This window comes from Miscanthus floridulus, chromosome 5 (genome assembly GCF_019320115.1).
Source record: "Miscanthus floridulus cultivar M001 chromosome 5, ASM1932011v1, whole genome shotgun sequence".
In the NCBI taxonomy this organism is placed as follows: domain Eukaryota; kingdom Viridiplantae; phylum Streptophyta; class Magnoliopsida; order Poales; family Poaceae; genus Miscanthus; species Miscanthus floridulus.
Window position 1 is genome coordinate 72,347,349 of NC_089584.1, and position 72,089 is coordinate 72,419,437.

The window sequence follows — 72,089 nt, forward strand, 5'->3', positions numbered from 1 at the left end:
ACTCTCCTTAGGCCCTCTCTTCTGGGTGTGTGATTTGTGAGAATCAAAGTGGGGTTGAGAGATTGAGATGTTGTGAGCACGAAAGAGCAATCCAAACCCAGAGCACTTGTGGATTTCATCAATCGTTCATGCATCATTTGTTACTCTTGAAGGTGAAGCATCCTACACAGTTTGGGCGTCGCCTGACGAACTCCCGTTCTTGTGGTGAGCCACAGAAAGTTTGTGAAGGCCTCGATCTTGCCTCCTCAAGGGAAAGATCAACCTAGTGGATCGAGAAAAGTGGTTGAAAGATACCCGGATAGAGCTTAACCGTGGGTGGTCGCTTATGACTTCCTCAATAGAGACGTATCGGGTTCAAGTGGGAACCTAAACTTTGGTGAGAACAAATCTTGTCTCCTTTGTGCTTTACTTCGTATATTGGTGTTTCTATCTCGATCTACTTGGTTGTGTGTTTGTGAGTGGAGGTGTTTTGTCAACTTGCTAGTGGACATCTCTAAACTTATATCTTCAAGTTTGGTTTGAGCTAGAACTCTTTAAGCTTAGTTTTATCTCAACTTTTTTCTGTACAAACTTCCGAACCAAATTTCTGAACATTCAAAAGTTCTAAGGATTCCTTCGGAACTTCCGAAGGTTAACTAGTTTGCTACATTTTGAGTTGTAAAATTTGTAGAAATTGCTTATTCAGCCCCTCTAGGTGATATCTCAGTCCTTTCAGAGTTGTATTACTGACCCAAACTCTTAATAAGACCTCTCACTAATGTTTAATACTCTCTCCGTCCCAAAAAGAATGCAGTCTCGTTTTTCGAGTAGTTAGATGATTTGAACTTTGACCAAAGTTTTTAAAAAAACACTAACATTTATAATAAAAGATAAGTACAATTAGATTAATTATGGAATATATTTTCATAATTAATTTATGAACAAATATAAATGTTAATACTATCCACTATAAATTTGATTAAACTTGAGCTCGTTTGATTGGCACGAATCTCATAATTGCATTCTTTGGGACTGAGGGAGTAACAATATATGAAAGGCATAACTATGTGTCTTGACAAAAATCTATATCTACGTCTGTATCTATATCTATATTATTATAATATTAAAAAGAGAAAAATTCTCTCCTCCAATTTATCATTCGTTAGCCCATCCATTGACTTTCTCACGTCTGCATCTCTTGTTGTCCACACGTTTTCAATCCAATTCCAACACAAGACCATGCTTCAAATAACGCATGTCCAACTATGGTTCATAATCCAATTTCAAGATGACATGGTCGTTATATGCATAATAAATCCCTATGCCACAAGTTATTCATGTGATCGTGTAAAAAAATTACAATTTATATCTAAATAAATCAATTTTTAAAGTTGTCTTAAGTCAAACTTTTTCATATTTGATTGATCAAATTTATAAAAGCACTAAGATTTATTATGACGCCATATTAATATTATTAGATACATCGTAAACTATATTTTTATAATATACTTATTTATGTTAAATATTTATAATCTTATCTATAAATAAAAATGGTTAAATATAAAAATGATTTAATTTAAAAAAATTATTTATTTAAGGACGGAGAGAGTAATAATTTTCTTCTAGTAATAGTTAATTATTAAAGGGTAAAAGAGTAAGGTGAACCGTCATTGCTTCTGGAGGCAGTGACACAGTTGCCTTGCCCCACGAATTTTTTATTTTTTAGCCATTTTTTTGAAAAAAATTCACAAATATGCCCCTAGAGGTAAGATTTTAAAATATGGACCATTAGCTCGGCGCCATCGTTGCTAACGCCGAGCTTATACGTCCGAGCTTTTGGGCTCGAAGTAGACGTGGAGGGTTACTAGTGCCGAGCCTGTCTTATGTATGGGACCCAATCCTTTCTATCTTCCTCTCCCTCTCTCTCTCGCACCTCCCTCGCCCGAGCAGCGCATAGCCGCCGCCGCCCACGCCCTCTCCTAGCCCTAGTCGTCCACACCCGTGAGCCCTCGCCCTTGCCCGCGCCGCGCCCCGCGCCCCCGCTGGACCACCGTGCCCCACGCCCGCGCCGGTCCCCGCGCCCGTCCGCACCCTCGCCTCGCCCGACATGCCACCCACGCCCGTCGAGCCAGCCTTGCCGCACGGAGCGCCGGGCATCCCGCGCCCGCCACCGCCATCCTCGGCCATACCCCTCCGGCCTCGGCACCTGCAGCGCCTGGCCGTGCCACTGCCAGCATGGCTTGTCGGCCTAACCCACGTCCGGCGTCCGCTGCGACTCCGTCGACGTCCGTGACTCCGTCGTCGGACAGGTAAAAATTGTGAATTTGCAATGTGCGTACTTAGTTAGCTTTGATTGTAGTGTAGTAGTTTTAGCATTTGTTATTTACTAGTTAATGTGATGACTCAGGTAGTTGATTTAGTTAGTGATCTAGTGAGATAGATATGTAGATAGATAGAAACATAGATACATAGATACATAGATATAGTTAGATAGCCACTTAAATAGGTAGTTACATATTTAGTTAACTAAATAGGATCTAGCTATTTAGTTAGTACATTATATCTATGTATGTAGTTATTATCTTATTTACTTAGTTTGTATTTAGAAAGTACTTGTTAGGTACTATCTATCATCTAATTTGGACTAAAGGACATGTGTTTCGTTATGTGTTTGAACTAGATGGACAACCTAGTGACCATATGTCATGGAGGCACCGTTGAATACGATCGCTATGGATATGTTGAGTTTGTTGACATGCAAAGCGTGCCTGTGCTATTCAATGATAGGCCTTCATTTAGTGAGATGGTTGCAAGGGCTCGGGAGGAGCTACATTGCCTTGGAGATGATGGCATTGCAGTTGAGGGTGTACTACACCTAGGTTCTCCTCCCAACATCCTCAGGCGAATGATCCCAATTGGTTGTGAGGATTAGTGGGGGAACTATGTGAGATCGGCTATAAAGAGCCAGCTGCAATGTTTGGACATGGTTGTGCGTCGGGTGTTAGTCGATCCCATCCCTCATGGGTTTTCCCCACCAATGGGTCAGCAGGCACACATCGACCCTCCCATCCTAGAACCTAATATGGATGTGGAGGTTGCACCTACAGTTCCGATGCTCAATCTACCCCTAATGCGGTAGTTGGAGATGCTTGTCAGACTCATGTTGTTGTGACAGATCCTCCTCATGAGATCCCTTTGACATAGAATCATCCAAGTAAGTGTCTTAACAGCATGGTTATTAGGAGCTTACCCCCTTCCTTACATCCATTTCTTTCATTCTTTCCTTATTTCTCTACTTATGTTGCAGAAGACATTCCTAAGAATGTGGATGTGCCCCCTGTTGTTGCGCAAGTGCACTGTGAAGATGGATTCCGTGGCTCCAATAGTGTTGAAATTATGCATGATTCGGAGCCATATGAGATGGCAAGGGCTCTTGATTCTAATGATAATCACCCTGTTGTAGAGCTGACAGAGAGTGATGTTGAGATGTTGAGGCATATATTTCCCAGCCGCCGTGATCCAAGAGTTCATGAGTCCAGCGATCTTGCTTATTCCGATCAGGCGTGTGTAGAAGGACATGATGATGAGCTCCTAGAAGCTCCTAAGGCCAGCCCTAACATGGTAATTGAGAATGGAAGGATGTTCAAGGACCTCCCTGCATTGAAGAGGTGGTTGTAGGTGTTTGCAGTGATACGAAAGAGACCTTACAAGGTCTTTCATTCATATGCAGAGCGCCGTTACATAGTTGTGTGTGACAAGGAATGCTGCCCATGGAGGGTTTGTGTAAGGAAGCAAAAGGTCATCGGAAAGTGGAAGATCATAAAAGTTGTCAGGCCACACAATTGTGCTGACCATGTGCTGACACTGAGGCATCGACAGTTGACATCTACCCTCATTACCAAGTGGTTGATGGGAATATTACAGGGAGAACCCAACATGAAGGTTAGGACAATTATTAGGACCGTTGAGGCATTGTATGGAGGTTATGTGATAACTTATGGTAAAGCTTGGAGGGCTAAGCAGCGAGCGTGGAAGATGATATATGGGGACTAGGAGGATGGGTATGAGCAGCTACCAATACTCTTCAATGTAATCAAAGTGGTGAATCTAGGCATGCATTATGAGTACATCCCAAAACCAAATGCATGGAAGGATGGGAGGCAGATATTCCTATGTGCTTTTCGGTGCTTCCCTCAGTGTGTCGAGGCCTTTAGGCATTGTTGTCCCATCTTCTCCATTGATGGTACGTTCTTGATTGGCAAATATCAAGGCACACTTCTTATAGCCATATCCTGTGACGCGAACAATAAGTTGGTTCCTTTGGCATTTGCTTTGGTTGAGAAGGAGAACAATAATAGTTGAGGATGATTCTTGAGGCTAGTCCGGATACATGTGGTTGGGCCTAGTAGGGAGGTTGGTGTCATATCTGATAGGCACCAGGGCATACTTAATGTCGTGCGAGAGTAGATAGAGGGGTATGCACCTTTGCACCATCATTGGTGTACTTGGCACCTTGCCGAGAATCTACTCCAGAAGGATGGTGTGAAGGGTAACTTTGATCTGTTCTAGGAGGCTGCTCGACAGCTTGAGGACAAGTACTTTTAGAAAAAGTTGGAGCAGGTCAGAACCGCATCAAATGCAGAAGGTAGACAATGGCTCATAGGTTTGATGAGGGATTTAGAGAAATGGACGAGAGCTCATGATGCTGGTGGATGGAGGTACAAGTTTTAGTGTAGCAACATAGCGGAGTCATTCAATAAGTTGCTATTAGGGATACGTGGTATGCTCATGAATGTAATCATTCAATTCACCTTCTACAAGCTTGTTGCCTGGTTCAATGATAGACACGCCCATGCATTGATGTTGCAGAGTGATGGAGAGATATGGGCTCTGAAACCAAAGGCACACCTAGAGAAGGCAAATAAAAGGGCTGGCACACATGAGGTTACATGCTTTGACCACGCCATAGGGACTTATCAGGTGGAGCATAGGGGCAGTACAATATCCAATGGCAAGGTTCGAGAGTCGAGGATGCATGTGGTTATCCTCCAAGATTTCAAATGCACTTGTGGTAAACCAAGGCAGTACCACTTTCTATGTTCTCATTTGGTGGCAGTAGCTAGGCATCGTAGCTATAATATGGAGAGCAGGATACCTCACAAGTTTAGTGTCAACACGCTTGTGCACACATGGAGCCTCGCTTCATGCCTTTCTAGGACCCTAGAGAGTGGCCTCCATATGATGGGACGAAGTACATTGCGAATCCAGCTTACCATTGGAACAAGCGTGGATCAAGGAAGAGGACGAGGCACAAGATGGTTATGGATCAAATACCCAGAAGAATGAGACGTGGGAGAGGAACCCCATTTGTTACTGACCCCAAGCAGTACGAGCGCGGCAAGTGTGGTAGACTTGGCCATAATTCACGAAGTTGTAATTGGCATATTAGTGAGGTATGACTATTGGTTGATTTCATTATTTTATATTTGTCGTATTCATTTAATTAATTATGCATGTCTCAATTTATGCATGTAATTGTGTCAATTACTTGTACATTTCTAAGTTCATGTTTCATTGTATATTGAATTTCTAATTCATTGACTTTTTTTGTAGGATGGCGCAATTCCACCTGCTCGACCCGATGTAGACGCGACCCACCAAGGATGTTTCATAGCGCAGGGGTAGGTAATAACCTATACATTTTATTCAAATTTTGGTGAGCGTACATGTGTTCATGAAGTAACAGGAGACTATGTTTTATTCCATGCAGGACCTTCCGCTCCTTCATCCTAGAACCCACAATTGGTTCTTGGACATGCAGTATGACGATAGGTACACTTCTTTCCTGCAAAGAGCTAGCCTGGATGCCATCTATTTTCAGGTTCATTGTGGGTTGCCCAAGTTCAACTCAGTGGCCATAACTGCATTGGTTGATAGGTATTATATTCAATCATTGCCTCCATTCATGGCCATTTGTTCATGCGCTTACCTTTTTGACATGTAATCTTGCTTTGTCTAAAATATAGGTGGCAGCCAGAGACTCATAGCTTCCACCTACCTTTCGGGGAGATGACATTCACGCTCTAGGATTGTTAGAAGATGATAGACCTAAAGATTCATGGCAATGCAGTCATCGGGCAGTGCAGGTCAGAAGGCTAGAGAGCACAAGTGGAGGCCTTCCTTAGGCATGAGGTTGGCGAGCAAGGGGCTCACACTTCTAGAGTTCTCATCTCCTGGCTCCGGCAAGAGTTCACATAGTGCCCCGAGGAGGCAGATGAGGAGATAGTTGGGTACTACTATAGGGCATAAATCCTACACCTATTTGCCTATGTTCTCTTCCCCGATGCCATAGGTGACACTGCGTCGTGGATATGGGTCCACTGCCTCAGTGACTAGGACTAGGCGGGTTAGTATAGCTGGGGCTCTATAGTCTTGGGTTTCCTTTACCGGCAGCTTTGCGAGGGGTGTCATCGAACTTTGTTCACAGCGTCACTTGGTAGATGCGTGTACCTGCTCTAGTTGTGGATGTTGGCTCATCTACTAGTTGGTCGTCTCAAGGTTCTCGCTTGTCGTGAGTGGTTCCCAGGTCAGCCTCCACATCAGCAGCCGACGTGGGCATACCTTTGGGACTAGGTCAGGGTTCCGCACGCGAGGTTAGAGCGGGCATACATTGAGTTCACGAATGAGCTAGACACGCTCATGGTGTCTAGTGTAAGTAAATTTTATTTCCCATGCTGGTTTGAAATGGTTTAGTATACCATCTAACATCTTGTTTGGACATGTTGCAGGTGGAGTGGGAGTCGTACGATGGAGAGGGGCACATCCTCTTCAGTTGAGCAACATGTGTGGGTTCGACGACAACTTCTATAGGATGAGGTGTCCACTAATCTGCTTCTATGTTGTCGAGTTCCACCTACCAAATAGAGTTACACGCCAATTTGGAGTGAGACAGCTTTAGCCAACGGCTCTGTTCTCGACTGGCGTTGACTTACACAAGTAAGTGTTTTGCTATTTCAAATGTCTTGTGATGTCCATTTCCATTAATATGGTGACATGTATATGGATTCAAGTAATGATGACATACGTGCAGGTTGGATCATCAGAAGAACAAAAAGATTTTTGACTGGAAGAAGCACCACCAGTTCTACATTAAGCAATGGGAGGAGATGCATGACAACGTGGATGAGAACAATGAGCCGCACACGAACCGTGAGTTTAGGCGGTACCAAGCTTGGTACCAATGTGCAACACGTTGCAGGCTAAGGGTACAGTGGATAGAAGATGACTACGCCGACATCGAGTCCTCCGACGATGAAGACATGACGTATGACCAATCTACTCGTGTAGGAAGGCAGGTGGAGGCAGGACCAATCTTGGATAGAGTGGTAAGTCAATTGCCTTATTTTTCTATGTTATGTTGCATACCAATACATTAGGCATTAGAGGTATCTATTTTAGTTAGTGTCACCTTCGAGCCGTAGCATCCTTATAATACGTTAGATTCTTGTACAAAAGAAAATAAAACTTATTGCTATCTGTTTAGAAGTATTATTACTGAGAACTTTGTTGTAGGGCAATACACTCAAATGCTCCGTTGAAGACAATGAGCGCTTTTGTCCGAGAGTCAGGGACGACATCATGCGTAGCTTCCTAGACGTAAGATTCAAAATATTCTTTCAAACATATTATTAATACGTTAGATTCTTTCAGTCAACATAATTTTGTACAACAAAGGCTATCACGTCAGCTACGCCGTGCGGCTACTCATTATGGTTGCAGGACAGACACGACGCAAGACATGTACGTTCCTTCCGCAGGCAGAGGAGGCTTAGGTTCCTCTAGCCAAGCAGCTACAGGGGATGAGGATGACGACGACGACGTGGACTAGAGGCGCGAGCAGCTTGGCCCCTCTTAGCTCCATGACGCTCCCTCGACTCAGCCTACACAGCCTCCAGGCACTAGGCGATGCCGACCCTTACACTCTAGGTACGAGCACTCTTGGTCACAAGGGTAAGGGTAAGACTAGGAGGCAGTGAGGGTTGTGGTAGATGTTAGTATGTACTATTATACATTTTGTATTTACTTTTCTATAACTATTTGGGACTATATGGACATTGTGGACTATTTAGACTATGCATGACATGTTATGTTGATTGTGATGTTCGTTGTGGTTGCATTGTGCTCTTTGGACGATTAAATGTTTGGATTATATAATGATGTCTCTGTTTGTAACTATGGATGCTCATGAAACAAGGGAAACTCTTGCGAATTTTTTCATGAATCATTAATCATACTACACTGCTAAAAAGGCACAAATGTAGTACATAGATTAAATGTAAATTCATTAGAACGTGTATAGTCCAATCGTATCGTATAGACGCTTTGCAGATGAATCTAGGTTTTTCAAGTAACAGTGCACGAATCTAGGCTTTTCAGACAATGAAAATAGACTTTTCAATTACAAGGACGAGGAGTACGATGCCAACAACGATTTATCACTTCACTTACATAGTACTGTCATGCAAGGAAGCACAACTCCACTCCATCTCCACCATCCATCTTATGACTGTTTGATCCATGGGCTGAGGTGAAAGAGGCACACGGATCGCTAACATGGCACATTGAGAGGCCTCCATTCGTCCTCTCAACCTATAAATAACCCCTCACTCCCTCTCATTCACACACACAACAAGAAAGAAGAGCACTCCTCAGTATTTTCTTTTGTTGCAGTTCATCCAAAAACTTAGCTTGACCATCATAACATTCCCACCTGCATTTTCTAGTGCTTTGTTCAAATGAAAAACTATATCATATATGTCTTAGCAAAAGAAACAAAATATGATTTCATGTTTACCACAAAAATAACCAACATCATCATAGTCAACCATATGGCCGCAATAATGGCATATTCCAAGCTCCAAAGAAACTAGACCGTAGTTGGATTTAACACCACATTCGCACTTGACTGGAGGTGCTTTATAAATTAACCTTTCTTTCTTCTTTTCCTTTGCCGTTGGTGGCTCCGGCCATTGATTCTTAGGACCATAGAGCCACTCCTTGAAACGACACTTCGTAAATCCATACACCTAAAAGATGAGACATTAGTACACGCACACATAGAGCTAAACATTTAAACAGATACACTTTCCACTTACTTCGTGTTTGTTCGAACACATAAACTCCAACGTATTCTCAGGGTTTATCATAGCTCGATCTCCGCATTTGCACAGAGGAGATTCCTCGAGTCGTCTAACTGTGGCTAGGTGTTTCTCCTTAGCAGTCATTAGCGAGGGGTTAGGGGGGTGGAACCCACCGCTTGAAGTGCTCACATGGATATCTCCCTCTAAACCAATCATTGAAAAGGAGGTACCTAGGGTCAAACTTGTCTGCACCATCGATCCACTGAAAGAAAAAGCACATCTCTTGGTCCTACACAACAAGATTCTAACAAAATATTTGTAGCATACTTGCACAAATAAAGAAAAAAACAATAATGGAAACAATCTCTTACATTAAAACGACTGCATGTATAGAAGCAATACGCCGCTGTGTCTGGATGTTTTGATTAAAACACGTGAGCCGGGAAACCACAGTCACAGTTAGGGACAGGGAGGTCAGGAGGGACGGGGGCATCTTTGCTAGACGCGTTGGGGTATAATTATCGAGGATGACCCCATTTTCGCCAAAACTTCTATCGATACATTTCTTGCATCTAACAAAATGGATGTAATTTAACAAACAAAAATCAAAACATCACAAATTAATGTCAACGAGAACCATAACTACAATACAACCAATTTTGTTCTAAGAACCAAAAGCAATTAACATTAAACCCTAAACCTAGGGTTTCTAATGTTATGCACAATAATGAACCCATAACATAACAACATATGCTGCGGTTACCTAGGTATAATACAAATATTAAAAATTGTATGAAACCCTAAGTAATGACGATTCTTAAGTTCAAAAATACGACTAATATATATCGAATCAATACGAAAAAAACTAGGAGGGAAGCGAGGATACCTTGCTCTTGAAGATTTACGGATCAAATTAAAGTTTCCAAGGTCCAATATGTCGATTCGTGAGGTAGGACGAAGTGGGGAGAGAAAAACCCGAGAGGGAGGAGAAAGAAGATGAAGAAAGCTCGGGCAGGAAGGTTGGGGCCGGGGTTAAAACATCACCTCGGCGCCATAGATCATGGCGCCAAGATCTATGGCGCTGAGCTCGGCGCCCGGAACTATAGCGCCAAGCTCGGCGCCAGGATCTATGACGCCGAGCAGCCTGCCATGTCACCGCCATGTCTGTTTCGACCCTAAGAGCTCGGCGCCTGCAACGATAGCGCCGAGCTAAGTGTCCAGATTTTGAAATCTTACTAACAAGGACATATTTGTGAATTTTTAAAAAAAACTAAAAAATAAAACATTCGGCCTTGCCGCCGCCACCGCCCCGTCCCAAACGTGCGCGTGGCCTGCCTTCCCGTCTAGGAGCGATGGCCGCGCGCCAAGCCCGATACCACCGCGTCTCCGCAGGCGCCTTCGGCGGCGAATGGGGTCTTCATGCGCCGCATCTTTCCCTTCCTGCTTGCGACCAACGTCTTCATCGGAGATGAGAAAAAAAAATCCCCCTCGACAGATCTCACCCCTTTTCGCCCCTGCTTCGACCTCAGTTTGGTCCTGGTATCTCCTGCAAAAAATGTTACCGTAAGTGATTTGCGCTTGTGGTCGTTTTACCCTAAATGATTGTGAAATTAGATCACCTCAGTTTGGTCCTGGTGTCTCCTGCAAAAATGTGACATTTCTCTTGTATAAATGCTGGGTTGGAATTGGATGACCTGGCTTGTCGTGGTTAATTTTGTAGCTGATGGAAAACGGAAATAGATCGGGTTATCTTGTGCCCTCGATGTCCACGGGACTATATGTTTAGCTGGTAAGATATGGATGATTTGTTGTTGTTGTTGAAATCTGCATGTTTTTGTCTTGTGTCGGAAGTAGAATTTAGATCTTTAAGAGTTTTATTTGCTTTCATTCCAGAGATAAAGAAAATTATACATGTACTACCGTACCAGATGTTTAAATTAATGGCACCACCTAGTATGAATTTCTATATGTTATAAATGGAAAAACAGAAGGGTAGGTACAAGAGTCCCGACATTGATTGTTAAGTGAAGTTCATCATTGGTGTACTTATTAGTACTCATGACTTGGAATTTGGTGGTACCAATGTTAGCACATGCTATGGGGTTGAAATGAACCAATAGAATTCAATCTCAGCCATTTAGAATTTAGATGTGATTACTAACACAGTTGTAGGAAGTTCCTGGAGAATATGGTCCCCGAGTAGCCTGTGTATGCTCTCTGTTTAGTAGGAAAATGGCAGGAGACACTAAGGGTGTGTTTGGTTTCTGGCTTGGCCCTAAGTGAACTAGTGCACAGTGGGAAACTCTGGAGGATCTCAGGCAGTTATATCTGCCATATAGGGAAGTTCAATAATTGCTTCCAATTGCGCCATTATGTATAAACCACGTATGCAAGTGACATTCTTCAAAGGAGTTCAAAGGGCATGATATCGTGTATTCACAATTATGGCCCCGTTCGCTTGTCTTAAAAATGGCTTGTTCGGCTTCTTTTTTCAGCCGGAACAGTGTTTTTCTCTCACAACAATTCAGTCGGAACAGTGTTTTCAGTCAGTTTCAGCCAAGTTTCAGACCTGTTTGCCCGTTTATGGCTGGGCACCTGGGTATGCCAGGTTGCTAATTGCCAACTTGATTTGCTTGTAATATAGGTTAAGATGAATAGGATGGATATCCATAGGGTATTCAATCGGTTGTTTTGACCGTTTAAACAGCCGTTTTTTCCGTTTAAACACCTGTTTTGCCCGAATAATGGGTTAAACGGTATGTGACCGACTGTTTACCGTTTAGCGTTTAGGATAACACTATTGTCATCACGCCTAAACTTTCACTGTAGTATTCTCTACTTCCTGCACAAATTCAAGGTAGTACCGATTAAACCATTGAAGCGTGCCAAACAATTAAACCTAAGCTAATATATGATCTGTTAATGATGTAAGTATGCCTGCTACACTATCATTAGAGTTAATACATGTAGGAATTTCTGCCACACCACGTTTACTTGCATTGCATTGCTAATTAAACGACAATTCAGACCTTTGAGGCGCTGAAAGGTACTGCAAAAGGCATTTTGCACTTGTTTAGCACTCTTGTTTTGTTCTTGTGTTTCGTCACATGCTGCAGTAAGTTGACATTCTTGTCACATGCAGTTTATGTATTTGCCAAGACCCACAAAAGAGACCAGGAAAAGAAAAATGCTCAGGCTACTGCTGCTGCTGCTGCCGCTGCAGCATTGTCATCCCCAGCAAGTACAACTGCCAAGGCTCCAGATCCTTCTCCTGCACCTGTGCCCAAAAGGGTTCTCTCACCACTATCCGAAGATGAGCAGCGGCATCTATACAAATGGATGCTGGAAGAGATGCAGAAGATCAAACCACGCAATGCCACTGAGAAGAATAAGATCAATGAGGAGAAAGCTCTTCTCAAGGAGTTCATTCGGGCAGAGTCTCACCCTCGTTTGTGATGGTTACATCGGCTGCCCTGCTGGTCTTGATATTTTTTTCTCCACCCGCAGTCCAGTGAGGACATCGTCTGAAACTATGTGCCTTGTTAGTTGGCACAAAACGTTAGCATTTCTTTGCACTATCACATCTCTTCATTTGACAGTAAGTAGGTCAAGTGGTTCCAATCTCCAGGTAACTGTTTTGTTCTGATGAAAACTTATTTTGATCGGGGATACTCGGGAGATGTTTTGGAAGCTTATTGCTGCTGCGAAGCGTTCTAATTGACCTGCTGATAATGGCTCCAACTAGCTATGCTCAGCTATTCTTATGTAAGATGTGAATTGAGCTATTCAACAGCTAGTGCGTATCCACACCCTTTTAATATGGGTTGTAGTCTTGGAAATCATTGAGTCTGCATCCACGCCCCAGTCCCAATACTCCTAGCGTTGCCCAAGCCACCGGTGAAGGTCTAGTGGATTGTGCTGAGTATACAATGAGCTCGTTGGTCTCTGTAGCTAATATGTGAAATTCTGTCACCTTGCCAATTTTGTTCGACAGTAGTGTTATCCCGTTTTTCTTTATTTTTTCTGCAGTATTATTGATACGAGGTGTTGTATAAGGATAAATAAAAAATACAGGAGAAAAGAGGCCTATAGTGCTTATCAATTAGGCTAATATCAGTGAGAGTTTCATCTCACTGTTTTCAAAACTTTCATGTGTTGGAAACAGTGTAGATAAGTTTTATTCTCTATGAAACGCATTTTATCCTATAAATTTTTTATCATATCCCTCTTTATCAACACTATATGCGACATCAACTTATTTAATGCTCACGAAACTGATGAAACCCATTGAAACTGGTCTATCATCGATGGTTTATATTCCCGCTGTTACTGTACGTAAAAGTACACGTGGTAGATCCTCGCTTGTGGACGATGTTCAGTTCATGTGCTCGACTGTGAAAACTCGAATAAATAGATTGGACAATGTTCAGTTCAGGTGTTTGATTGCGAAAACTGAAATAGATAAATATACAACGGTGGACTCTTGGAGGAAGCTCGATGTCACGATAAGATCAGAAGCAGAACTTGTTTATGTTTCTCTTCCAGTTTTGTTTATGTAAATGGTTAATAGAATTCTATTTTCCATCTAAAAGAAAGGAATATTCATTGGCAAAAGGTTTGGGTTCAAGTTACTCTGTTTTGGGAGCTATAACTTTTCCAAAAGTATCTTCTAGAGAAATTTCTTAAAAAAGCCCGAGAAGCTGATCTGAGAGTAGTCCCAACGCACCAGCGCAATTAGTAGCCCTAACCTCCATGTATGCTTCAAAGCTTCATGTCACAAATATTGATGGTTTGGCAGATTTGTAAAGTTACCTGCAGAGGCAACGGCTGCCCCAACTGATGAATGTACTGATGTTTTAATCAGTCTGATTCAGAGAATTGCAACAAAGATAAATTCAATCAGAATTACTGGATATCATATCATTATCCATCATACGGAAAAACAACTTTATCAAACTTTTTGCATTCATAAAACACCATGAGAAGATAACACGTCTTTCCGTTGGTAGTTTGCACAACTGCGTCATGTTGCAATCACAAACCCAACTAAAATCGAAGACTTCATGCTCCTTATTACTTCGAAAGTTCGAATTTGAATATGAAACGGAAAGATGAGGAAGCGCCGTAGTGGGATTGAAATAAACTCATCATATATTTGGTAACCTTGTACGCAATTGGTGGACGAGTCTGTTAGGATTTCCAATCCAACGCCCTAATCAAAACGAGGATTTTCAGACGACGAATCCCTTCTTCCCTGATCTTACTGAGCAGCCCGGCGGCGTGGTCCACGCCGGACGGCCGGAGTCCTCCGATCCGATCCCGCCCAGGGTGCAAGGTCACCGCCGGCAGCCACACATGGCCCAACCACTCGTCTCCTCCAAAGATGCCCCCGATCTTCGTGAGCGCCTCTCTTTCTCTGGATTATTACTTCTGTATTTTTATCTGCTCTCGTTGCAAGTAAACAAGACGATGGCCGGTGACTAAGATTCGCAGTAGTGTCTTGCCAGAGAGATTATCACCGATTTGATGACTCCATCTTGTTTCTGAACAACAGCTGCTCCGGAACAGAGAGTCGTGGTAGCGAACAAGCACGGCGAGAATCTTGTGGGGGATGCTGCACCACGCGGGGTCCAACAAGGTTGTAGTCCTACTAGTCCATCATGCGCGCCATCGCGCACGCCGGCAAATCATCCGGTTAAGGCGTAGGTAAAAAATATATTTAATATTTGCACAGAAACAATATTAGAAGCCTAATGTAGATACGTGATGTACAAAAACTTAAAGATTGGAGCTCTTTTTATATTTAATACGCTAAAACTATTCAGAATTCTAAATATGAAATGGTTGATGTGGTAGATTACATTTCGTAGCAAATACAGAGAAGGCAATGCAATAAACTATTTCAGGTCTTCACACTGCATGAGAAATATTCTAAAGTTTCAGTTTTGACACCGACGATCAACCATGAGTACTGATTTTTTTTTTTGTCTAGAGTCACACCGAGAATAGAAATTGGAAGAAGTGAGGAAATGGCATTTACCTTACCCAGTTAATAAGGCAATCAAGCTAATCCTAAAGAGAACCGGCATGCTTCTGATAAATAAAAAGAAGGATCCTCACTGATCAAATTGGCAAGCATTGATGCGAACAATGATCCAATTACAAGGACAAGAGATGTGATTGATGCCAGATTTGTTGACAAACCAACGGATTTTTTTCCTGTTCCGCAACTAATCAATTAAGTTAATGCTATACACACATATAGCTTGATCTGTAGTAGAAAGGACAGCTGAATAATTAAAACCGACCTTCTCGAAGAATCTGTTGATGGTTTTTCCAAAACTCAGGCCCTACGATATCAACATGCGTGGCTGTAACTTACAATCTTGATGTTTTTATGGGTTCCCCATAGTCATCAATCTTCACAGCTGTTTCTACCTACAGTTATACGCAATATATTATAAGAAAGATGTCTTGCATGACTGATAACATTTGCAGCATCACCTTCTCTCGGTAAACACTACATCCTTTGCGGAACATAGCTGGTTCATCGTCATAGTTTATCTGGAATTGTTGAGCAAGCAGCTCATTCTTGTCCTTTGCAAATGTTCCCTAGAAAAACTAAACTCGAATTAAAACATTTATACCATTGTGATAGACAGTTCACCAACTCAAGAAAATTTGTACTACCTTCAAAGCTAGCTGAAGCTCTTGTTCACTTTTTCCAGACTTCACCAACATCCAGAAGGAGGTATTGTACTGATTATTTATATGACCTGAAAGGCACAAACAAAGAATATGCATATCAGTGAACTAATCGAATTATTGTTCGATTCTGACACGTACATAGATGGCTCTTTTCTTTTTAAATTGCAGTGAATAGCCCAAACAAATTTACCTGACAAATCAAGATCCTAAAATCTCAAATAAAAGGCATCGTGTGCACACACAATCATAGGAGCAAGCACAATAACTAAAATGACTAAGCTGCAGGTACAGTTAAGGATTTAGGTGCGGAAAGGCACAAAAATAATTGTTGGAAGTATTTGAAGGAGTGGTTGTCCTCACTTTTCATGAGGATATGACAGATTAGCAAACTTAGTTAGAGGTGCATGTATATCTGCAAATAAAGAAGGAAGAATTACATTACCAACATACAGCACATAGGAAGATATTTTGCTTTAAAAACTGTGAGTGGTGCATGAGGTCTAAGCTTTAATACTCCTGTGCATGTTTCCTGAGTTCCTGCATGAAAGCATATATAGGTGGACTCAGTTTATATATTAAAAAAGGGAAAAAGGAAGAGTGGTCAGTTATGATTATAGAGTGCACAGATAAGAGAGCAGGCAGCATTAGATGAGGAAACCACATAGATAAATTGATGGGTAAAAATATAAAGAGGGTAGTGCTATAATAAATCTGTAAGGAAGACGTGTGTATCAGCTGTAAAAACTACAGTACTAACCAAATATGTAAGTTGCAGGATAGGTTGCACATCAGGTATAGAAATTATAGAAGAAACTACTGAAATGGCAAGAGTAGAGGATGGAACTCATTAATCTTTTTGCATTGGGAAATTTAAATACTAACAAAATAGGTATAGCTTTAATTTTGAAGAGTAGACTATGTAGATATAGCACTAACTTTACGTGATCCTAGGTATGAATTCCATCATTTATTATAACAGGAAAGGTAACATGTAAGACATGAGTAATAATTCTTTACTGCTAATGAAATAGGCATGGGAGAAGTAATGACACAGTAAAAATTAGACATAGCCTGGGCAGGCACTCAACGAGCTTCACATATAAGCAAGAACTGTCTAGTTTTGTTGTGTTTGTCGATATAGAATGGTTAATAGAACTAAATCGAGACATACATAGGTTATAACCTTGAACCAGCAGTGGATGATCAGCCTGACAAAAGAAGAGTTCCTCTTTCGTGTTTGTAGAGCGGTTGACGCGGTAACCTGTAAATATTTTTTTGTATAGGCAGATAGAAAATGCTCCAGCAATTAAGGCCACATATCGGATGGGTTATAAGAGCATGTAAGGGTTGTAAGGCTTACCAATATTGATGGACAGACCTTGGTGGTACTTTATCTAGGAATATTTTAGAGAGAATGTAAGTAGAATTTGTTGGCCGACTATAGAACCCAAAAACACGAAAACAGCTTTGCAACTGGGAGCAACAAGTTGTAAGTAACGGCAGCAAGAATCCATCAAACCCAATCAGCTGACTTTAATTAGAAAACATGAAAGATGACCACCAGGAATCCATCAAACCGTGTCAGATGACGTAATCAGAGGCATAAAAGTAAAAAAATATAAGTAACAAATGGCAAATTTTCATAGCCGGCTGAAGTAGGAAAAAAATAGCAAATGGCAAATGGTCAGAACATGAGACCATTAATGAATGTGGAATGCACGAGATGAATTGGCAAATGGGTAGGACAGGAGACTATTAGCAAATAGGCTTAGATCATATAGAAAGTTGGCAGAGACTCTTAAAGGCCTCAGTAATGTCTCAATCATCATTTGTTCATGAGTCTGGAGCTTCAGGGCATGCTGATAGCTAGGTCACTCAAAAAACTCCATAATCTAGGTAACAGGCCATGCCCAGTACCTCAAAGGTAAATGAACATCATATCGTATCCCTGATCAATGGATACTGAATTTTCATCACAGGCATATAGTAGGCATGTGTTTTAGGTAACAAACAGTTGCATGTGCTAGGAGGAGAACTTTGTAAAGAAGAAAACATTAGACCATAAGCAGATACAGGCGGGAGTGACGCAGGTAGCCCATCAATGTCTCGCCGCATGAGTAGGGCACTTAAATTCAAAACAAGGTACGTAAGGCTGAAGAACTGATTTAAAAAAAAATCAGCGATGCAAACTCATAGTTCTCTAATCGAAACTCTAAAAGGAAATCTACTTATGCTGATAGTCTGACATCAGTATTACTGATAGATCCATGCAAATACATGATGTGAAGATATATAATCGCAAGTGAAAGGATCAAGATGCCCAAGAGGGGGGTGAATTGGGCTAATTCTAAATTTTCTTGCAATAATTAAATCATACGGTTATCCCAATTAACCCCTTATGCCTAGAAAAGTGTTTCTATTAATCTAACGCACAACGGACTTGCAACCTATGTTCCAAACTTACTCTAGCATGGCAATTCTATGAATGTAAAGACAAGTATTGAATTGCTTAAAGTAAATGCTCAAAGTAAATAGAGAGAGAGGAACACGGTGATGTTTTGCCGAGGTATCGAAGAGTCGCCACTCCCCACTAGTCCTCGTTGGAGCACCTGCGCAAAGGTGTAGCTCCCCCTTGATCCGCGCAAGGATCAAGTGCTCTCTACGGGTTGATTCTTCGACACTCCGTCGTGGCGAATCACCCAAAACCGCTCACAACTTGAGATGGGTCACCCACAAGCTCTGCCGAGTGATCACCAAGCTCTCAATCACCACCAAGTCGTCTAGGTGATGGCGATCACCAAGAGTAACAAGCATGAACTCTCACTTGACCACGAGAAGCCTAATGAGAATGGTGGATGCACACTTTGCTACTTTTGATTCACTAATGAGGCTACTCTCTTGGATTCACGAATCTCAATCACCTCACAAGGACCTTGCTCTTCTTGGCAGTAACAAACGTGTTTCTTAGCTTTTGGAATGAGCAAAAGTGACTCCACACATGAGTGGAGCTTCTATTTATAAGGCAGTCTGAAAAATGAACCATTATGAGCTTCTGCTGGGTGACTGGACGCTCTAGTCATGTTGACCGGCCGCTCCGGTCAGTTCAACCCGCACACTAGTATTTAAGTGTTGACCGGACACTGACAGGGTCCGATCACCACTGACCGGACGTGTCCGGTTGCATTAAACCCTCACTGGATGCTTACTGTACTCGACCGGACGCTAGATCCTCAGGGTCCGGTCAGTATTGACCGGACGCATCCGGTTGCAGATTTCCTTCTCTGGAACCATACTGGAGTCGACCGGATGCTACCTCTCAGCGTCCGGTCACTTGACCACTCCAGTGTTCGGTCGCACCGAACTCAATTTCCTTGATCAAATGTACTGACTAGACCCTGCGGCCAGCGTCTGGTCGCACTGGAGCCAGCGTCTGGTCAGCATTTGACCCTCTATTCACTTCCAACTCTTGAACATATGTGAATGAAGTTTGCTCCATAGGATCATAGGGCTGTTGTGGAGCTACCTAGTGCTACTTTTAACAAGTGTGCACCACACCTAACTCACTAGACTCACCTAGGTCAAGCTACCCATCCATACCCCCCTTAATAGTATGGCCAATGGAAAAACAAAGTCCTAAACTACTCTAAGTGTCACTCCAACTCCAATCGACACTTAGAACTAGTCATCCTTAACCTTGTCGTCCATCCTTTGAAAACCGAAATAATTTCCATCGTAGGGGCATGACAACCTTGATTGCCCAATTGATCTCCATTACCATGACCTAACTTAATTGCCTCTGCAAAACACACGTTAGTCATAGTAATCTTGTATTGTTATTAATCACCGAAACCCAACTAGGGGCCTAGATGCTTTCAATCTCCCCCTTTTTGGTGATTGATGACAATACCACCTCGAGTATGTGAAAGAGTGAGGTTTTTGTTATGCTTGGTTCATATAAGCTTTTGTTAATAAGAACAAAAGAGTTAGGCAAGCTTATATGACCCAAGCCAACACGATGTACTCAAAAGATATGAAATAAGCATGAGTACAAGTAATAAAGCTCATTTGCATCGGAGTATAAACGCGGAAGCAAAGCAAATGAGCATAACACAAGTGATATGACATACCAATGAATACAAAGTAGAGAGCACACATGTCATGTATCACAATCACATAGATATCACTATCACATAGATATAATAATATGCATGAAAGTAACACACGAATACATAATAGTAATAGTGTATCACACAAATAAAACTCCAAATGTATATAATAAGCTAATACTAGATAACTAGCTCCCCCTAAATGTTGCTCCCCCTGAGTCTACATACTCAAACCCTCTCCCCCTTTGGCGTCAAACACCAAAACCTAAGGGTCGGTCGGCGGGGCTGCAGCGGATGAGTCGGGCGCTGAGGTATGAGGAGCAAGATGAAACTAGATGCCATCATCATCGGACCCTGAGCTATGTACTGACTGACCCTCTATGGCTAGAAGTGTCTCTGAAGCGGTCTAGGTCTGAGCTGGGGTAGGTGCGGCCTTTGATGCTGCTGGTACGTCTGTCGTAGGATCTGAAGAGGCGACAGACGAAGGGAGCCTCTGAGTAGTCACGGCGACAGGGGCTGCTGTAGAAGGACCGGCGGTATGCATATGTGGTAGTGTAGGCATGCCTGTCAACTCGCTGAAGGATGCTCCAAGACTCCTGTAGACTGACGTGTTAGGCACAAATAGCGAGGATGACTGATCTGGTGAGAAGCCCGTATGATATGGTGTAAACTGTAGGGCTACTACTAGCGAGGATAACCACTGGGACACTTATACTGTGGGAGAGGCAAACGGAGTTGGAGGCTATTCCTGACTCTGAAGCCCACTAGGCTGTACTACTGGAGTTGTCGAAGTGGTGGTAGGCTGAGCAAGCTAGGGTGAAGGCTATGGCAGTGGAGCCCCAAGTGCTGTTACTATATGCTGCATAAATCCCATAAGCTGTTGTTGCATGAGTAACTGCTGCTGATGCATCTGCTGCTACTGCTACTGGAGGATCTGCTGCTATCGCTAGAACTCATCCTAATGAGCCTGAAACTGTGCAAAGTTTGTAGCGATCTCCTAAGCCTATCATGCCTAATCCTGCTGCATCCGCTCAAGAATAGCAATCAAAGCGGGATCCGTCTGCGGTGCAGGTGGAGCGGAGTTGGAACTATCGGCCTCTGCATCATGTCTACGTGGAGGCATCTAAGGGATAGGCCGATAGTCGTCATCCGAACTGTCACTAGACTCGGTCCTCTCCTCCTGAGCCTCAAGCTCCTCCTCCTTAGTAGCGGCTATGCCTCTGATAATCTTGTCCTACTGAGCTGCTGACTCTGGTACATCTGGACAACGATGAGGCTGAGTGGGAGCCTATGGTGTGCTATGCCTGATCCTCTGTGCCATGTTATAAGCTAGAAACTTAGTGGTGGCACCTTTGTACTCTGCAACCATCTCAGGGGTCCTAACCTGCACAGCCTTAAGCATCAGGAAAGTGATCCAATGTGCATATGGAAGCTACCTATGACCCTTGAAGCCCTTAGCTATAGTATCCTCCATCTATGATAGAAGCAGGTCCCAAATGTCGAACACGGTCTGCTGCATCAGGGCATTAAGGAGCCAAAGCTGTAGGCGAGTCAGACCCTCTCTGTATCCCAACCTAGGAAGTAGTGTCCTCCTAATGATAGCCTCTAGCACTCGAGCTATAGGAGTAAGGTCCCTGAGGTTCCTCCTCGACCCCTCACCAAAGGGCTCCTTGAAGCAATGTCGCACAAGATCAGTAGGGGGCACCAACCCTCCATGAGGACACCTGGGAGGCTCCTGTTGTCCATAACATACCTCATGTAACCTGACAGGCTGCTCCTATAGCCTTAGTATCTCCCTGGCCCTAAAACTCATCACCCTGTAGTCTCTGCCTCTGAATGCAAAGTGTATGAAGTTATGCTGTGGGTCAACGTAGAGCGAAGAATAAAACTGCTGAACCTAAGATGGTACATACAGTCTAGTCTAGCCAATCAGATCTGTCAGCCCTGGAAAATATGATAAGTAGGGGCGGATATGCTCTTCGGCTGCTGCCACAATAGCCTCAATACTACAGACTCTCTGAGATCTGAACACTGCCCCACTGTTGAGATAAGCATTATAGAAATCCTCCTGTAGTGGCGTGTAGAAACCCTCTGCTGCTCTCTCATCCCTCCTCGAAGGAAACCACACCTCAAACTCTACAAATCTTAGCTGTCAAACCTACCTAGCTGTGGTGGCCCTTAAGTCAAGATGTACCACTGGAGGCGGACCCTATGGTCTAGGCGGTGGACGCAATCCCCTCCGCTGTGTTGGTGGCCTTGGTGAGACAGGAACATGGGTACGACTAGAGTGGCATAGCTGGGGAGCCTACTCGGTCTCCTTGGCCTCCTCGGCCTACTGGCCCTCTTGAGTCTCTGCTGGTGGGGGCTACTGCTATGGCTCCTGCTAGGGCTGAGGCTCCTCAATAGCTAGACGACATCCTGCCATCATGATAGTCCTAGGTGGACCACCATGATGACGCTCAGCCTCCTCAACTGCTGCCCTCTGTGCTGGTGTAAGCTGTTAATCTACAATGACAACACCACTGCGAGCACCGCCTCTCTCGGCACGCTCTGCAGCCTCAGCGACTGCTGCTGCTTTCACTATCTCTGCATCAGGATACTTGCGCTTCTTTGATGTAACCTGCTTCGTCGCCTTGCCTTTGGTTCCTACGGGCAAGCGAGGTGAGGGCCTCTGATCGTCATCTCCTAGACCACCACCAATGTTCTTGGTGCGAGCCATCTGATCTAACAAGAGAAACACTGCCGCTGACACTTTCAAGCCTTGGCCTCGATCCGTACTCACGAGCTTGGCTCCAAGTTAACTGACAACTGCACCTGTCACCTTAACGGCACCGACTCGCTGCACGATGGAATAGATTAATATATAAGTAAATACGATATATCTAAAAGATGCGAAACCCTATGAGAGCAAGCAATGTAGGTACGAAATTGAAGCGACTGGCTTGCTACCTGATGAACCGATGATCTGAAGAAAAAGAAGAGAAGCATCACGTGGGGGATCACCGGGACTGCTAGGGTTAGGGTTTGCGAAGCACTTCAATGAATCGGTGGCCCTGGATGATTTGAAATCAATGCTTTGAAATCTATCTAGGTCACGGGCAAAACACAGTGGGTGCTAGGGCATGGTCTTACCGATGGAGAGGAGAAAGAACGCTATAGTGGAGGCTTCGGTGGCAGATGCATGGTGGCGGTGCGGGAGTGGGCGACGGTGTGCGCACGAAGCTTGCACGGGCGATGCTGCGGCATCAGCGAGGGCTAGCGCTGGCGTGGTGAGCTAGCGTGGGGAAGAGTAGGGCTGACACAGTGGTGGTGGAGGCACGGCGGCGTTGGCACGGGAGGCACATGGGAGGCTTATGGACGCAGCGGGCAATGGAGCTCGTCGGTGATTAGGGCTTGGCGGCGGCGGAATAGGTTAGCAAGGACGGCACGTGCGATTAAATAGATCCCCCAACACGACAAGAAAGGAAACGAATAAAGAGTCCTAAAGCCACACGAGATCTACTGACCGGACGCTCCGGTGGTAGCGACCAGACGCTACCACCCAGCGTTCGGTCAATTCCAGAGAGGTCCAATTCCTCTAAAATCATGATCGAATGCGTCCAGTGGTCCATGACCGGACGCAGGTAGGGTCCGGTCAGTTGCTTTGAGCGCTATGTAGATCGACCGGATGCTGGAACCCTTCCTGATCGGAGGCTCAAACGCAGAGTCCGGTCACTCCCTCAGCTTTTGTTCACCTCCTGTGAATTGACTAGACGCTGGACAGCAGAGTTCGGTGCTGTGTCCGGTCACTCTTTTCCAGCAAATCTTCAATATTCCTCCGCGCTGCCTATTCCCAATCAAGTCCCAACATAAATAAGATCCAAATAAACACCAATTGGGATTGATGTGGGTGACCTCTCTCAAACCCTCAAGTTTTTCAAAATATTTTGCCTTAGGCTATAATTCATTTTAAGAAAATAGGCAATAAGAGGGCAAATGGAACAAAACGACAAAACAACATCCATGCATATGCAATACTTTGTAAGTAAATCTAGTTGCTTGTCAAGTTTGATCCAAGGTTAAGCTTCTTCACACGCTTTTCGGCGGTTATCTTAACCATGTTAGACAAGCCCTATATGCATTACCAAAAATCAAACATGTTGTATATTACAATGAATGCAAGGAACAACACAAGCTCAATTTTTAGTGAAGTTACTAAAATCAAGTACATTGAGCTCATTCTGCAATCTATAAAATGTAGCCTCATCTAGTGGTTTAGTGAAGATATCCGCTAATTGATGTTCGGTTCTTACACCTTCTAGTGATATATCATTTTTAGCAACATGATCTCTTAGAAAGTGATGGCAGATATCTATGTGCTTGGTGCGAGAGTGTTGAACCGGATTATTTGCAAGTTTTACCGCACTTTCATTGTCGCACAAAAGAGGTACCTTTTCTAGAACTACACCATAGTCTAGCAAAGTTTATTTCATGTATAAAATTTGTGCACAACAAGCACCCGTGGCAATGTATTCCGCTTCGGCGGTGGACAAAGCCACACTATTTTGTTTCTTGGAGGACCAAGACACAAGTGATCTACTAAGCAAATGGCACCCTCCGGATGTGCTCTTTCTATCGACTTTGCAACCGGCATAATCCGAATCAGAATAGCCAACTAATTCAAATATAGCTCCTTTGGGATACCAAAGGCCAATGTTTGGTGTGTGCTTAAGATACCTAAGGACTCTTTTTACAGCAATTAAATGTGTTTCCTTAGGATTAGCTTGAAATCTAGCACACATACACACACTAAACATAATGTCGGGCCTAGATGCGGTTAAATATAACAAGCTACCGATCATGGAATGGTAGAGAGTTTGATCAACTAGGTTACCTCCCTCATCTAGGTCGAGATGTCCATTGATAGGCATTGGTGTCTTGATTGGCTTACATTCATCCATCTTGAATCTCTTGAGAAGATCTTTTGTGTATTTTCTCTTGAGAGATGAAGATGCCTTCTTTTATTTGCTTGACTTGAAAACCAAGAAAGAATGTAAGCTCACCAATCATTGACATCTCGAACTCCTTTGACATTAATTCACCAAATTTTTTGCATGAGTCTTCATTTGATGATCCAAATATGATATCATCAACATATACTTGACAAATAAAGATATGCCCATCAAGCTTCTTGGTGAATAGTGTGGTGTCGACCTTCCCAATGGTGAAGCCTTTCTCAATGAGGAAGTCCCGAAGGCGCTCATACCAAGCTCTTGGGGCTTGCTTAAGCCCATATAGTGCCTTGGACAACCTATAAACATGATTAGGATATCTAGGGTCTTCAAACCTAGGAGGTTGATCAACATAGACTAGTTCATTAATAAAGCCATTTAAAAATGCACTTTTCACATCCATTTGATATAGTTTCATTTCATGATGTGATGCATATGCAAGTAGGATACGGATGGCTTCTAATCTTGCAACTAGTGCAAAGGTCTCTCCAAAATCCAAACCTTCAACTTGAGAGAACCCCTTTGCAACTAGTCTTGCCTTGTTCCTCACAACAACACCTTGATCATCTTGCTTGTTGCGGAACACTCACTTTGTTCTAATGACTCTTGCGCCTTTTGGTCGCTCTTCAAGAGTCCAAACTTCATTGCAAGTGAAGTTATTCAACTCTTCATGCATGGCATTGATCCAATCTGGATCTTTGAGAGCTTCTTCTACCTTGGTAGGCTCATAGCAAGAGACAAAAGAGTGATGAGCAATAAATGAAGTAAGTTTTTGAGATCGAGTCATTACACCCTTTGATGGACTCCCTATAATAAGATCTTGTGGATGATCTTGTAGGAGAGGTGTATTTCTTCTATTGACCACTTGAGGAGGAGGTTGTGGAGCATCAATATCTTGTGCTTGTACCACCATTTGCTCATGGGAGATATGAGTATCTTCATTTTCTACTCTCTCATCTTTTTCACCATCTTGTGGCACACTTGATGAAGAAGGTTGATCAATGATTTGTACATCATCTTCATCATCTTTTGGCTTGATGTCTCCCACCGGAATATTCTTCATAGCCTCCCTCAATGGTTCATCACCTACATCATCAAGATTCTCATGTGCCCCTTGGGAGCCGTTAGATTCATCAAATTCCACATCATATGTTTCTTCAACCAAGCTGGTGGCATGATTAAATACTCTATATGCTTTGGACTTTGATGAGTAACCAACAAGAAAACCAATATCACAACGTCTTTGAAACTTCCCTAGGTGTTGCCGCTTTTTGTAGATGTAGCCTTTGCAACCAAACACCCTAAAGAAGGAGACGTCCGGCTTCTTCCCATTGAGCAACTCATAAGGTGTCTTGCTAAGGAACTTTTGAAGGAATAGGCAGTTTGATGCATAGCATGCGGTGTTGATTGCTTCCGCCCATAGAGCTTTGGGGGTGTTGTACTCATCTAGCATTGTCCTTGCAAGAGTGATCAAAGTCCGGTTCTTCCTCTCAACTACACCATTTTGTTGAGGAGTATAAGTTGCGGAGACTTCATGCTTGATCCCAACTTCATCACAATAAGCTTTAATGTTTGTGTTGTCAAATTCTTTTCCATTGTCACTTCTAATCTTCTTGAGCTTCACTTCAAATTTATTTTGATCTCTCTTGGCAAACTTCTTGAAGCAAGATGCAACTTCAGATTTGTCATGAAGGAAGAATACCCATGTATACCTTGAATAGTCATCAACAATCACAAGACAATAGAGATTCCCTCCCAAACTATTGTATGGTGTAGGTCCAAATAAATCCATGTGTAGGAGTTCTAGCACCCTTGTGGTTGACATGAAAGCTTTGGTTGGATGAGTATTTGCAACTTGCTTGCTGGCTTGACATGCACTACAAAGCTTGTCCTTTTCAAACTTCACATCCTTCAACCCTCTCACCAAATCATTCTTCATAAGCTTCTTGAGTGAGCTCATCCCAACATGAGCAAGTCTTCTATGCCATAGCCATTCAAGTGTTGTTTTGGTGAATAGGCAAGTCTTCAAGTTTGCATCTTTGGAGGTGAAATCCACTAGATATAAGTTGTTGTATCTAAATCCATTAAATATCACTTGATTATCATCTACCTTGGATACAACAACCTCCTTCTCGGTGAACAAGCATTGGAAGCCAAGATCACACAATTGTCCAACGGATAGCAAGTTGAAGCTCAATGAAGCAACATAGAGCACATTAGAGATGGAATGATCATTTGATATTGCCACTTTGCCCAATCCTTTAACCTTGCCCTTTGAGTTATCTCCAAATGTTATTTTCTCTTGTCCATCTACCTCTTCATCTAGTGAGGTGAACATACGAGGATCATCGATCATATGTTGAGTGCAACCACTATCAATAACCTAATGACTTCCACCGGTCTTGTAGTTCACCTACACACAAGAGATTCAAGCTTTAGGAATCCAAACTTGTTGAGGGCCCTTCACCTTCTCAACAAGTGACTTAGCCACCCAAATCTTATTAGGCCTATTCTTGTTAGGGGGACCTAAGAACATGACTTTCATCTTTCCACTAGAATCCTTTTTAAGCATGTAGTGAGCATTGAAGGCAAAGGGTCTAGCATGCTTGAGCAAGGGTTGTGGCGGTGGAGTTTGGCACTCATGAGCAAAATGGCCTTCTTGTCCACACTCAAAACATCTCTTTGGCTTTGGCTTTGGCTTTGATTGTTGTTGTTGAACTTGAGCCTTCTTCTTCTCTACACTTTCCACATATCCAATACCACTTCTATCCATCTTCATGACAGTGTTCATGAGTAGCTCACTTTGGAGGTGCTTGCCTCTAGCAAACTTGCTCAACCCAATCTTGAGATGCTCTTTCTCCAACTTGAGCTTCTTATTTTCTTCCTTTAGAGCATCATCTTTCTTCTCTTCCTTGAGCTTCTTGTTTTCTTATTTGAGCTTCTCATTCTCAAGGATCAACTCTTTGTCATGATCAAGAGTTTCTAGCACAATGGTGTTGTGGCTTTTCATTTCTTCAAGATCTTTCATGAGCTTTTCATCTGTGTTCTTGAGCTTGACATATTCATCATAGTCATTGCACTCAACCACTTGCTTGCCTTTGCCACTAGATCATTGCTCAATGCTCTCATCAATCAAATCATCACATGATGTAGCTATATCAATCTTAACAACATGGTTAGTAGCATCATGTGGCTCATTTGGTAAAAATTCTTGAGCAATAACAAGAGTATCATGATTGATCTTAAGAGTTGTATACTCATCTTTTAGCTTGTTGTGGCTAGTGATGAGCTCATTGTGCACCCACTCAAGTTTATCATGTTTATCTTTAAGCTCTTTCTTAGAAGATTTGAGCTCCTTGAGTTTGGATGACATAGCATCATTAGTTTCTCTAAGCTCATCATTAGCCTTTTCCAATGTATCGCACTTTGCTAAGAGTGAATCATTTTTAGCATCAAGCTTTTCATTTTTAGCTCTACTCTTTCTAATGATCTTAGTGTATTTTCTTAGTATTTTGACAAGATCATCATATGAAGGTGAATCATCATCATCGCTATCGCTATCATCATCACTAGCTTACTCATCATCACTACTATCATCATTATTAGTTACCTTGTGTTCACCCTTGGCCATAAGGCATAGGTGTGTAGAGGATGATGGCGATGGTGGCGGTGAAGATGGAAGATCAATAGCAATGGCGGCCACCTTCTTATTGTCACTATCATCATCGGATGATCCACTAGATGAATCAATATCCGTGAGCCAATCACCGACGATGTAGGCATTTCCACTCTTCTTCTTGTGGAAGTCCCTCTTTTTGCCATCTCTCTTCTTGTATTGCTTGTTCTTCTTCTCATCTTCATCTTCATTACTTGAGTCATCTTTCTTGCCCTTGTTCTTGTTCTTGAACTTGTCTTTCTTAGGCTTAGGGCATTGATGTGCTAGATGACCAAGTTCACCACAATTAAAGCAATCCATTTCGGAGATTGGCTTTCTTCTAGAGCTTGTGAAGAACTTCTTCTTGCCGTTGAACTTGATGCCACTCTTGTTTAGCTTCTTTAGCATCTTGGTGGCTTTCTTCACCATGAGAGCAAGATTTTCATCTTCATCTTCTTCATCACTTTAGCTCTCATACTCAAGTCTTGCTTTGCCCTTGTCTTGGCTAGCTTTGAATGCTAAGTCCTTTTCTTTCTTCTTGGTAGAGGATGAGCCATCTTGTGGCGTGATGTGCATGTACATCTCATGAGCATTGATCTTTCCCAAGATTTGTGTCGGTGTAGTGGTGGAAAGATCACCTTGGTGTAACACGGTCACAATATGCCCATATTTGTCAATGGGGAGGACACTCAAGATCTTTCTCACAACATCGAATGGTGACATTTGAGTAAGTCCAAGCCCATTGACTTCCTCTACAAGAACATTCAAACGTGAATACATCTCATTAGCACATTCTTTGGGAAGCATCTCAAATGAATTTAGCTTTTTAATCACAAGATGATAGCGTTCCTCACGCTCACTCTTGGTTCCCTCATGGAGCGCACAAACGTCCGACCATAGTGCATGGGCGTCTTTGTGGTTCCTTACACGGTTGAACACATCTTTGCAAAGGGCTCTAAAGATGGTGTTTTGAGCCTTTGCATTCCATTTTTCATAATTAACCTCATCGCCTTGTAAGTTAGTAGCATCCCGAGGTTTTGGGAAGCCTTGTGAGGCAGCTCTAAGAATACCAACATCTAGAGCTTCTAAGTACGCCTCCATGTGGATTTTTCAATATGGAAAGTCATCTCCCTCAAAGATAGGAGGAGGTCCATCCCCGTGAGACATCTTGCTCTAAGCGGTTAAGCTTAAAAACATGAGCACGAGGCTCCGATACCAATTGAAAGGATCAAGATGCCCAAGAGGGGGTGAATTAGGCTAATTCTAAATTTTCTTGCAATAATTAAATCCTATGGTTAACCCAATTAACCCCCTTGTGCCTAGAAAAGTGTTTCTATTAATTTAACGCACAACGGACTTGCAACCTATGTTCCAAACTTACTCTAGCATGGCAATTCTATGAATGTAAAGACAAGTATTGAATTGCTTAAAGTAAATGCTCAAAGTAAATGATCAAAGTAAATAGAGAGAGAGGAACGTGGCGATGTTTTGCCGAGGTATCGGAGAGTCACCACTCCCCACTAGTCCTCATTAGAGCACCCACGCAAGGGTGTAGCTCCCCCTTGATCCGCGCAAGCATCAAGTGCTCTCTACGGGTTGATTCTTCGACACTCCGTCGTGGCGAATCACCCAAAACCACTCACAACTTGAGATGGGTCACCCACAAGCTCCGTCGGGTGATCACCAAGCTCCCAATCCCACCAAGCTATCTAGGTGATGGCGATCACCAAGAGTAACAAGCACGAACTCTCACTTGACCATGTGAAGCCTAATGAGAACGGTGGATGCATAATTTGCTACTCTTGATTCACTAATGAGGATACTCTCTTGGATTCACGAATCTCAATCACCTCACTAGGACCTTGCTCTTCTTGGCACTCACAAACGTGTTTCTTAGCTTTTGGAATGAGCAAAAGTGACTCCACACACAAGTGGAGCTTCTATTTATAAGGCAGCCTGAAAAACGAACCGTTATGAGCTTCTGCAGGGTGACCGGACGCTCCGATCATGTTGACCGGATGCTCCGGTCAGTTCAACCCGCACATCAGTGTTTAAGTGTTGACCGGACGCTGGCAGGGTCCGATCACCACTAACCGGACGCGTCCGGTCGCATTAAACCCTCACTAGATGCTTACTGTACTCGATCGGACGCTGGATCCTCAGGGTCCGGTCAGTATTGACCGGACGCGTCTGGTCGCAAATTTCCTTCTCTAGAACATTACTGGAGTCGACCGGACGCTGCCTCTCAGCGTCCGGTCACTTGACCACTCCAGCGTCCGGTCGCACCGAACTTAATTTCCTTGATCAAATGTACTGACCGGACCCTGCGGCCAGCGTCCAATCGCACCGGAACCAGCGTCCGGTCAGCATTTGACCCTTCATTCACTTCCAACTCTCGAACATATGTGAATGAAGTTTCTTCCATAGGATCATAGGGCTTGTGGAGCTACCTAGTGCTACTTTTAACAAGTGTGCACCACACCTAACTCACTAGACTCACCTAGGTCAAGCTACCCGTCCATATCCCCTTAATAGTACGGCCAATGGAAAAACAAAGTCCTAAACTACTCTAAGTGTCACTCCAACTCTAATCGACACTTAGAACTAGTCATCCTTAACCTTGTCGTCCATCCTTTGAAAACCGAAATGATTTCCATCGTAGGGGCATGACAACCTTGATTGCCCAATTGATCTCCATTACCATGACCTAACTTAATTGCCTCTGCAAAACACACGTTAGTCATAGTAATCTTGTATTGTCATTAATCACCGAAACCCAACTAGGGGCCTAGATGCTTTTAGCAAGTATTTGTACCAGGATGATTTGGAGACAAAAAACAGGTGAGGACAAAACATTTATCAGTACCAAATAAATAGCGGGGCTGTGGATGGCAGGCTAAAAGATCTATAGAAATTTTTATCAGTAACAAACAATAAGCAGGGTCATATGTTTTAATATTCCTGATCCATCAGACCATGACCCCATATTCCTTTTTGATAAACAAAGATCAGGCTGGAAAAGGTGAAACAAAGATGAGCACATGTATTTTCAATGGAAAATAGAAAACATTATGCTCTACATTCAGGTTGAAAGAGGTGAAACAAAGATGAGAACATGTATTTTCCCAATGCAAAATAGAAAATATCATGATCTAGATGGCAAAGGCAAGGGTGTATATCGTCAACTACTCTATTTTTAAGATGCAACACAAGTACCTGATTAATTAAGATATAAGACAATCTATCTATGACGTAAAATATGAATAGAACTTTTTCCCGTGTGTCCTTATAGAGCACAATCATATCCTCAGGTACACAATATATGAGATGCAAGACTGGTAGCTGATTGATTAAGGCAGAAGACAATCATCTGGGAATAGTTTAGCAATTAACTTTATCTTGCAGTTGAACAGTATAACATGAGACATGGGATTAAGATCAAGTACAAAATGTAACAAAACATAAAGGGTGCTAGGGTTGGAGATGGAGCACACTTATCTGTGAAGCTGGAACAGTTAACTGGCGACGTAGATGAACAGAAAACAGTTACAACGCAGGAACCCTAACGAAGCTAGGGTTTCATGGAGGAGTGAAGCACGTGTGCAGAGGATGGGGAAGAGGTAGGGTAGCCGCCGGGGCCCACCCCAGCAGGAGCGCCGGCCGCAGGGGGCGCGGGCGCGCCCACGCATTGCATCCGCCGCCGCATCGGGAGGGAAGGGGAGAGAGAGGGGAGGGCTCGCGCTGTATCCAGCTGCTCGCCGTAGATCCACCGCCTCCGTTGGCTGCGCGAGGTCGACGGCGTGCTCCGGCCTCAGATCGGCCGCCGGGAGTGGCCCCGCGAGCGGCCGCTCCAGATCCACCGCCGAGGTTGCCGACGTGACCTTCCCGTCATCATGCACGGCCACCACGGAGGTTTCTCCGCCGGTAGAGGGCTCTGGCGCGTCATGGCGTCCGCTGGCTGCCCACGCGGCCGTGGGGACGACCGACGACGGAGGGGCGAAACCCTAGGCGGCGGGACCCGCCGCGTTGCGTCGCGAGGAGGAAGCAGCGTGGTGGAGGTGGTGGTGGAGGAGGAGGAGGAGGGAGGCTGCGGCCGCGCGGAGGGCGGGCCACCGACGAGGTCGTCCCGCGCCGTCGCGTGAGCCGCGTCGCGAGCTGGTAGCGAGGGAGGGAGAGAGAGACAGAGAGAGAGAGCGAAGACAAGGAGGGCGTCGGGGCCGGGGAGACCCGCCGAGGGATTCGTCGCGGGCGGCCGTACTGTAGCGAATGGCGGAGCCAACACGGGCCGTCGATCGGAGAATCGGATGGGGGGGATTTCGGGTGACGTGGCCAGCCTGGTTGGCGGCCAAACCTTCCCGGTTTGATAATAAGAGATGCCATGGATTTGCGGCTTGCAAGGTACTATACATGAGTAATGTCATGCTCTGGAGAGGCTTTTTCCTTGTTGTCTTCTAAGACATGATTGGCTAAATCTTACTTTTAAAAAAAACTCGACCCGGGGGTGAGACAATCCCTGGACATTGTGCTTAAGAAGAAGACATTCTCACGCAGGTTGAGAAAACCCCGAACCTCTGCCCCACCCATACACAGAGGCACCGCAACTCCCGTGAGACTGGGCTGTCCTTAGACCTGTGCTTTGGCGTGAGGCAGACGAGGGGATTTTTTTCAGTGCGCAGATAAACTGCGTCTCCTCCAGTCAACAAATCCGGTAGGAACATACATACACCATGTTCGCTTGTTGGTTTCAGCCAGGCTTATTCAACCAACCAAGTGTTTTCCTCTTACAACAAACCAGCACCAGCCAACCCAAACCAGCCCAGAAACCAACCAGCGAACACGCCGATAATTTTGTTCCTAATCTAATATAACGTAGCACTCTGTTTTTAGGATGATAGCATCATGATTGATCTTGCAGCTGCATTGACAAAGAAAGGGATGAGTGCGTTTCGCTTTGATTTCAGTGGAAATGGGTAAGTTGCTCGTGAATTTGTGGATCTACCTGATACATCCTGACTATATTATACTGCAGTATTGCCTTAATTTGAGATTTTACCTGTATCATAGACCTGTATTGTATTTTTACGCACAGGGAGACCCACTTTTCTTCTCCAGATCCAGAGAAATAAACATACAAAACATGTGTTAAACGATTCCCCTTTTTTTCTGTCTTGCACCTAAACTATTTGAATTGGAATTTGCTTTTTTTCTGTCTTGCACCTAAACTATTTGAATTGGAATTTGTTGGTGTATTTGTTTTGTACTGTATATTTTTACTTTGAATAACAAAAACTGGTTTGTAGCTACATTCACATCATGCCTCTGATCATGCTTTTCAGAGAAAGCCAAGGTGAATTCCAGTATGGCAACTACAGGAAAGAGGCAGATGACTTGCATTCTGTCGTCTCACATCTTTACCAGAAGTATGATGTAACACCAATTGTTGGCCACAGCAAAGGTGAGTTATAGCAGTCCTTCTACTGTTAAGTTGCTATAATTTATTATTTTTTTAATAAGGTGTTGTTCCATTGAACATAGGTAGCGAAAAGAATGTATAAGTTCGACAAGAACTTGCATAGGGAATCATACTTTGAAAACTTTGTTGTATATTTGTGTATAACCACGTGCAGCATTATTTGAGTTTAAAAAAATGAAAAATGTAGCTCCAGTTAAGTGTCACTCAGTAAGAATATATCAAGTTAGCTTTCTTCGTTTATGTCTTTCTTTTGTGAGGAAAAGTTGGTTTTCATGTAGTTAGATGCTATGTTTTCATCCTCTCTCAGTCTCTCTAATCTCATTTATCCAAAATGAAGCTGTAGCCACCCCAGCTATCCTTGCAATGATCTAGCTAATTTTGAAAAGTCTCTGAGTTTGTATTTGTTTACCTCCAGGTGGAAGTGTGGTGGTTCTATATGCCTCTATATATGGCGATGTTCCTGTGGTTGTTAACCTTTCTGGTCGATTTTACTTGGAGAAAGGCGTTGAAGAGCGTCTAGGCAAAGAATTTATGGATCGGATAAACAAAGAAGGCTACATTGATGTCTTGAACAAATCAGGTAAGGAAACATATATGAACTTTTATATGCATGGCTATTTACATGTGCAGCTTATTTCTCTTTCGTAGGCATCTACTGACGTTTGTTGATTCCAATGTAGGAATTTTTTTGTACAGAGTAACAAAAGAGAGCCTGATGGAACACTGATATGCATGCAGCAAGCCTTTCCATCAGCAAGGAATGCAGGTTAAGAAATTAGTCTAAGCGTTATTTACCCTTTCAGCTAATCAACAATTAGAGAAACTAGCCGCATATAATATTTACATTATACTTGTAATTTCCAAGTCTTTTACAGAACCCAAAATAGTTCATTTCTTGCATGATTGGCTAAGTGTGTGTTAGAACAAAATTGTCCTCATGCAAATTGTTCATCTACTCTTTGTCCAGGTTCTTCACTATTCATGGTTCAGCAGATAAGATCATACCTGTGGAAGATGCACATGAGTTTGCAAGGCTTGTACCAAACCACAAACTGTGTGTCATCAAGAGAGCAAATCATGGGTATACTTCTCATCGTAGACAACTTTGTGACGCTGTCATAGACTCGATCACATCCAACGTGGTATAGAGAAACTGCAATTCGCCTGTTATTTTCTTGGTAACAAGTGTTCTGCAATATGTGGAGAACACTAGGCTAAGTGCATCTGCAATCTGTGGCGAACATTAGACAAGGTAAAGGAGCGAGTTCAACATTAGACAAGTAGGATGATTGTAAGCATGTCTTTTTCGTAGATGAATATGAATTGCTGCCTTTTCGACCACTCTGGATTCTTTTTTGCTCTCCCTTTTTTTCTATAAAAACAACGAGCACTGACGTCCCTCCGAGCTCGCCTGCGCGCCGGAGCACCTGAGCACGAGGCGAGGGCGCGGGGCGAACCACCCCACTGGTTCACCGTGCACGAATGCACGATGCTGGAACGGCCTGATGCAGCACTATGCGCAGCCGATGGAGCGGGATCATTCGCGATGGAGGCTCTTTTGGAGAGCCAAATGGTGTACAGGATGATGACATATGATCACTACAGTAACTACTAATTTGCGAGACTTGATCAAGAGATATTCACCACAAAGAATGGGATACCGTTGCTCAATCACACAAGAACAATAAGACTAATTTTCATAAAACATAACCACATTTCCAGAATCATCTGTCAAATAAACATTTTTTGGGATCCTGTTCCAACGAAACTCCATAAACAACTCTACTGCATTATCCAACAGAACAGTCGAGATATGATACTCAGAATATCGAGACAGGAAACTATATAATAGCAAAATAGTTCAGGCGCTCCAAAATTATGCTTATATAGTACTAGAAAGCTACAGCTTTGTTCCAATACTTCACTTCTTTGCTTTCTTTGGTGCCCTGTGACATGGGTCAAATGAAAAAAAAAAACACATCAATCAATAACAAAAACATGAATGAAGAGAACACATCAATCAATAACAGAGACATGATAAATCCAAGGAAACAAAACCAAGTTCCACGGCACTTACCCAGTAGATGGAGCTGTGGCTGAGACTGGTGCTGTTGGTTCTCTCGGGCCCTATACGATAAAAGCAAACCTTTTAACATAGATTCTAAACGAATCATAAGACCTAAATGTACCAATCATGTTCCCTCCATTCTAAATTATAAGATGTTTTAGCTTTTCTAGATGCATTGATTTTACTATGTATCTAGACATAAGTGTATATCTAGATGCAGAGCAAAATGTATGTATCTAGAAATGCCAAAACGTCATATAATTTGGAATGGAAGGAGTAGCCATTTTAAAAGGTTAAGGAAACATAAACTACAATGCAGCCATGAGTTATACAAAATATACCTAAAAATCAACCTAGCAGCATGTCATTTAAAATGTTAGCACATTGATCCACCATTTTTATTCAACAAATCAAGACCATAGCAATTGACAAATTTCACTACACCGTAAAAACCATTAAAGATATTCCAGAACATTATGAGAAGCAGCAGCTGCACCCATGTTCAGAAACAAAAGGAGGTATGGATCAATATAACATTATCATACCTGGGCCAACCTCTCCTCCCTCCTAGCAATCTTCCTCTCGCGGCTCGCCTTGCTCTTTGCACGCTTGGCCTCAAACTGATCAGAAAGTGTCTTCTCTCTGAGCTTCTCAGCCTTGGACTTGTGGATACTCTCCATAAGCACCCTCTTGTTCTTGAACATGTTACCCTTGACCTTCATGTACATGTCATGATACATGTGCTTGTCGATCTTCTTGGCCTCACGGTACTTGCGGAGCAGGCGCCTCAGAACACGCATCCTCCTCATCCACAGAACCTTGGTGGGGAGCCTAGCCTCCCTGGTACCCCTACGCTTACCTATAAAGACATCGGATTAGCACAAGTCTACCCATCCTCGAAAACTGAACATAAATGAGTTGCAGCAGCATACCATATCCAGAGTGCCGTCCCTTCTGCTTGGCCTCATGTGCCCTTCTTGCACGGGATCTTGAGTGGATCTTCTGAGGCTTCTTGATGATAAACCCATCCTTAACCAACTTCCGGATGTTCTGGCCTGTAAGTATTGCAAAAACATGGTCAGCTTATTTTCCTTTAAAAAGTTAGAGCAGAATAACAGGCATAGAAACAACTATATTTGCCTAGGGTTTCCATTATGTGAAGTAAATGTGAAACATTAAGTTCATGGTGATTGTAAAAGACATGTACATAAACAATAATACATATAATACATAAAAAGAAATAATCACAAACTGGATTTGTTACTTCAAGCAAACTATAATTGCATCAGCTTAACTAGTATCATAGACAAATTAGAAACTGCACGGGTACACACGTAACAAGCTAGAACATGTACAGCCTACAAACTAGACATAAACAATAGTCTTTAAGGGTGACCGCAGGTAAACACCAGCGTAACATGATGGTGGAAAGAATAAGGCAGCGATTGATCCAATATAAGCACTGGCAGCCAGGGCATGTAAACCGATTAAACTATCCATCCGCCTTTGACCATGCCCATAAACTGAACCAGCAGACCCAAACAAGAATTCCAAAAACCACAGCGAACGTCGAACATATTCCGTCTAATCGAACTATCCCGATTCCCGAACGAAGCAGATAAATACCTCACCCACAGATCCATACGACCCCAACCCGGTGAGCAATTAATCAACGTGGGGAAGAGGATAAGTCTTACGGGAGTTGGCCATGGAGATCTCGCTGACTTCATTGGGATCAAGCCAGACTTTGCCTTTGCCACACTTGAGGACGCTCGCGGCCAGGCGCTTCTGCAACTTCAGCGACACCATCTTCGCCGCCGCCGATAAGCTCTCGCTTCCGTGTACCTGTGGTGGTGTGGCGGCGTCCCAGGCGAATGCGGCAGGCGGCGCAGGGGACTCAAGTGTGGATATGTGGTGATACCTGATGCCATGGGGATTAGGGTTTTGTGTGGGCTCTAAGGTGGACCAGGCCTCCGTTCGCTCATTCCTATTGGGACATGGCCCATTTACAAAACAGCACAGCTGAACCGCGGCGGCGTTGACGAGCTGAAGCACGAGGGGAAGGTGCAGATGGGCAACGATTCATCGAGTGTGCCGAAAGCACTATAACATAGCCTTTGTTTAGTTCCAGAAATTTGGATTTCGGGGCTACTGTAGCACGTTCGTTTTATTTGGCAAATAGTGTTCAAACATAGACTAATTAGGCTCAAAACGTTCGTCTCGCAATTTCCCACCAAACTGTGCAATTAGTTTTTCTTTTCGTCTACATTTAATGCTCCATACACGGGCCGCAAACATTCGATGTGACAGGTACTGTAGCAACTTTTTTGGAAGTTGGGGTGAAACTAAACAAGGGCATAATATCTCTGCAGACTAAACCTATCTAAGCATGGACTGTGGGGCTTATGTCCCATTCGCTGGTCTGAAACTTGACTGAAATTGGCTGAAAAATACTGTTCCGACTAAATTGTTGTGAGAGAAAAATATTGTTCCGGCTGGAAAAAGAAGCCGAACAAGCCAAATATAGGATAAGCCGAATATGGGGTAAGATTGAGCAACAGTGGAGATGTCATAATTGTTTTCTTCTTTTAAACGCAGTGTAGACGTAAACAAAGTTAACAGAAGAAAAAAATGTTGTGCAACCTTATTTCTCTCTTTCTTCTTCTTTATCTCCGTATCATCAATTTCATATCAACATTGGGGTTCATCATTTACAAAGTTAATAGATGCCCGCCTATCATTTCTCAGTTTAATTAATTTTATAATTAGGAAGATCTGATCCGATGCAATTTAGAAGAAAATATTAAACACCATTTAGCTTTGGCATGGCAATCCCTCTCCCACTCACGCACACCACTGCCCTTGAATCCAACGAAACAAGATCGTTTGATGTACGACTACGACACGAGGTGACATAGCCACTGACATGTGGGGTCGGATCCATACGAGGTGATTGTTTGGATGGAGAGTTTATAGATCTGTTTATGTAAATTTTTTAATACTGAATTCCTGGAGAACCAGTTTTAAGTTGTTAAAATTAAGATGATATTTATCGTAAATCATGTTTGGTATATAAATGAGAAAATTGGAGTTTTACTCCTATGGTAGATGAGTTTCGCTCAAATGCCAGCGAAGTTGTGGGCTTCGTTAGAATGCCTCTATGAAATGGGTCTTTCACACTATATTGCTATTTTAGATTTAAGCCAACTTTTAATCTTTTTCACCTCAGCTTTTGACTTGCTCTAACCATTTTGCCCTTGGGCTCATTACCCTTATCCTCTCATTCTCACACCTTCACGCGATCTTCTCTCTCGTGTCTCTCTCGTGTCGAACACAGGTGCAACTGCCGCTAGCATAGCCGGCTGTAAGGGATTATGACGCCCAAGAGGGGGGTGAATTAGACAACTTAAAACTCTAACTCTAAACTACGGTCTCTTTTTCTATCCTTAGTAAAAACCTATACAAAAGATAAACTATCTAAATGTGCAACTACGATTTTGCTAGTGTGTTGCTATCTCTACTGCAAAAAGAAGTTATGCAACCCATGTTCCAAACCTATCAACTAGCCTATCACTAAGCTAGGAAAGTAAAGCACAAACCAAGATCTCAATATAAATGCGGAAGCGAAAGAGTAAGGTAGAGATATGCAAACTCCCGTCGACGACTTCGGTATTTTTACCAAGGTATCGAGAAGCGCGCAAGCGTCTCCCTAGTCCTCGTTGGAGCCCCTCATAAGAAATCCCTCGCAAGGGCCAAACTTCTGGTCGGGTAACTCCGTGGATAGCCCTAGGCCTTCCACACGCGCAAGTGGAGGCTTCGGTGTGCCTTTCGGCAAGCCTCTCTCGGACCGCTCCCCGCTGTCTTCACTATCAAGCTTCTGGCCAAACCATCACGGGCCTTATTCCCTTCGGTACACGATGGCGGTTACACCATAAACGCGGTTGGTATGATCTCATAAGACTACAAGCACCTCCGATGTACAACAATGGTGCGCGCAAGGACCGAGTGGTAAGAGGTGTGCAAACCTCACTAAACACTAGGCCTAAACCTAGAGCAAACGCATAAGCGGTGGTCTAACTAACCTAAGCACTTCGCAAAAGCACCTACGCTAATCACCAAATATATCACTAAGCACTATGCAAGTGGAGATTACTAAAATGGTGTATCAACACCCTTGGTATGTTTTCTTAGCTCTCCACTCTCAAATGGCCGGTTGGAGGGTCTATTTATAAGTCCCATGGAGAAAGTAGCCGTTGGGGACGAAACCCAGCTTTCTGCCATTGACCGGACGCGTAGGTCGTCCTGATCGGACGTGTCCGATCGTCTCGACTGTTGAAGCCGGCCGTTGGCGCTCACTGTTGATCGGACTCTTTGGTGACTCGGGTCGCTTACCATCTGACGTGTTCGGTTGACGTTTCGCTGTTCTGGAACCTCTCTGGACTCGATTGGACGCCACTACCTGGTGCGTCCGGTCGTCCACAGCTGCTGCGTCCGGTCCTTACTGAGTTGTTGCTACGATGATGAACAGTGAAGTCCATGCGTCCGGTCACTGCCTCGCGCAGAGTCCAGTCACTGCTGCTGACGCCTGCTGTTGCCGAGCAATTGATCGGACGCGTCCGGTCACCTCTGCCGAGCTCGTTTCTTCACGATTTTACGTCCGGCTAGGTTCCCATCTTCGTGCTTATACTTTACTTGATATCTTGGGTCTTCTCTTGTGCTTCTAGGGTCTTGCTTATGGTGTTGATCATGGAATCATCATGTCGCCTTCGTCCAAATCACGCCTTGCACCCTATTGTACTACAAAACAATTACTTGTAAATTTATTAGTCCAATTTGGTTGTGTTGGTCATCAAACACCAAAATCCAAAGTAAATGGGCCTAGGGTCCATTTTCTTTACAATCTCTCTCTTTTTGGTGATTAATGACAATACGACCAAAGCAAGTAAATAAAAAAAATAGAATTTAAAAACTATTTACTTGCTAGGATGCAATGCAAAGAGCAATGTTATATGATGCTAAAAGATACCACATGTAAACATCTTTGAAAACTTATCTTGCCCTTACAAATGTTCCCATGTGGCATTATGGATTTAAGCCTCCTCCTAACTCCATAATCCACTATCTTCCCTTTCTCAAACCATTACCACTTGTAAATTATTATAATCGGGCTTGCTTTTAGTCCTATAAATTCTCCCCCTTTGGAATCAAACACCGAAAAAGAAGATATTAGTAGCACAAGGGAGGATCAAACTTTGTGATCCTTTATATATGGAGTGGAATAGGTCATAAAATTTGACTATCACATTACATAGACTAAGCTCCCCCTAAATATATGCATACATATGATGGAGAATGTAGTTTACGCATAATTAGCAAATTAATGCTCAAGGGAGTTTAATCTATATAATGCATGGAGAAAGCATATAAATACCAAAGTGAAATCATCATGATGACATTGGTTTAGAAATACCACATGTGGAAACCAATTTGATTTATACCACTTGCAATAGGTGGTGGATATTTGAAGTATGATGCTTAACTCCGGGGACTCCATTTTCCTTGTAATGAGACTACTACACACATGATAAGCATGAAAAGGTGTTAGTCTCAAAGCATCCAACTTGTAGAGTAACCTCTCCCTAAATTTGTGCACACAAGTATGAAATACTTGTATAAGACATGCGCATTGATTTTAGAATAAAAAATACCACTTGAAAGATGACATCACATGAATGTGTGAATCATTTTCAAAAATGATATTTGGAGAAAATTATCTATAATTTGGACTTTGGCACATATTAGATGAACAATTATAAAACAAGCTATGTGTCGTGCTCCTAAATAATTTAAACCATGTAGGTTTGCTCCAAGGGTTAAGAGTGAAACCGAGCAAGCCTACCATAAGATATACCTAGTATATGCAAGACAAAAGATTAAACATGCAAATGCAAACCTATGCATGAAAAGGAACTAGATGCTAATTAAAATTACAAGAAATTAAATCTAGTTACATAACATGGGAAGAGGAATTTAGGTCCATAGTATTCACTAACCCACTTGGCAATTACCTTGTCCATAATGATGCACCCCATAAAATGCACCCGTACTTTGCCAAGTCTCCAAATTCCCTGAAGTCCATCGGACTTCTCACTTCCCTTTCGAGATCCAAACGTTCTTGGTGCTCTTCATATTGGAAATAATCTCCTTTGGCACCCAAATGCGTTTGGCCCCATTGTTGACTTGCTTGTTCACCTTGATGGCCACCACCTTGTTATTTTTCTTCTTCTTCAAGAGATAAGGTGTGGAGGCCTTTTTGTCCACCTTGTTGGTGTAGGTGTTGGAGAGCTTGCTTGTTTCCTTTTTGTTTTTCTCTTTCTTCTTAGCTTCTCCCCCATTCTTCACCTTGCACTCATAGGACTTGTGGCCTTCCTTGTGGCACACGTAGCAAACCACGGTTTGTCCTTCATCAAGCTTCTTCACTCCCTTAACGATGTTATCTTGATGATGTTTGGCTTTCTCCGTTTTGCTTTTTAATTGAGTCAAGTCCTTGGTAAGGCGAGCCACTTCTTGCTTGAGTTTCTCATTCTCTATTGCGATCTCTTGTGTGCATGTATCTACAACAACTTTCTCAACATAAACTTTGTTGCACAAGGGTGAGTCTAAACATAAATCATTGCAAGAAGTAGAAGCATCCTTTTTAGGCATGTCAAAGATAGAACTTTTCTTTTTAGATGCCTTGGTGAGGGTTGTACCGACGGCTTCAAGATTAGCAACCATCATAATGTTTGCACATGGTTTCCATTTTAGCAAGCAAACTTTTATAAGCATCTTGTGAGCTAGCAAACTTTTCTTTTAATTTTTTATTTTTCTTTACAAGTTGCTCATCATTGATTGTGCATGCATTTGTTGTTGCACTAGCCTCAAGTTGCTCAATTTTAGTAGATAGTTCAATATTGAGATTAGCAAATGTCTCATATTGTTTAAGCAAGGTTTTATATGCTTCTTGTGAACTATCTAGCTTTTCTTACAACATTTTTAGCTTCTTTTGTTGGCTAGTGCAAGCCTTAGCATATTTAAGATTCTTGCACAAGTTCATTAAGAGAAGGCATTTCATCATCACTATCACTCTCACTAGAGGATGAGGTTTCATTACCTCATGCCATAAGGCACACACGAGAAGAGCTTGATGATGAGTGCTTGTGGCCTCGCCTCTTGTGATGGTCTTATTCTTCACTTGAAGAATCATCCTATGACCTTATTGATGTGAGGGCTTTGTCCTTGCACGCCTTTTTCTTTGTCTTGGGTGTGGGCTTATTTAGACAAACTTCCACAAAGTGCCCAACTCGCCGCATCCATAGCATCCTTTCTTTCTTTGCTCATTTCTTTGATTGGTGAAGATGAAATCTTGAATTTGGATGGGCACACCCTTGATATTGAGCCTTTGGATCATCTTCTCTACCTCGTTGATAAGTTTGATTGATTCTTCATCAAGGCCGAAGGTGGAGGAGGAAGATTGATCATCATCACTTGAATCTACATCATCATCATCATCTTCTTCTTCATGTTCACTTGAGGAGCTTGAGCTTGAGTTTGTCTCAACTTGCTTGCCCTTCATCTTCTTTTTATCACTACATGCGAGAGCTTTGCCTTTGCTTGATGACGAGGCTTCTTCTTAACCCATCTTCCATGACATTTCAAATGCCACTATCATGCCAATGACTATGGACAGGGTCATGGAGCTCAAGTCCTCAATGTTGTGAAGGATGTGAAAGCTCTAGTTTGGTTTTGGTGAATTGATGAAACCCTAAGTGCTAACCTAGTTTATCAAAGTGATTATGAGATAGGTAGCACTACTCCAAGTGGTGAAGCAAATGAAGATCATGACTTGATGATGGTGATGCCATGGTGATGATCAAATGCTTGGACTTGGAAAAGAAGAAAGAAAAACAAAAAGCTCAAGGCAAAGGTGAAACTTGATAGGAGTTTTTTTGTTTTGGTGATCGAGACACTTAGTGAGTGTGATCACATTTAGAATCGATAGCCATACTATTAAGAGGGGTGAAACTCGTATCAAAATACAGTTACCAAAGTGCCACTAGATGTTCTAACTCATTGCATATGCATTTAGGATCTAGTGGAGTGCTAACACCCTTGAAAACATTTGTGAAAATATGCTAACACATGTGCACAAGGTGATACACTTGGTGGTTGGCACATTTGAGCAAGGGTAAAGAAGATAGAGTTGAAAAGGAGTTGAATGCGTTGATCACGGGTGCCCGGACACGTCTGATATAGATACCAGACACGTCCGGTATTCTGGCCAGGCGTGGGTAGAGTTGCCAAGGTAACCGAACTCTGGTTCAGTGGAGTGACCAGACACTAACGAGTTACTGTTCAGTATCAGGTCAAAGTGATATAGCCTGAAGCAGGATTGCAGAGAGCGACCAGATGCATCCGGTCGCCACACCAGACGCGTTCGGTGTGAACCAGCAAGTCTTAGGTTTTTAGCTCAATAATTGATCGGACGCTGGAAGCGTCTGGTCCGGTGTGACCAGACGTGTCCGGTACGCCCAGAGCGGCTCTGGGAGCTCTTTGAACTCGACTGGACGCTGCATCTCCCGCGTCTAGTCTGGTGTGACTAGATGCGTCCGGTCAGACCAAAGTGGCTCTGGGAGCTCTATGGACTCAATCGGACGTTGTATCTCCCACGTCCGGTAGTTTTCTAATAGTGCGTCTGATCACGTAGTATTAGCCATTGGGCGTGAATGGCTAAAAATTTGAAAGGGACACATGGTGGTCAGGCTATGATTGGACATAGCGATCGGACGTGTCCAGTCACCACACTGGACACGTCCGGTGCACACACCTACATGTTCGGTCGTCATGCAGTCAGTCCAATAATTGAGCCAATGACTCTATTGTTTGGGGTGTCTATAAATATTGTTTGGCCAGCTCTAGCTCAATCTCTTGGCCATTTGCATTGACATAGCAACCTTGTGAGCTTAGCCAAAGCCCTCCCACTCATCTCCATCATTGATTCATCATCTTTGTGAGATTGAGAGAGAATTCAAGTGCATTGCTTGAGTGATTGCATCTAGAGGCACTTGGCATACGTGTTTTGCTATGGGATTTTCTTATTACTCTTGGTGGTTGCCACCACCTAGATGGCTTGGAGTAGCAAGGATCGTCAAGCGGAGGTTGGTGATTGTCTCCAGCTCTGATCGTGGTGATTGTGAGGGGTTCTTGACCTTTCTCCGGCGGAGAGCCAAAAGATACTCTAGTAAATTGCTCATGGCTTGTGTGATCCTCATCTTGTGTTGGTTGTGCGGCACCCTATTGAGGGTTTGGCATGTGATGCCAATTAGCGCGTGAACCTCCAAGTGAGTGAATCACCACAACGAGGACTAGCTTGCCGGCAAGCAAGTGAACATCGGTAAAAAATCATTGTGCCATCAGTTGATTTTAAGGTGATTGGTTTTCATTGGTATTCATTCTTGTGATTGATTGGTCCATTCCTCGAATTGGCGGTATAACCATCTTGCTCTCTCTCTCTTTATATTACCGCAAACTAGTTGTTAAGCTCTTTAGTGTAGCTAGTCATGAGAGCTTGTTAGTTTGGTTAGTATGGCTCTTTAGTTAGCCTTTGAGAGCACACTAACTTAGTATAGTGACATAGCCATTGTGTGGATAGAGACTATATAAACTAGAATTGTGCTAGATGGCTTGCATTTTTAGTAGGCTAAAGCAACACTCGCTTCGCCTCATATTTGTCTAACCGGTTTGCTAAGTGTTGTTGTAGAAATTTTTATAGGCTATTCACCCCCCCTCTAGCCATTAGGACGTTTCAAGTGGTATCAGAGCCATGGTCACCATAATTTGAGGCTTAACAACCTTCGGTGGAAAAATGGCTCAAATCAACAGCACCAAGAAGCCACCCTAATTTGATGGCTCAAACTATCCCTATTGGAAGGCTAAGATGACAACTTATATCAAGTCAATCAATAGAAAGGTTTAGAAGGTGGTGGAGACCAAGATTGAGATTGATGATGAAGAGGCTCCCACCGTCGCTGAAGAGGTGCTACTCCAAAATAATGACATTGCTCTTAGTGCCATCCATGATGCTTTGGATGAGAGAACATTTGAGCAAATTAAGAACATTAAGAGAGCTCATGAAGCATGAAAGAAGTTGGAGGAATCATTTGAGGGCACTCAAGCCATAAAGGGTGCAAAGACATACATTCTCAAGGAGAAGTTTGCAAGCTTCAAGATGAAGGAGGATGAGAGTATGTCGGAGATGTTCCATAGGCTTCAAGTGCTTGTCAATGATCTCAAAGCACTTGGAGAAGAGGTGAAGGACAAGGACTTCTCCCATAAGTTCTTGAGATGCTTACCCTCAAGATTTGGCACATTGGTCACTATTCTAGTGAGGAGTGGTTTGGACACCATGACACCAAACCAAGTGTTGGGAGATATAATGACCGATGATACATATAGAGATGATGATGAGAAGGAAGAAAAGAAGGAGAAGAAAGATGAGAAGAAGAGTGTGGCATTCAAGGCCACATCATCCAAGGGCAAGGCAAAGCAAGAATCATCAAGTGAAGATGAAGACTCGAGCTTTGATGAGATGGATGATGAGAAGATGGCTCTCTTTGTTAAGAGATTTGGCAAGTTCATGATGAAGAAGGGCTACCATGCTAGAAGAAAGAAGTCTTTATCCAAGAACAAGGAAGAGTCAAGAAGGTGCTTCAATTGCGAAAGTAAAGATCATCTTGTTGCTCAATGCCCCTACAATAGTGATAATGATGACAACAAGAAGAACAAGAAGGAAAAGAAAGAGAAGAAGGACAAAATGACCTTCAAGAAGAAGAAGAAGGGTGGTTCATATGTGGTAACTTAGGATAGTGATGCTTCCTCAAGTGTTGATGATGATAGTGATGATGATAAGACCACCAAGAAGAAGGCACTTGCAAGCATTGCTATCAATGAGAAGCCTTCTCTCTTCGACACTCCATCATGCTTCATGGCTAAGGCCACTAAGGTACAAACTTATGATGATGGAAGTGATGAGAAACATGATAATGATAATGAAAGTGATAGTGATGATGATGAACCAACTAAGGATGAATTACTTGACATGCTAGATGATGCTAAAGTGCACTTTGACATTAAGAGAAGGGAATGCAAAAGCTTGCGTAAGGAACTAAAATCCCTTAAGCAAGCCTTTGATGAGCTCAATGCATCTCATGAGAGGCTAGAGGAAGCACTGAGAAGCTTGGCAAGGCTCACAAGAAGCTTGAAAAAGCTCATTCATCTTTGCTTGATGAGCAAAATAAGAAGCATGTTGAGACATATAATGTAGGCTTAACTTGTGACTTAATTGATGAATCATTCTATAAGCCTATTATTGTTGCACCCACTAACCCTTCTTGTAGCACTTCCACTTCCACCTTATCTAGTAGTGATGGTTTCACATGTGATGCCTCACTAATGGTTGAGAATGAGACCCTCAAGAAGGAGGTCAATGAGCTCACTCACACCTTGGCTAAGGCCTATGGTGGTAAGGACTGCTTGCTTATGTGCCTGGGTAACCAAAGAGCTTCTCTCTACAAAGAGGGATTGGGCTATACCCCAAAGAAAGGCAAGGCGGCCTTTGCTTCTCACAAGACTAGTTTTATGAAGAACAATGGTCGGTTTTGCACTAGTTGCAAGCAAGTTGGTCATAAAGAGCATGAGTGCAAGAACAAGAGCAAGAATGCTAATGCATCATCAATTAAGATTAATTCTTTCTATGTGCTTACCAAGGGTACAAATGGTGTAAAAGCTAAGTTTATTGGTACACCATGGATGGGCTTAAAGAAGAAAGCCATATGGGTGCCAAAGAGCTTGGTCACTAACCTTTAAGGACCCAAGCAAGTTTGGGTACCTAAAAGGAATTGATCTTCAATTACAAAGCTGGAGGAAGGCATTGGGTTCTTAATAGTGGGTGCGCTCAACACACAACCGGTGATGCAAGAATGTTCAACTCAATCAATACCAATGACAATGATGGTTATGATAGTATCACATTTGGTGACAATGGCAAAGGCAAGGTCAAAGGGCTTGGTAAGATTATAATATTCAATAACATGAGCATATCCAATGTGTTGCTAGTAGAGAGCTTGAACTTCAATTTGCTATCCATAGCTGAATTATGTGATCTTGGATTCAAATGCATATTTAGGGTAGATGATGTAGAGATCATAAGTGTAGATGGCTCTAACTTGATCTTCAAAGGCTTTAGATATGAGAATCTATACTTGGTTGATTTCAGTGCTAGTGAAGCTCAGCTATCTACATGTTTGTTCACTAAGTCTATCATGGGTTGGTTATGACATAAAAGGCTTGGTCATGTTGGAATGAAACAATTGAATAGATTAGTCAAGCATGACTTGGTTAAAGGCTTGAAAGATGTAGTGTTTGAGAAAGATAAGCTTTGTAGCTCTTGTCAAGCCAGAAAACAAGTTGGAAACACCCATCCTAAGAAAAGCATAATAAGCACTAGTAAAGCATTTGAGTTATTGCACATGGACTTGTTTGGGCCAACTCAATACACTAGCATTGGTGGCAACAAATATGGCTTTGTGATAGTGGATGATTACACTAGATACACATGGGTATTCTTTCTAGTGGACAAAAGTGATGTGTTTGCAATATTCAAATCATTTGTTAAGGGCATTCACAATGAGTTTGAAACAACCATCAAGAGAATTAGAAGTGACAATGGTAGTGAGTTCAAGAACACTAGAATTGATGAGTTATGTGATAAATTTAGAATTAGACATCAATTCTTAGCCAAGTACACTCTACAATCAAATGGCCTTGTTGACAGGAAGAATAGAACACTCATTGATATGATAAGGTCTATGCTTTGTGAGTACAATGTGAGTCAATCCTTTTGGACCAAAGCTATCAACATGGCTTGCTATTGTAGCAACCACCTTTATTGTCACTCACTAAAAGAAAAGACACCATATAAGCTCTTGAATGGTAGAAAGCCCAACATTGCATATTTTTATGTCTTTGGTTGCAAATGCTATATCTTGAATAAAGGCACTAGATTGAGCAAATTTGATAAGAAGTGTGATGAAGGATTCCTACTTGGATACTCAACTACTAGCAAAGATATAGAGTTTGGAATTTGGATAGTGGTACTCTTGAGGAAGTTCATGATGTTGAATTTGATGAAACCAAGGGTTCCTAAAATGAGAATGAGAACTTGGAAGATGTTAGATCCATTCAACTTTCAAATGCCATGAAGAATATGGATGTTGGTGAATTAAGGCCTAGGCAAGTGAATGATGATGAAGATGATCAAGTGCAAGTGCTCTCTAACTCAAATGTGCAAGATGATACAAATCAAGCTAGTACAAGTGACTCTCATGATAATGAACAAGATCAAGTGGCTAGTGCATCATCTCAACCCAATGATCAAGCAAGTGCAAGTAATCAAGTTCTAATCCTCCAACCAACCAATATTATAAGGGATCATCCATTGGACACTATCATTGGTGATATTTCAAGAGGTGTGCAAACTAGATCAAGATTAGCTTCATTTTGTGAGCATTTCTCATTTGTGTCATCCATTGAACTAAAGAAGATAGATGAAGCATTAAAGGATGTTGATTGGGTGAATGCTATGCATGAAGAATTGAATAATTTCACAAGAAATCAAGTATGGGAATTGGTAGAGAGACCAAAGGGACACAATGTGATTGGAACAAAATGGGTCTTTAGAAATAAGCAAGATCAAGATAGGATAGTAGTAAAGGACAAAGCAAAATTGGTAGCACAAGGATATACACAAGTTGAAGGTCTTGACTTTGGAGAAACATATGCCCCGGTTGCTAGATTAGAAGCAATTTAAATCTTATTAGCCTATGCTTGTGCCCACAACATCAAGCTCTATCAAATGGATGTCAATAGTGCATTTCTCAATGGTTACATCAATAAAGAAGTACATGTTGAGCACCCTCCTAGTTTTGAAGATGACAAGAAGCCCGACCATGTGTACAAGTTGAAGAAGGCATTGTATGGCTTGAAGCAAGCACCTAGAGCATGGTATGAGAGATTGAGAGACTTCCTACTCTCTAAAGGGTTCATGATGGAAAAGGTTGACACCACTCTTTTCACCAAGAAGATTGGCAAAGACTTATTTGTGTTGCAAATCTATATTGATGACATCATATTTGGATCAACCAATCAAGACTTTTATGAAGAGTTTGGAAAGATGATGGTTAATGAGTTTGAAATGTCTATGATTGGAGAGTTAAGTTACTTCCTTGATCTTTAAACCAAGCAATTAAAAAATGGTACATTTGTGAGTCAAGGCAAGTACATCAAAGACATGCTCAAGAAGTTTGGCATGAGAGATAGCAAAGCCATTAGTACACCAATGGGAACAAATGGCAACTTGGATAGTAATGCAAGTGGCAATATGGTAGATAAAAAATTGTATCGGTCTATGATTGGAAGCCTACTCTATGTGACCGCATCAAGGCTAGATGTCATGTTTAGTGTATGCATGTGTGCATGATTTCAAGCCTCACCAAGAGAAAGTCATTTAAAGGCTACAAAAAGAATATTGAGGTACTTGAAGCATACACAAAATGTTGGTTTATGGTATCCCAAAGGAGCAATGCTTGAGCTAGTTGGTTACTTTGACTCGGATTATGCGGGATGTAAGGTTGAAAGGAAGAGCACCTTGGGCACATGTCAATTGTTAGGAAGATCACTTGTTTCATGGTCATCAAAGAAGCAAAATAGTGTTGCATTATCAACCGCCAAAGCCGAATACATATCCACCGGTAGTTGTTGTGCACAAATACTTTGGATGAAGGCCACCTTGAATGATTTTGGAATCAAGTTCAAGAAAGTGCCATTGCTATGTGACAATGAGAGTGCAATCAAGTTAACCAACAATCCAGTTCAACATGCAAGAATAAAACACATTGATGTCCACCACCATTTCATAAGAGATCACCAACAAAAAAGGAACATTTGCATTGAGAGTGTAGGCACCGAAGATCAACTTGCCGATATATTCACCAAGCCATTAGATGGGAAAAGGTTTTGTAAGCTAAGAAATGAGTTGAACATATTGGATTTCTCAAATATGTGTTGATGCACTCCCCACTTATATGACATGCCTCTCCTTCGAGCAATCTAAGGTAAAAGTTGATTGGCATGGCATACATTATTACTAAGGACATGTTTAGTGCATCTAGTCATCTTTCACATTTGATAGGCTCATTCATGAAAATCAAATGATTTTGATGTTTGTATGGTACTGTGGTAGAACCACCTAATCTAATGCCTCCTAGGAGTACTTATCTTGCATTAGACACTAAGTACTCAAGGGAAGACACTAAATTACGCAGTTCCGTCGAGCACACCCCAAGGAAAAAACCGAAAATCCACATTTTTCCATCAGGATCACAAATGAGGGAATAAAGCTTACAACATTTTAGCTATTTCTTACATCACTTTCCATGTAACATCAGAGTATAATATTTATTATTTATAATAGCAGAATATGAACATGTTATCAGAGTTATGAACAATTTAATTTAATAGCGGAATATAAACATGTGATCAGAGTTACAGCGGAAATAATTATCTATTCATGACATGATGAAACATTGATATATAAACTATGGCAACAGATTATAAAACTTCTATTTATAAAAATATTTAGTGAGAGTTATAAATAAAACTATGAACGCAGCGTAAAGGAACCCTCTCTGAGCCCACCAGGAGGAATCCACACACAAGAGTCAGCTCTAGCATCTGCCTGTTACCTGCAATAGGGGGAAATAAAACCCTGAGTACTCAATTATACTCAGCAAGATTTACCCGACAGGAGAAAAGAAAAGACTCTAAGGATATGGAAAGCTATCTGGCTTGTGGGTTTATTGCATCTGCAGGAGCATTACTAAACGTGCGTCCTTATATTCAAATTTATTAGCAGTCATTATTAGTTCATTAACTAACCATTCTATGTAAGCACCTATGCTACTTTCCAGCAGGTGGTAAGCAATCAGAATCATTTTACTATCTTTTATCTTCCAGTTCTTACAACGGTGCTAGATTGTAGATAAGTCGCACTGGATCACTCGCCGATTCATGAATCAATGTGCCCAGCTAGGTACCCTAAAACATATGCCTCGCTTATACCCTAAGCACAAGCAAGACCAACCCACTATCCTCCTATCATGGGGTCCAGGTCCCCGTCCAAACTTGGACTCCAAGCCCCCGCTCCTGAGTCCCAGACTCAGTGTGGTGCTTAGACCTCTACCATCCCCACCTCCAATCAGTCAGTCTAGAAAGAGCCAGAACCCATGACAAGAGAGCAATGAGTCTTCCCACGCCCATACACAAGTATGTGTTCAGGATAATAAGTTTGTGACCTGCCTAGAACCAAATGCAACGGCCGATCCTTAACCGACATAGGCGGAACAAATGCAATCCGAGCCCCGCTCGAATGCCAAACAAAGTCCAAATCCAAAGTATCATTCTGCTCGGTCTCCAATTATCACTCATATATATTTTCCAGGTGATAATAATATAATAGCAATAATAATATCTTTCCTATCTCTCGCGAGTAACATGCAATCACTCGGCTTCTATCGGAGTCCTATAACATAGCAATCTACATGATCCTATCATACTAGTAGGACTCATAGGATATATATATATATATATATATATATATATATATATATATATATATATATATATATATATATGCAAGTGGGTTTCATTCAACTCCTTAAACTTAATGCACAAGCATAAATTAAAGTGCAGAATAATAGGGGTTATGCACCGGGGCTTGCCTGGGTAAGGTTTAATCAAAAGTTTGCTTTCCATCATGGCGACACAATCTCCAAAAGTACCATTTCTCCAGCAACTCCCGATGACTCCGTGATCCATCGACGTCCCTATTATGGAATGCAATGCAATGCAGAGATGATGCAACAGATAATTAACAAGGCAACAACAATTCTTAAAACAGAGTACATATCACAAACTAACAAGCTAGCTCTAATGACTAACGTACCAATCTACGTATCAACATCGTCGAGAAAGGTGTCATTTCCCAACAAGTGTTTTAGTTATACAATTCTAAGGTGTTTCTTTATTTCATTTATTTGATTTAGTATATATTCAAACTAGGCCTCATTTGCTATCTTAGCAATTTAATTACTCTACAGCTACAAAAATTACAGTGGACACCTAACCATATGATGAACCTACCATAAAATTTTTAGAGTTAATACTATCACTGATTTATCACGGAAATTCCTACAAGTTTATGTCTTAACAATATTAAGCATGTTAAAATAATTAGAGCAACACTAAAAACATATAGAACCTATGCGAATGAAATACGCTATCAAATAGATCGTGATTTTAGAAACTTAACAAAATTGGTTTGGCATTTTTGTCATTTTTCTACACTTTTTGGTGGATTTATAAAGTTTCTGCAAATAAGAAAAAGGAAAAAATGAAGTTTCCTCTAGGCACTAGGCTACACGGCCAGCCCACAGCCGCGGTGGCCCACGCAGACGCATGACCTAGGCACGGGCGGCACAAGGTCAGCCCAGACGGGGTGCATGGCCGGTGGCCCACGGCGCAGCGAGCGCGACCCAACGTGGGGGCGAGGCGCGAGTGGCCTCGCAAGCTGACCCACGCACGGCGCAGGCGTGATGGTAGGCTGGCCAGCGCAGTTATGCAAAAAGGACCCTACATTTACCTTAAACTAACTCGAGGTAAAGAACACTATGTGCTACTATTCATATGAGTCACATTTTTCACACCTAGCCCCCCCGGAAAAGCTTTTATTGACACTTCCACGCCCTCACCTCCTCTAGAGTAGAGCACGCGGTGGGGGAGCCATCATCGGTGGCCGATTCAGCATGGTGGGTGGCCGGCAATGATAGAGGTGGTGCACAGGGGCAGCGAGGGTGGCTGCCGCTCTCGTGGGCATTGGTGGCATGGCTAGGGGCAGCCTAAGGCGATCCAACCACAGGCGCTGGTGGCCAGCTAGGGCGCAACAGTGGAAGCGGGTGAGCAACACGGATGTGGAGCCCCACAGCAGGCATCAGCAGCAGGGGTGGTCCCGCGTGGATGACGGCAAGGGAGGCGGCATGGTTAGTAGTGGCACGCAACTGCAGGCTAGCCGGCAGCCGGGCGGTGCGCCCATCCATCCCCGACAACCCAACGGGGGCACAACAGCCTTCATAGTGCTAGGACACGTGACACGGGGAGGAAGAGGAGTGAGGCGCTGGTGCTACATGTAGAGGAGCTAGGAGCAGGAGAGGTTACCATGGGAGGAGCAGCAAGGAGCAGCATCAGCGTCGAGAGAGAGAGAGAGAGCCCATGAGAGAGAAGACCGAGAGAGTGAGAGAGCAGAGGCGAGGACAGTAGCTCGGCCTTGGCTTAATGAAGCACGAGACAACAGACAGGCATCGTGGCAAGGACACGGACAGGAGCAGAGCGAGAGAGAGAAATAGCAGGGGTGAAGGTAGTACGCGCAGTAGTAGCTCGAGTAGGTGGGATGAACGACTAAGAGCGAGCACTGCAACAACCAAACGACAACAGACAAGAGAACCTCCCGGCACGCGCGCGTAGACGACATTACGATTGACAGCAGCTACGCACGAGTTTTAAAGCAAATGAAAAACTGCTAACAATCATGATTGAGGTTCAACTAATTCCACGACTCTAAAGTTGATCTTATCAGCTATCTACCGGAGCAATCCGCACAACAAAAGGACCACCCGAGAGGAAGATACATGTGTGCCAAGATGAGTTCGTCTAGCTAGGCATTGGTTCATGAATCGAGCAGCAATTCATGGACCACAACGCGTTCTAACGAATTTAGGTAATTTCTATGAGAGTGCCATGACACCTATCGTCCCCTCAACCTACACCGTTCTCAAGTGCTCAATTCAACGCAACTGATGGTTCTAAAACATGGAGTTGGTGTTTAACCATTTTTGTTGGAATTCAAATGCCAAAATGGCATTGTCTAAGATTCGTGATGACTGAACGTTAAGATTTTTAGTTAGGACTAAGTAACCATTAACTCTTTGTCATAATTTTTAATAGATCTAAACCTTACTAACCTCAACCGACAAATACTTCATGCCATAGTCCATACCTTATACTAACTTGTAGGAGCAAAATATATAAGCATCATTTAACTAATTCGCTCAATATAATTCGCTAAAAATGGTATTTTAAACATAAATTCAAGTGTTTGCCGTCTTAACGAAAAGGCTTATCTTAATTTCCTATTTGATCTTTGAGCTCCCAAAACACTAGTTAACAACATCTATTTCCATGTTGGGATTTTACATTAGCACCTTTATGCGAGTTTTAACTCTAACACCAACTTGCCTTGATAATTTCTCCTAGGCCTTAATCTAGATGCTAAGTGAGCTCGTAACACTAGAGGTGTTACTACCAACCCCCCTAAAAAGAATCTCGTCTCGAGATTCAAAGTAAGAATCAGAAGAGGGGAAAACATGATTATATTTCATAGATCAGAAATTACACGATACATGACTTTGAATGCTAAACCACATAGGGATTTAGAGATACATGGTTAAGAGCAACCTAATACAACTGAGGCTTAATCCAGAAGTTGAGATAGACGAGGGCAATGGAGAAACAACAAGATAATGATTATCCAGAACATGGCGTATGACCAACAGATCTAGAAATAGGAGACTGAGAAGTCAAACATCGTGTACCCTAAGACCAAACTAACCAACGGTAGACTTGAACTTCTTCAAAAACTAGATCCTTCTTTTTCTCAGATTACACCATCATCTCTGACTAACGAACATAGTTCCACAATGTTGACTAGATCTCATAGCTCTGTGTCGAATTCAAGGGGATGGGAATGGAGAAGAAGAGCAAGGACCGAGGGCATCTTATGGTGGCGAACGGGGGTGGGGCACAACACACCAGAAGTGGAGACGACGTGGATGGGGTACACTAATGGTTCATGCTGTGGGGATAAAGTCAGCCATGGTACGCTCCCTACGCGAGCAAGCGGAGGGAGGATAAGAGAGAGGGGAGGGGATTCGCTCGATGGGGAAGGTGTGCGGGCAACTGTGTCCCCAAAAGAAGAAAGAAAGAAGGGGGAAGGGGGGTCTAGTACAGGGACAAGGGTGTGGGGGTCGAGAGCCGATCGGATGCCAGGAAAAGGAGAAGCGCATAGTGCACGAGGATGGCGAGTGCGGTACGATGTCGTAGCCATGCGAGAACATGCTGCTAAAGGGCCTGACATAGATGGTGTCTACAAGACACACGAAGATGGCAACCCAGCGTGCATAGCATGGGCGAGCTATGCATAGTGCTTGGGACTTGACATCTGCTCAGACTTTTCCAAGCACTCCCTACTACCCAAGGCTAACTTTTCCTTGGTGTTCTTCTTTCCTTCCCTTCCTTATCCACAATATGCACCATCCATTGTATGAACTGAGATCGCAACATACATGCTTCCTCCAAAACCACCTCCTCTTGTTTACTTTGAGATAACACTATTTCATCAACCCATTATAGATTTCCTGTTTGAACACTCAAATATTTCCAAGAAGAATATTTTGTATCAAAAGTGGTGTGGTAGTGTAACTTGGTAAAGGTACTTGGTCAACAACCTCGATACCAGCGCGTGCCGAGTAGCGTCACCATGTGGCAGCTATTCCACAGGGGCCCTCAGTTTCATCGCGGCACCATAAGCTATTAACTAGGCAACTACTACCAACTTACATGCAATGAAAGTGGTGGGTCATAGACCACAAAATTAGAGGAGTATTGTAAGGGAAGATTCAAACAACAAGGGTTCCTTTCACAATAAGGGACAAGGAATTCAAATCCAACAACAGATTTGATTTACAGAGATTCAAGTGTTCTGCTGGGACATCCACAATTAGTCGATACGTTGTCCTATGTTATCCAATCATGGCTAGTCTGATGGCATCTACATGGTAACTTCTCTTGTAACCCTTTGAATATCGCCCTTGAAAACCCTAAACACTTCTCATGAAACTTAAGGGTAGATGGACGCAATAAACATAGCAAAATAAAAAAAATGCACATTCCAAACTTCCTTATGCTGGTACAACATATATGCACTCACTCTCCCATTCATGACACATCATTCACCTTCCCTACGATTGGACTACCTCAACAACTATGATCAAAATACAATGAAAAGATTACAATACTGGTGGACAACGACGAAAGACACTACTAACTAGGGTACATCATCCCAAGGCAACTAATCTACTTTGGACCACGCATCTTCATTCCCGAGCTTGACGGATTCTTCTATCACCCTAGCTATGGATCTACCTCCTCTCTTGGCAGTGGCTGAGTGAGGGGAATTAAGGATTCTACTTCTGACACTTCCGAGGGTGTAGGTGCTGGCAGTACTGCAACACCGGTTCTCCATCTTTCTAGTGGATGGATAGGAATTCCCTCCATGATCAAGGGATCCTACCTTTCAGCAGCCAGTGTCCTCCGCTTGGCCCTGGTGACCAGGTAGGCCTCCTCCAACTAATGGACATGCTGATCTTTAGCTGCCTTTAGAGCTTTTGATATGGTAGTCTCCTAACTCTCTACGGCTACCGCACTGGCATATGCTTTGGCCAGCTACACCTGGAGCATCTTTGAGAAGATCTTGGCTTCCTTGGCTCGTCGGAGGCACTTCCTTAGCTCTGAAGCTTGTCGGTCATACTCTCATCTAGAGCAAGTAGGCACGTGGTCAAGTGCACCATGGTAGGACTATCTTCTTGCACATCCCGCCCTTGCAAAGCCTCCATGCGAGCCCTCCATGCCCATCGATTCTTTTCCAAAGGTGGAAAGAACCTCACGGGAGTACGGGCAATAGGCTCTTCATAGATCTGACAAAGGTATCACAAGGCTTTGTGAGCCACAACCTGGTAGGTGTCGATGAAGCAAAACCAGGTTGCGGTCACATTCTAGGCTTTAGTGATGTCGAGGAACTCCTCACTCTTCCTAATGTAGATGGTAACTTCACACTGCTTAGTGCCATGCTTTTCATACTCACGGCCCTCATACTTGGGACGATGTTTGACTTTGAGTTTTTGTAGGGTGGCATGTAGGATTTTGGGAAAACCCTCAATATTCAGGCATTAACTACTAACCCAGGCTCCTGCCATCCCTAGCGATGGTTGCAAAGAAGGACTGAGCAAAAAGCTTGCTCAAAAGAAAAGAGAGATGAGCTAAAGTGCACCGAGTGTAGTACCAATGGCTAAGCCAGGCCTTGCTTATAATGGTAGAGTGGTCAGTGGTCCTGGCGTGGTCCACCAAGGTTCCTGCACAGGATCACTATGAATGAATCGACCAAATTTTTCGCGCATTCAAGGCAAGTGATGTCCGAGGCCATTACTGACTAGTACGACTGTAGGGCAAGGGTCTAACAAGACCGCAAAAAAGAGTATGAGGAGACATGGGTCATGGTAGGCATGAACCATAGGCGAACACGGAGTACGAAGTCACAGTGCGGTATAACTCTGAAACAAGGACGATTCAGTCATGCACAATACGACACACATGACACCTATGGATGTCGTATCTATAAGCAATACGGGCACTACAATGCACAAACAGGATATGCATGAATGCACGTCCTATATGTCCTTTAACTGTTGCCAACATATAGGGCAACCATTCTTAGATTTTTGACACAACGTTTTCTCTCTGTAGCTAGTCGATACTATCAGACTATGCTCAAGGTCAGTGTACCTACAGAAAACTAGATTAAGCCTACCTAAGTTAGTAGAGTGCCATCTATCCTAGATACATAACCATAGTAATAGGGCTACTTAGATAACTTCGCATGCAACGTCCTAACTTTTTGAAAGGAATTTGTTGTCAAGTTTTTGTTTTAGAAATTGGTTCTGAAGCTTTATTACCTCATTTATGCTTTAATACCAACTGTGGCAGAACCATCTAATCTAATGCCTTCCAAGAATACTTATCTTCCATTAGACACTAAGTACTCAAGGGAAGACACTAAATTACATAGTTTCATCGAGCACACCCCAAGAGAGAACCCGAAAATCCACATTTTTCCATCAGGATCACAAATGGGGGAATAAAGCTTACAACATTTCAGTCATTTCTTACATCACTTTCCATATAACATCAGAGTATAATATTTATTATTTATAATAGCATAATATGAACATGTTATCAGAGTTATGAACAATTTAATTTAACAGCGAAATATAAACATGTGATCAGAGTTATAGTAGAAATAATTATCTATTCATGACATGATGAAACATTGATATATAAACTATGACAACAGATTATAAAACTTTTATTTATAAAAATATTTAGTGAGAGTTATAAATAAAACTATGACCGTAGCATAAAGGAACCCTCTCTGAGCCTACTAGGAGGAATCCACACACAAGAGTCAGCTCTAGCATCCGCCTGTTACCTGCAACAAGGGGAAATAAAACCCTGAGTACTCAATTGTACTCAGCAAGACTTACCCGATAGAAGACAAGAAAAGACTCTAAGGATATACAAGGCTATCTGGCTTGTGGGTTTATTGCATCTGCAGGAGCATTACTAAACGTGTGTCCTTATATTCAATTTTATTAGCAGTCATGATTAGTTCATTAACTAACCATTCTATGTAAGCACATGTGCTACTTTCAAGCAGGTGGTAAGCAATCAAAATATTTTACCATCTTTCATCTTTTAGTTCTTACTACGGTGCTAGATTCTAGACAAGTCATACCAGATCACCCAGTGATTCATGAATCAATGTGCCCAGCTGGGTACCCTGAAACACACACCTCACTTGTACCCTAGACACATGCAAGACCAACCCACTACCCTCCTATCATAGGGTCCAGGTCCCCATCCAAACTTGGACTCCAAGCCCCCGCTTCTGAGTCCCGGACTCAGTGCGGTGCTTAGACCTCCACCATTCCCACCTCCAATCAGTCGGTCTAGAAAGAGCCAGAACCCATGACAAGAGAGCAATGAGTCTTTCCGCGCCCATACACAAGTATGTGTTTATGATAATAAGTCTATGACTTGCCTAGAACCCAATGTAATAGCCGGTCCTTAACCGACACAGGCAGAACAAATGCAATTCGAGCCCCGCTCGAATGCCAAACCAAGTCCAGATTCAAAGTACCATTCCGTCTGGTCTCCAATTATCATTCATATATATATTCCAGGTGATAATAATATAATAGCAATAATAATATCTTTCCTATCTCTCGCGAGTGATAGGCAATCACTCCACTTCTACCGGAGTCCTATAGCATAGCAATCTACATGATCCTATCATACTAGTAGCACTCGTAGGATAAAGATATATATATATATATATGCAAGTGGATTTCATTCAACTCCTTAAACTTAATGCACAAGCATAAATTAAAGTGCAGAATAATAGGGGTTATGCACCGGGGCTTGCCTAGGTAAGGTTTAATCAGAAGTTAGCTTTCCATCATGGCGACACAATCTCCAAAAGTACCATTTCTCTAGCAACTCCCGATGACTCCGCGATCCATCGACGTCCCAAATATGGTATGCAATGCGATGCAGAGATGATGCAACAGATAATTAACAAGGCAACAACAACTCTTAAAATAGAGTACATACCACGAACTAACAAGCTAGCTCTAATAACTAACATAACAATCTACATATCAACATCGTCGAGAAAGGTGTCATTTCCCAACAAGTGTTTTACTTATACAATTCTAAGGTGTTTTTTATTTCATTCATTTGATTTAGTATATATTCAAACTAGGCCTCATTTGCTATCTTAGCAATTTAATTACTCTATAGCTACAAAAATTACGGTGCACACCTAACCATATGATGAACCTACCATAAAATTTTTAGAATTAATACTATCACCGATTTATCATGGAAATTCCTACAAGTTTATGTCTTAACAATATTAAGCATGTTAAAATAATTAGAGCAACACTAAAAACATACAGAACCTATGCGAATGAAATACACTATCAGATAGATCTTGATTTTAGAAACTTAATAAAATTGGTTTGGTATTTTTGTGATTTTTCTATACTTTTTGGTGGATTTATGAAGTTTCTACAAATAAGAAAAAAAGGAAAAATGAAGTTTCCTCTAGGCACTGGCTACGCGGCTAGCCCGTAGCCATGGCGGCCCACGTGAACACATGGCCCAGGCCCAGGTGCATGCGGCCTAGGTGCGGGCTGCACAATGCCGGCCCAGACGAGGCGCGCGGCCGGCGGCCCAGGCCGTGGCTCACGGCGTGGCGAGCGTGGCCCAACATGGGGGTGAGGCGCGAGCGGCCCTACAAGCTGGCCCACATGCGGTGCAGGCGCGATGACAGGCTGGCCAGCGTGGTTATGCAAAAAGGACCCTGCATTTACCTTAAATTAACTCGAGGTAAACAACACTATGTGCTACTATTCATATGAGTCATAGTTTTCACACCTAGCCCCCAGAAATGCTTCTATTAACACTTCCACGCCCTCACCTCCTCTAGAGCAGAGCAAGCGGTGGGGAGCCATCATCGATGGTCAATTCGGCACGGTGGGTGGCCGACAACGATGGAGGCGGTACATAGGGGCAGCGAGGGTGGTTGCCGGTCCCGTGGGCGTTGGTGGCATGGCCAGGGGCAGCTCAAGGCGGTCCAGCCATGGGTGCTGGCGGCCGGCTAGGGCACAATGGCAGCAGTGTTCGAGCAACATAGAGGCAGAGCCCCGCGGCGAGCATCAGCAGCAGGGGTGGCCTAGCACGGATGACGGTGGGGGAGGTGGCATGGTCAGCAGCGGCCACGTGGCGCGCAGCTACGGGTAAGCCAGTAGCTAGGCGGTGCACCCATCCATCCCCGGTAGCCTAGAGAGGGCACGACAGCCTGCATAGTGTGAGGACGTGCGATGTAGGGAGGAAGAAGAGGGGGGCGCCGGTGCTACACGCGGAGGAGCTGGGAGCAGGGGAGGTCGCCATGGGAGGAGCAGCAGGGGAGCAATGTCGGCGTCGAGAGAGAGAGCCCATGAGAGAGAAGACCAAGAGAGTGAGAGAGCAGAGGTGAGTATAGCAGCTTGGCCTCGGCTTAATGACACATGAGACAGCAGACAGGCATCGTGGCAAGGACATGGACAAGAGTAGAGTGTGTGTGAGAGAGAAAGAGCAGGGCAAAGGCAGTACGTGGGAGTAGTAGCTCAAGTAGGTGGGATGAACGGCTGAGAGCGAGCACTATAGTGACCGAACGGCAACAAACAAGAGCACCTGTCGGCACACGTGCACAGATGGCATTACGGTCGACAGCAGCTACGCATGAGTTTTAAAGCAAACGAAAAACGGCTAACGATCATGATTGAGGTTCAACTAATTTCATGACTCTAAAGTTGATCTTATCAGCTATCTAACGGAGCAATCCACACAACAAAAGGACCACCCAAGAGGAAGATACATGCATGCCAAGATGAGTTCGTTAAGCTAGGCGCTGGTTCATGAACCAAGCAGCAATTTGTGGACCGCAGCGCGTTCTAACGAATTTAGGTAATTTCTACGAGAGTGCCGTGACACCTATCGTCCCCTCGACCTACACCGTTCTCAAGTGCTCAATTCGATGCAATTGACGGTGCAAAAACATGGAGTTGGTGTTTAACCATTTTTGTTGGAATTCAAATGCCAAAATGGCATTGTCTAAGATTCGTGATGACACAACGTTAAGATTTTCAGTTAGGACTAAGTAACCATTAACTCTTTTATCACAATTTTTAATAGATCTAAACCTTGCTAACCTCAACCAACAAATACTTCATGCCATAGTCCATACCTTATACTAACCTATAGGAGCAAAATATATAAGAATCATTTAAGTAATTCGCTCAATATAATTCGCCAAAAATGGTATTTTAAACATAAATTCAAGTGTTTGCCGTCTTAACGAAAATTTGATCTTTGAGCTCCCAAAACACTAGTTAACAACATCTATTTCCATGTGCGGATTTTACATTAGCACCTTTATGCGAGTTTTAACTCTAACACCCAAGAAACTTACCTTAATAATTTCTCCTAGGCCTTAATCTTGGTGCTAAGCGAGCTTGTAACACTAGTGGTGTTACAGGTACCACTATTGCTTCTATGCTTAATTTGGTCTAGTGGTAGCATATGACATATTTGTGAGCTTGTAAACCTAGTGTTTGATCTAGAAAATGAGGTATAAGTGTTTAACTCAACATGGCACAAGATAACCCTTATTTGGAGGTGTGAATAAGCTTGTCCTTGGATCAAACCGAGTTAAATATCTTTGGCAAGTATTCTAGATTGAACCAAATTTAGGAAAATGATCCTCACCCCATTGATTGACATTGATACTCTCAACCTATTTAAAATTAAACCTTTGTGGTCATTGATGACAAAGGGGGAGAAATAGTGTACAAAGATAGTGAAAAGACAACAAGGGGGTGAGAAACAAAGGTAAGTGATAGGGGGAGAATTTGACATAGGGGGAGAGATATGATCAATTAAAATTTTAAGCACACAAGTAGGGGGAGCAAGCTCATGAACTTGTATGGTACATTTGAATGTGCATTTCATATATTTGCTTGCATGGCACAAGTTTTAAATTTCAAATATCCATGCTTGTATGGTGTATATGCTAGTTGTAGGTTTAAATGATAAAATGAAAAACTAGCATACATAGGTTAAGTAACTAGACTCATGTTCATATTATGGAAACTAAACCCTTGCTTCTAATGTTGATCTCATGGGGTATTCTAGTTTTTGTGTATGTCTAGTTACTCATGGTGCTAAGGATGGTATATTAGTGCACTCCGATTGGTATCACGCTTCAAAGGTCCATCTCTTATACCTTAGCATCATTTGGTAGACATTGTCTCCTATATTTCCTATCTAAGCATATGTGCAAGCTACAATCCAAACTCTTAGCGCATATGTAGGGGGAGCAATTGCTACCATTTGCGGTTCATGAAACTTGTCCATATCCTTTTACACATGGTAAATATGCTTGGGAAAGCAACATGGATTCAATTTAATTTCAATTCATATCTTTGTGTAAGGGTTGTCATCAATTACCAAAAAGGGGAAGATTGAAAGCTCTAGTTTGGTTTTGGTAAATTGATAAAACCCTAAGAGCTAACCTAGTTTATCAAAGTGATTATGAGATGGGTAGCACTGCTCCAAGTGGTGAAGAAAATGAAGATCATGACTTGATGATGGTGATGCCATGGTGATGATCAAATGCTTGGACTTGGAAAAGAAGAAAAAAAACAAAAAGCTCAAGGCAAAGGTGAAACTTGATAGGAGCTTTTTCATTTTGGTGATCGAGACACTTAGTGAGTTTGATCACATTTAGGATCAATAGCCGTACTATTAAGAGGGGTGAAACTCGTATCGAAATGCGGTTATCAAAGTACCACTAGATGTTCTAAGTCATTGCATATGCATTTAGGATCTAGTGGAGTGCTAACACCCTTGAAAACATTTGTGAAAATATGCTAACACATGTGCACAAGGTGATATACTTGGTGGTTGGCACATTTGAGCAAGGGTAAAGAAGATAGAGTTGAAAAGGAGTTGAATGCGCTGGTCACGGGGTGACCAGACGTGTCTGATATAGATACCGGACATGTCCAGTATTCTGGCCAGGCGTGGGAAAAGTTGCCGAGGTGACCGGACTCTGGCTCAGTGGAGTGACCGGACGCTAATGAGTTACTGTTCAACGTTAGATCAAAGTGATATAGCCCAAATCAGGATTGCATAGAGCTACCGTACATGTTCGGTCGCCACACCAGACGCGTCCGATGTGAACCAGCAAGTCTCGGGTTTTTAGCACAATAATTGATCAGACGCTAGGAGCGTCTGGTCCGGTGTGACTGAACATATCCGGGCGGCCTAGAGTGGCTCTAGGAGCTCTCTGGACTAGACTGGACACTATGTTCCCCGCGTCCGGTCCGGTGTGACTGGACGCATCCGGTCGGACCAGAGCGACTCTAGGAGCTCTCTGGACTCAATCGAACGCTGCGTCTCCCGTGTCCGGTCGTTTTCTAATAGTGCATTTGATCACATAGTATTAGCCATTTGGCGTGAATGGCTAAACATTTTGAAAGGGACACGTGGTGGTTAGGCTATGACCGGACGCGTCCGGTCACCACACGGGACGTGTCCGGTGCACACGACCTACGCGTCCGGTTGTCCCACGGTCAGCCCAATAATTGAGCCAATGGCTCTATTGTTTGGGGTGTCTATAAATATCGTTTGGCTGGCTCTAGCTCACTCTTTTGGCCATTTGCATTGACATAACAACCTTGTGAGCTTAGCCAAAGCCCTTCCACTCATCTCCATCATTGATTCATCATCTTTGTGAGATTGGGAGAGAATCCAAGTGCATTGCTTGAGTGATTTGCATCTAGAGGCACTTGGTGTACGTGTTTTGCTGTGGGATTCTCTTGTTACTCTTGGTGGTTGCCGACACCTAGACGGCTTGGAGTAGCGAGGATTGTCGGGCAGAGGTTGGTGTTTTGCTCTGATGTACAACAATGGTGCTCGCAAGCACCGAGTGGTAAGAGGTGTGCAAATCTCACTAAACACTAGGCCTAAACCTAGAGCAAGGCCATAAATAGTGGGCTAACTAACCTAAGCACTTCGCAAAGCACCTACGCTAATCACTGAATGTATCACTAAGCACTATGCAAGTGGAGATTTCTAAAATGGTGTATCAACACTGTTGGTACGTTTCCTCAGCTCTCCACCCTCAAATGGCCGGTTGGGGGTCTATTTATAAGTCACATAGAGAAAGTAGCCGTTGAGGACGAAATCCAGCTTTCTGCCATTGTCCGGACGCGTAGGTCGTCCTGATCAGACGTGTCCTGTCGTCTCGACTGTTGAAGCCGACCGTTGGCGCTCACTGTTGATTGGACTCTCTAGTGAGTTCGGTCGCTTACCATCTGACACGTCCGGTCGACATTTCACCGTTCTAGAACCTCTCTAGACTCGATCGGTTTCCACTGCCTGGTGCATCCGGTCGTCCACAGCAACTGCGTCTAGTCCTTACTGAGTTGTTGCCGCGATGATGAACAGTGAAGTCTGTGCATCTAGTCACTACCTCGCTCAGAGTCTTGTCATTGCTGCTGACACCTACTGTTGCCGAGCAACTGATCGGACTCGTCCGGTCCTCATAGGGCCATGTCCAGTCACCTCTGTCGAGCTCGTTTCTTCACGATTTTATGTTTGGCTAGGTTTCTATCTTCGTGCTTAGACTTTGCTTGATATCTTAGGTCTTCTGTTGTGCTTGTAGGGTCTTGCTTATGGTGTTGATTATGGGATCATCATGTCGCCTTCGTCCAAGTCACGTCTTGCACCCTATTGAACTATAAAACAATTACTTGCAAATTCATTAGTCCAATTTGGTTGTGTTGGTCATTAAACACCAAAATCCAAAGTAAATGGGCATAGAGTCCATTTTCCTTACATCGGCCCCTGCCCGCGCTGACCCCTAGCCGCCGCACGCACTACCCTTGCCCAAGCACCACCGTCCCCTACCCGCATCGCTCCTAGGTGCTCCCCTGCCCACACCTACCCTAGGCTAGCGCCCCCTAAGCCACCACCCTCGCCCCCCTGGTTGTGCCTACCCAAGCTCTGCTGCCTCCATGTCTGGAAGGAGCACCACTGTCCCAGCCATATCTATGAATTGAGATGTGAAATACTATCAATACAAGCAACTTGTGCTGATTTTTTCCAACACCCCTGCTAATTTTTCAAACCACATACAAGCAACACATTACTTTGTTGAAACATTAATTTCATTCATGCATGATGGAGAGCTAAGTTTGGTCCAGCGCTACAGATTTAGTTGACGCGTCAAGGGCACGGTGACGCAACTTCTTGTCACGGCGGTGGCAAGGCACGCCCTAAGGGAGGCACGACACTAGGGCAGTGGCGACGTCGGACTTCCATCTAGCCCTTTGTTTTCAGCTGAGAAAGAGGAGAGTTCGTGACAGAGAAGAGAGAGATTGAGGGGATGTAAATGAACACAGGGGAAAAAACATCGGAGCATGTTAACAGTTGAGATGAAAAAGATTAAAAGCTTGCTTAAATCCCAAAATGGCAATATAGCGTGAAGGATTTTATAAAGTTATTATTTTATCAAAGTCCACAACTTCGGTGGCATTTGAACAAAATCTATCTGCCATGAGCGTAAAATTCCAATTTTCTCCGTGTACATCCGGTGTTGAGTGTTTTACTATTGGGAACATATCAGGTGCAAAGTAGGGAACCTATGGAAACTTGGAAACTTCTAATCAGATCCACTCGAAGCTGATCCAATGGATGGGGTGAGAGGTGGGACGATTTTGCGCCTAAACCCTCCCACCTGCCGGCGTTTTTTTGGAAAACCCCCTAGCGATCCGCATGCATGGGCACCAGTCGGTTGCTCGCGTGCAGCGATCCCACCGCGGAAGGGAGATGCGTCGCCAGAACTTTCCTCGCGGGCAGGCGCCGCTGATCCGTTCCTCGCGTGCAGCGCCGCCCATGCGAAACTTCTCATTTGACGATTTTATAAGCCGCGGAAAATCGCATACAAGGTGGTTCCATGGAGAAGCAAAACTGACAATCCAAAGCTGATGGCGTCTCCTCTCAATCCGAAGCTGATATCATCTCCTCTCAATCCGAAGCTAATATCATCTCCTCTCAATCCAGCTGCTTCAGGTCATAGTACAAGCAGTAGCCATCAACAACAAGCTCAAAATCCTCAACATCCCACTTGGCAATGGCTGTGCTGATCCATTCATCGATATTCTCATGCCAACGACCTAGCATTTGTAGTCTCAGTTTCTGGACAGGCCGGCGTTGACGCACATCCTTTGGAGCCAGAAGAAATGCATTCACCAGCTTGACATCAGAGGAACTTAAGTAAGCAAAACTGTAAGTCTGCTGATTCATACTGAAAATGGGAAACAACCATGCGGCGGCAAATCACGCGAAGTGGCGACGGCGCCCTCACTAGGCCACGGAGGGCCACGGGCGGAGTAGCCCTCATAGGCCAGCGGAGGGCCCACGGGCGGCGGCGCCCTAACACGGCTGGCGGAGGGCAAGGGGCGGCAGCGGGAGATTTGCGTCGGGCGAACCAGGGGCGCGTGGCCACGACGGCGGTCTAGGACGACTCGCTGAGGCCGGGCGAACCAGGGGCGTGGCGTCGTCCTGGGGGCTGGGGCGACGCGCACGGGGCTGGGAGAAAACGAAGCCTGGTGGCGGCAATGGATTCCTGGCGGCGCAGTCGCGGCTCGCTCGCGACTGGGAGAAAACGAAACCTGGCGCACGGGGCTGCGGATTGCCAGGGGGTTTTCTGAAAAAAAACCGGCAGGTGGGAGGGTTTAGACGCAAAATCGTCCCACCTCTCATCCCATCTATTGGATGAGCATCGAATGGATCTGATTAGAAGTTTTCAAGTTCCACATGTTCCTGGTTTGCACCCCTTTACTATTTTCCACAAAACTCACTATTCCCAGTTTTCTCGAAATCGGTTGCCTCTCACGTAAGCCAACAAGGTTCTGGTGGTTAGCAGAAAAGCTGATTTAATGGAAACTGTTTTTTTCCTAAAACTAGGCGCGTTAGTCAACCGACGCCGCCGGTAGGTCTTCACTCTTCACGGATAACCTCCCTCTCCTCCCTCCTCTACTCACTCCACTCACCTGCCTGCCGCACACCAGTCACCGGGATCTGCCTCTGCTCCGCTTGCCGCGGCCGGCGGCGTCCGCAACGCCAGCCTCCTCCGATTCGATCCCGATCGGGACACACGTTCTCCATGGCGGAGCAGCTCAGATCATCCCAAGATGCCCCCAATACCCGTGAGCACCTCTCTTCTCTTGATCTTTGTCTTACTACCCCTGTTGCCAGTAACATTTCTCGGTAGAGATTACTGGTGTTCCGGCCCCGGACTGTTGAATTGAATCCATGTGGTTTGGTTTCTGAACAGCTGCGCCGGCACAGAGGGTACTGGTGACGAACACGCATGGGGAGACTCTCGTCGGCCTGCTGCACCACATGGGGTCCGACAAGGTTGTAGTGCTCTGCCATGGCTTTAGGGCTTCCAAGGTACTGAAGGAAATTTACCTTCTTCTCTTGAAGATAAGGCTGGAAAATATTAATTGCGTGTTTTTGTGCATGCTCTTCATGTAATTATTATTGATGTGATGACGCTCTCGTGCAGGACGATAGCCTCATTACTGATCTTGCGGCTGCACTAACAAAGCAAGGGATTAGCGTGTTTCGTTTTGATTTTAGTGGAAATGGGTAAGTTGATCGTGGAATTAGGGATTCATCATCCCCTTCTGTGCATGTTTTGTAAATATTACTGTAGTGTTTCTTCATGAGGTCATTTCATCCATTGCCTTCAAATTTCTCTTCTGTAAAGATGGGCTTCGCTTGGACTAAATGGAGCTTCCTGATTCTGTATATATATTACATAAGTATCACTTGAGTTTGATACTTCATTTGTCTCTGAGATCTGCATTTTTTTTTCAGATAAATCAACAGTGGAACATTTGTAAAACAGTTTTTTTGAAAGAAATTCATAATATTTAGCTTTTAACAATACTTCATAGCTTGTTACTGTAATTTTTAGTTATCATGCATGCTCCATAGTCTCAGTTGATATGATGCTTTTGATTGCACACTTTTCAGAGAAAGTGAAGGTGAATTCCATTATGGCAACTACAAGAAGGAGGCTGCTGACTTGCACTCTGTTGTCTTGTATCTTCGCCAGGAAAAGTACGATGTAGCAGCAATTGTTGGTCACAGCAAAGGTGGGTTATATGCATCGTTTGGTTGATATAATCATGGAATTCATTATTCTTTCTATCACGTTGTTCCATTAGATTCATGTCATGGGTAAGCCAAGCGTCCAAAAGAGTTTGTTCAGTTTCTGAACAAAACTTGCAATACGATTACATACGAGCCAAACATGGAGAACTATTTCCTGTATTTTTGTGCATTAATTCATAACCATGTACATCATTAGTCATATTCAGAATAGGAAACTGCAATGCAATCATCTGGCAATCAATTGGAATCTATCAGGTTAATTTTCATATTGTTATATGCTTTGCTTGTTAATGGATTCCTTTCATAAAAGCGTTAAAGAGGGGCGTTGTTATCCTTAAACGCAAGCAAGAGAAAACAAAAAGTTCATCCTTGTCTCACTGAAAGCAAGCTGTAGCCGCCCGGCTATCCTTCTCATGCTATTTACCCTGCAATTGTCTAGCCATTTGGAAATTTGGTCATTAAGTCTGCATCTCTTTTTCTTCAGGTGGAGATGTGATGGTTCTATATGCCTCTATCTACAACGATGTCCCCATGGTGGTTAACCTTTCTGGTCGGTTTAATTTGGAGAAAGGCATTGAGGTGCGCCTAGGCAATGAGTTTATGGATAGAATAAACAAAGAAGGCTACATTGATGTCACAAACAAATCAGGTATGGGAACATGTCTGACCTTCTATGTTGAACGCTATGCTAAACACATCATATCTTCTGCCTGTACTCTGTAGTTTATTTACCTTTCATGTGCATCTAATAACTGCTTATCTGTTGCAATGTAGGAAAGGTTTTGTACAGAGTAACCAAAGAGAGCTTGATGGAACGACTGAGCAATGATATGCACACAGCCAGCCTTTCCATCAGCAAAGAGTGCAGGTTATCAGCTTATTTAAGCATACTTTTCCCTCCATGATGATTAACAACCGAGTGGCCAATATAGCAGCACACAATATTCATGCTTGTTGAACTTGTAGTTTCTGTGCACTCATAGAACCCACATTAGTATGTATATATTACATTTGTTAGCTAGTTCACCAGTGTTGTTGAATAGAATCTTTCCTCACAGAAATTATTATTGGACTCTTTGCCCAGGTTCTTTACAATTCATGGTTCAGCCGACGAGATCATACCCGTGGAAGATGCATACGAGTTTGCAAAGCTTATACCAAATCACAAACTGCGTGTCATTGAGGGAGCAAATCACTGCTACACTGCTCACCGTAGAGAACTTTCTGATGCCGTAGTAGAAGCCATCACATCCAGTGAGGTATATACAGACAAACAACAACTCACCTCGATGCTTGGAATGTGTTTCAGCAATGATAATTGGTATCTTATCCTGCTGACTGATTTCTATGCAGGAAGGGGAAACCACACCCTAGAGCAGATTCAGAATGGCGTCCTCGTCCAGCCTGCCATGCCGCTCGTCTCATTACACCGAGTCACCTCAGTTTATTATAAAAGGCTTAGATTAGACATAGACAGACCCTGGTTTTGCTCCTCCAGTCTGTCATTCTCGCTTCTTGAGAAATTAAATATTTTCAACTTTGATCAAATATATACAAGAAATTATTAATACTTATAATTAGGGGTGAAAACGATACTGATATTTTCCGACCGTATTCGAGACGTTTAGAGGAGTTTAAATCTATCCATAAGCATATTATATACATATATACTCCTATGTCTAACATCTACTGAGATGATCAATCCAGAAGATGTAGCCACAAGGGAGTTCGATATTTACAGGAATTCTTAAAGCACATACCAGCAACATCGTATCAAACCTACATGACATCGGTTTTGGGTTCAGAAGATAATATACACCAAGTACCATGCAAGTCTTTGTTGATTACTGCCCCAGTATTGAAGGGTCCCATTTGCCACTTGGAGACGTGGGCTCCCCAGCCTGCATTACAAAATGAAAAGTTCTGTCACATGGAATATCTGGACATACAAAAAAAAAAGTACAGAAGATAAATTTTAAATACCGTAAACCCCATTGGACGGGATGAAATCTACTACTACATCAGCAACTTCTTTGCGATGTGCGGTGTAGTTATGATTTGCTCCTTCCATG

The 72,089-nt window shown here is 43.2% G+C and overlaps 2 protein-coding genes, 1 long non-coding RNA gene and 1 pseudogene across 3 annotated transcripts; 3 read left to right on the forward strand and 1 right to left on the reverse strand.

Moving 5' to 3' along the window:
- Positions 1–10,731: 10,731 nt before the first annotated feature.
- On the forward strand, positions 10,732–12,788 carry LOC136452331 (uncharacterized). The gene is made up of 2 exons (XR_010758805.1): positions 10,732–10,908; positions 12,262–12,788. It is a non-coding gene; the product is annotated as an uncharacterized lncRNA (long non-coding RNA).
- A 1,402-nt stretch (positions 12,789–14,190) lies between these two features.
- On the forward strand, positions 14,191–35,645 carry LOC136452332 (putative uncharacterized protein YDL057W; annotated as a pseudogene).
- An 80-nt stretch (positions 35,646–35,725) lies between these two features.
- Positions 35,726–38,028, reverse strand: LOC136452333 (large ribosomal subunit protein eL19x-like). The gene is made up of 5 exons (XM_066452950.1): positions 37,818–38,028; positions 37,053–37,175; positions 36,666–36,979; positions 36,130–36,179; positions 35,726–35,998 (listed from the first exon to the last, which is right to left on the reverse strand). The coding sequence occupies exons 1-5, from the start codon at positions 37,927–37,929 to the stop codon at positions 35,974–35,976; spliced, it is 624 nt and encodes a 207-aa protein (XP_066309047.1). The 5' UTR covers positions 37,930–38,028; the 3' UTR covers positions 35,726–35,973.
- Positions 38,029–68,808: 30,780 nt separating this feature from the next.
- On the forward strand, positions 68,809–71,616 carry LOC136452334 (uncharacterized). The gene is made up of 8 exons (XM_066452951.1): positions 68,809–69,041; positions 69,170–69,288; positions 69,404–69,486; positions 69,877–69,998; positions 70,502–70,666; positions 70,792–70,885; positions 71,102–71,276; positions 71,371–71,616. The coding sequence occupies exons 1-8, from the start codon at positions 68,999–69,001 to the stop codon at positions 71,389–71,391; spliced, it is 822 nt and encodes a 273-aa protein (XP_066309048.1). The 5' UTR covers positions 68,809–68,998; the 3' UTR covers positions 71,392–71,616.
- Positions 71,617–72,089: the final 473 nt, after the last annotated feature.

Excerpts from the sequence above, each read along its gene's own strand:
- LOC136452333 (XM_066452950.1), bottom strand. The coding sequence starts at position 37,929 with ATGGTGTCGCTGAAGTTGCAGAAGCGCCTGGCCGCGAGCGTCCTCAAG. Across the intron at positions 37,176-37,817 it reads GATCTCCATGGCCAACTCCC|GCCAGAACATCCGGAAGTTG; the intron begins GTAAGACTTATC and ends CAATACTTACAG. Across the intron at positions 36,180-36,665 it reads GGGAGGAGAGGTTGGCCCAG|GGCCCGAGAGAACCAACAGC; the intron begins GTATGATAATGT and ends TTTATCGTATAG.
- LOC136452334 (XM_066452951.1), top strand. The coding sequence starts at position 68,999 with ATGGCGGAGCAGCTCAGATCATCCCAAGATGCCCCCAATACCC. Across the intron at positions 69,289-69,403 it reads ATGGCTTTAGGGCTTCCAAG|GACGATAGCCTCATTACTGA; the intron begins GTACTGAAGGAA and ends GCTCTCGTGCAG. Across the intron at positions 69,487-69,876 it reads TTTGATTTTAGTGGAAATGG|AGAAAGTGAAGGTGAATTCC; the intron begins GTAAGTTGATCG and ends CACACTTTTCAG.